The 72,089-nt window shown below is 27.7% G+C and overlaps 7 protein-coding genes across 12 annotated transcripts in view; 3 read left to right on the top strand and 4 right to left on the bottom strand.

Annotated features, from left to right (window-relative positions):
* The window catches only part of LOC130974046 (uncharacterized), a 2,023-nt gene extending 757 nt beyond the window's left edge, over positions 1-1,266 (top strand). Inside the window, 3 exon segments of the mRNA XM_057898785.1 lie at positions 1-485; positions 579-735; positions 918-1,266. The exon segment at positions 1-485 is cut by the window's left edge and continues 49 nt beyond it. Of these exon segments, the coding sequence (XP_057754768.1) occupies positions 1-485; positions 579-735; positions 918-1,266 (991 nt within the window).
* A 4,019-nt stretch (positions 1,267-5,285) lies between these two features.
* Positions 5,286-9,483, bottom strand: LOC130974038 (probable amino acid permease 7). Its single transcript, XM_057898773.1, has 7 exons — positions 9,408-9,483; positions 9,057-9,290; positions 8,853-8,946; positions 8,508-8,722; positions 7,063-7,196; positions 6,707-6,934; positions 5,286-5,687 (listed from the first exon to the last, which is right to left on the bottom strand). The coding sequence occupies exons 1-7, from the start codon at positions 9,481-9,483 to the stop codon at positions 5,286-5,288; spliced, it is 1,383 nt and encodes a 460-aa protein (XP_057754756.1).
* A 9,651-nt stretch (positions 9,484-19,134) lies between these two features.
* LOC130960613 (probable amino acid permease 7) lies at positions 19,135-23,147 on the bottom strand. Its single transcript, XM_057886088.1, has 7 exons — positions 22,979-23,147; positions 21,591-21,936; positions 21,409-21,502; positions 21,049-21,263; positions 20,628-20,761; positions 20,206-20,433; positions 19,135-19,800 (listed from the first exon to the last, which is right to left on the bottom strand). Exons 2-7 carry the CDS (start codon positions 21,898-21,900, stop codon positions 19,393-19,395), a joined length of 1,389 nt encoding a protein of 462 aa, XP_057742071.1. The 5' UTR covers positions 21,901-21,936; positions 22,979-23,147; the 3' UTR covers positions 19,135-19,392.
* A 19,074-nt stretch (positions 23,148-42,221) lies between these two features.
* LOC130944754 (vacuolar cation/proton exchanger 5-like) lies at positions 42,222-46,987 on the bottom strand. Of its 6 annotated transcripts, none has more exons than XM_057873258.1 (12): positions 46,715-46,987; positions 46,524-46,563; positions 45,782-46,039; positions 45,632-45,699; positions 45,509-45,537; positions 44,925-45,121; positions 44,624-44,836; positions 43,861-43,995; positions 43,223-43,339; positions 43,087-43,140; positions 42,742-42,858; positions 42,222-42,479 (listed from the first exon to the last, which is right to left on the bottom strand). In XM_057873258.1, the coding sequence occupies exons 1-12, from the start codon at positions 46,750-46,752 to the stop codon at positions 42,366-42,368; spliced, it is 1,380 nt and encodes a 459-aa protein (XP_057729241.1). In that variant the 5' UTR covers positions 46,753-46,987; the 3' UTR covers positions 42,222-42,365. The 6 variants fall into 6 exon arrangements, with proteins under 6 accessions (XP_057729241.1, XP_057729249.1, XP_057729259.1 ...); XM_057873266.1 differs by having other exon boundaries at positions 46,524-46,577; positions 46,715-46,970; XM_057873276.1 differs by having other exon boundaries at positions 46,524-46,577; positions 46,704-46,968.
* A 10,763-nt stretch (positions 46,988-57,750) lies between these two features.
* LOC130974033 (uncharacterized) lies at positions 57,751-63,676 on the top strand. Its single transcript, XM_057898760.1, has 6 exons — positions 57,751-57,979; positions 58,175-58,231; positions 62,253-62,596; positions 62,801-62,995; positions 63,227-63,410; positions 63,510-63,676. Exons 1-6 carry the CDS (start codon positions 57,751-57,753, stop codon positions 63,674-63,676), a joined length of 1,176 nt encoding a protein of 391 aa, XP_057754743.1.
* A 168-nt stretch (positions 63,677-63,844) lies between these two features.
* LOC130974025 (uncharacterized) lies at positions 63,845-66,601 on the top strand. Its single transcript, XM_057898748.1, has one exon. The coding sequence runs from the start codon at positions 63,845-63,847 to the stop codon at positions 66,599-66,601; it is 2,757 nt and encodes a 918-aa protein (XP_057754731.1).
* Positions 66,602-68,439: 1,838 nt separating this feature from the next.
* Positions 68,440-69,016, bottom strand: LOC130932577 (oleosin Ara h 10.0102). Its single transcript, XM_057862280.1, has one exon. It carries the CDS (start codon positions 68,877-68,879, stop codon positions 68,460-68,462), a length of 420 nt encoding a protein of 139 aa, XP_057718263.1. The 5' UTR covers positions 68,880-69,016; the 3' UTR covers positions 68,440-68,459.
* Positions 69,017-72,089: the final 3,073 nt, after the last annotated feature.

Here is a 72,089-nt window from a genome sequence, read left to right as displayed (position 1 = left end):
ATGGATCAATAGAGATCGAGAAGCAGGACATGATCGCCTTTTTCAAGATTACTTTGCAGATAAACCGGTATATAATGCTGACATTTTTCGAAGGAGATTTCGAATGAGAAGACATGTGTTCCTTCGGATAGTAGATGCTCTCTCAAACGTCTATCCGTATTTCCAACAGAGGGTTGATGCAACTGGAAGAAAAGGCTTGTCATCAGTCCAGAAATGTACCGCTGCGATACGCATGTTAGCATATGGCGTAGGAGCTAATGCTGTTGATGATTATGTGCGCATAGGTGAGAGCACTACAATTGAATGCTTGGAAAAATTTGTTGAAGGTGTCATTTTGGTGTTCGAGGATGAATACTTGCAAAAATCCAAACCAAATGACGTACAACGCCTGCTACAAATGGCGGAGGGTCGTGGCTTCCCTGACATGTTGGGTAGCATTGACTGCATGCATTGACAATAGAAAAATTGTCCAAAGGCGTGGAAAGGTATGTACATGAGTAGTTATCGTGGGGTTGCAACCATAGCACTTGAGGTTGTAGCATCTTCAAACCTTTGGATATGGCATACGTTCTTTGGAGTTTCTGGTTCAAATAACGATATCAACGTGTTAGATCGCTCTCTAGTGTTCGATGATATTCTAAACCACCGTGCTCCGGAGGTAAATTACACTATTAATAGTAATAATTATACTATGAGATACTATTTAGCAGATGGTATTTATCCTAAATGGGCCACATTCATGGGCGGAGCTACATACTGGGAAAGGGGGGCAACGGCCCCCCCTAATTTTAATTTTTTACATGTAAATTATATGTAAATTTCAGTTTAGCCCCCTCCAAATTTTATTTTAATATTATTTTATTGTGTAAATAATTTTAGCCCCCTCTAATATTTTTTCTAGATCCGCCCCTGGCCACATTTGTCAAATCAATCTCAAAGCCACAAGAAAAAAAACGTAAGTTATTTGCACAATACCAAGAAGGGCAAAGAAAAGATGTAGAGCGAACATTCGGAGTGTTGCAAGCACGCTTTGCAATTATATGTGGTCCAATGCGCTTTTGGAAAAAGAAGAAACTTGCAAACATAATGAGAGCTTGTATTATATTGCATAATATGATTGTTGAGGATGAAAAAGACACTTATGCAAAAAGTTTTGCTCAAAACTTAGAGTATGACGATGTCGAAAGCAGCTTATCACAACCTCAGTTGGGAGAAGAAGATTTTGCATCATACCATCAATTTCTTCAAAGAAATGCCCAACTTTGAAATAGGCAGCAGTATAGATAGCTGAAAGAGAACTTGATTGAACATATATAGCAATTTCACAATACTTGTCGTTAACTGTAAAGCTTAACTATATTTTTTATATTAAATAATTTTATAAATTAGTGTAACTTCGAATTATATATTGTGTATTATTTTTATATATGATTTTTTTAATATCAATATTTTTTAACAGTAAATTATTTTTGAATTTATAAATTTAAAAATATTATTATAAAAAAATAGTAAATATATTAATTTTAATTACTTTAATTAATTAATTAAGTAAGACCACAATAAAAAATAAGTTAGTTATTTCTTATGGAGAAAAGAGAGATATTTTAAATTTTTATGTACTATTTATGACACAAAAATTGACTAACCTTAATTACTTTTTATGATAGATAAGTCATAAATAGAGATTAGAATGAGTTTTCTAATAGAGATAATCTAAACGGACCAATAAAAACTATAGATTTTTTATTTTATTCTTCTTTTTGTCCGTTGGTTTTCTGGATACGTTCTTGGTGTCCATTAAAAGCCCAATAAAAACAACTAAATATGACTGACGCCTTTTGTTGACCAAAACAATAAAAAAAGGTCGATGTCCAGCTACTTGGTGAAAGGTACTTCCTTCGATTTTTATTATTAGAATGAATTCTTTCAATTTTTATAATTAAAAATATAATATAAATTTTATATTTTTAATTTTTTATATTTTTGGTTTTATTTATAAAATATATAATAAAAATCTATACTTTATCTTTTTAAATTTTAACACACTAAAATAGAATAACTCAAAAAAATATAATCTATATAATAAAAGTAAAAATAACATAAACATGACTAAATTTATTGTCATTTATGTCATCGTCATTAACAATCAAATAGATCAATATCACACTATTTTTTATATTTCAACAACGATCTCATTTTAATGTTCTCAACGCTATTCTCTTTATTTTGAAAATTTTTCGCATTTCGTTTCAGCCATATATTTTAAATTACTGCAAAGAATTTAATCAACTACTTTTTTTACTCATATTTTCTGTCTTGCAATCCTATCAAACTCTCAAATAATTTTTTGATCATACTCAATATAGCTCAAGTTCTATCAAAGTATATCAATCATGTGTACCACACCTATCAAGTAAATTCACAACAAAAAATAAATGAACAAATTTTACATTTTTTTTTATACAGAACACAAATATTATCACTTTGATGAATGACTTCTAATCTACTCAGTCTCTCTTTGATATTCATCCTTTTCACTAAAATAAATCATGCAAAAATCTCAATTCTTAGCAGGACCAAACCTCTTCAAATTGAACTAGTGAAACTATAACTTGTGACTTCCTCCGAAATAATCTCTATTTGCAACACCTGCACAAAGGAGTCAGTAAAAAAAAATATTTTTATTAAATTTTTACACTGCTATGTCCTCTCTACCAATTGATAATTTAACTGGCTTTAACTTTTCATGAAGTTGGTTAACAATTACCAACTCTCATTGGAACAACTCTCTCTTCCAATGAAAATTTCATATCCACTCTAACCCATACCGAAATCCACAATCTCCTATAACAGATCCTTACTAGTTTGAAATAGAAAAAAGTCTCGAAAAACTCCTTTTAAAAGGCCCACCCTGTAACCAATTATCTTTCTAAAATTGAGTTCTTCTCCCATCCCCATTTTTCATAAACAGTCCACTAATCATCTTGTCTTTCACATGTTGTTCCTTGAAATTCAATTGACAGATATCTTTTCATAAATCACTTCTTAAAAGTAGTAACTGATTTGATAATATTATATTGGGATTCAAATCCTTAGAAGAACATATAATCGTCTTTCAAAAAGGACAATCTTCTTTTAAAAAACGCCACTACCACTTAAACAAAAGCGATGTATTCCTAATCACCGCATCTCCCACTACCAATCCACCTAAATTTTTCAGCGCCTGCACCATTTTCTATTTTACAAGAGGCATATCATTGTTATCATCCTCTTTACTTCATAAAAATCTCTTTTGCAATGCAATAAGCTTCTCTGCAACTCCCTTCAACATTTTATATAAGCTAAGATAGTAGATTGATAAGTTATTAAGCACAGATTTGATAAGAACTAACTTTCTAACTTTATTGAGTATCTTCGCTTTTCAAAGATCGAACTTCTCTTTCACCTTATCTATAATCGATTTTCAGGTCTTCACTAGTCTAGGATTCGCTCCTAAGGAGATTCTTAGGTATCTTACAGATAGAATAATTTCTGTACATCCTAGTAACCCACACATATTTGTCACCCACTCCGGCTCACAATTAAACGAGATCAAATTTGACTTGTCAAAGTTAATATTCTAATTCGACATAAATTCAAAACACTGCAAGAGCCTCTTATAATTTAAAACCGTTTTTGTCTTTGGTGGACAAAACAAATAATATCATATACAAAAAAAATGTGACAGTTTAATATTATTTCTCCCAACTAATAGTGAAATTATACGCTCATTTCTGACTGTTTCTTTTACTATCCCGTGCAATAAATTAATAACAAAAACAAATAAAAATAAAGATATAGAATCTTTTTCTCTTAGACCTCTCTTCATTTTGAACGGTTTGGACGATTCAATTTTATTGTTATATTAAATAATCATCAAATTAAGTAAATTAACAGTTTAAGTAATAAATTTCATAAATATCTTGATGAGCTAAATTTTCGTATATTTTAGTGACTGATTTTGTTAATTTAACTTAGTCAGTTAGTCATTTTCATAGTTTCATCTATGTACTCATCTACACATTCTTTGAATTGGAAGAATTTAAAGAGAAAAAAATAGAAGGAGAAAAAATAAATGAAAAAGTAAATTTTTTATTTTCATCCCAAAAATAAAATGAAAATAGAAAAAAATATGAGAAACATTAATACAATTACACATTTATCTTACTTGTTAATAAATTATAATTTACATATAATATATAATATAAATAAGAATATTAATATAATTTTATATTATTTTATTTTTTTTTCATTCAAACAAAAAAAATTTTATTAATTTTTTTTATTCAAATAACATATAAATAATTTTATTTTTTTATTTATTTTTATTTTATTTTTTTATATTAAAATAAAGCCTTACTCTAGACATGGATACCAATTATCACAGGACAAGACTCTTGTAGTCAGCTTTTCTGATTTTTTAGCCTTCTATTGCGTACCATGATAACATATGTATTCAACTATTCATGTGTTTAATTTTTATTGTTATGGAGGTAAAAATGTGATATATTTTAATATTATAATTTTTTGTGTTTTTTAAAATTGTAAAAAGTATATAAATTGAAAGATTTGATTTTTGTAGTTTAAATTTTTTAATTTTTTTAATATAAATTGAACAGTTTGATTTTTGTATTTCTACAAATCGGATGGTCCAATTTTTGTATCTCTAATAAATTGGACGGTTCGATTTCTGCTTCTTTAGTTAAACAATTCTATATTTGAGAATAACACCCAAAAAATCTACATTTTAAAAAAATACCACTATCACTCCAATATTAAAAATAAAAAATCCTATTCATGTATTAATCTGGTGCAATTTTTCTCAATTACTTTTGAATTTTGATGCTAAAATTTAGAGGAATCCACTATCTAGGATATATGGTTCTCAATGTTAATGATGAGACATTTACGATTAATTTTTCTTCTCAATAATAATAATAATATTTTATATTTTAAAATTAAATATTATTTAAATACAATGAGTTGAAATATTTTTCTTTTAATTATTTAGGGTTATAGTTTATATTCGGTAATATTAATTAGTTAATGCAAAAGCAAAACTTCAAAAGTAATATTTTTTTAATCAATATTTTAACTAGAATTAGGAATTTATTTTAATTGCCTAATATTAACAACAACAAAATAATTATTTAGGAAAAAATTATTTAATTGCCTAATATTTATTTTAATTTATTCTCACACAAAAGAAATGATGTATTATTGAATAGAGTGACCTAATAAACCTTTCAATGAATTTTCTGTCTTATGATTCCTTCAAGTGAGCCCACAAACCCCATTAAGGTCACAAGAAAGCAACCAAAGCTAAATATCCTAAGAACAATCCATTTGCTACTCCATGCTTCAATTTTTTTCTGAACTAAGTACATCTCCACTGGAAAAAGAATGGCCAATGGCCAAAAGTTTATGGCTCCTAAAACTCCAAGAACTTGGTTGAAGTAAGGGAAAAGAATTGCAACTCCTGTGGTTGAAATCACAAAAATTGTTCTGAAACAGAACCTGAAAAGATTGAAGTTAAAAGTGGGCAAAAGGGGTAGTTTCACTTTGTAGAAATTGTTCACAAAACCATTGTTGGGGAACTTTCTTGATCTCCATCTATCAGCTACATTATATATTGGCTGACAATAAATCTGTTAAGAACAACAGTAATTAATTAAGTTGCATGAAGAAAAATAATGGTAAAGAGTGTAATTTTCAATTCTCAAACGAATTTCAATTCGCACGTTAATGTTCAAACTAAATCATACCAAAAAAGATGTAATTTGTAATTCTATTATTACAAAAGATTGAAATGTTAAAATTGTCTCTAATAAACAAATAAAAAAAGACAAATAAAATACTACAAGAATAAATTAATAAAGAACACAAAATTTATTTCATTCATGCAATTAATTGTTCCAAATCATTAATTTAAATTTAAAATAGAATTAAAATTCATTTCTTAATAGTAATATAATTCTTTTCTCACTTTAATGCTTTCCAAATACACTTTTAGTTTTGATGCTTAAAATAATTTTATACAATTATCCAATTATATTTATACGTTTTAAGCTATGATGCACGGACACAGACACGGACACGACACATGACACGTCGATACGCGAATTTTAAAATCTTATATGACATGGGGACACGTATATATATAAAATATAAAGTATTTTTCAGTTAAATTATAATTATATTTTGATATTTTATTGATATTAAAAATTTTAATTATTTTTAATATTTTATTTTAATTATATAAAGTATTTAAAATATTTTTTATTTTAATAAATAATAAAAAATATTTTATTATTTAAGAATATTGGTTAAGAATAAAACTGGACACGCTGACACGTGATAGTATTTAGGTGTGTCCAAATGTGTTCGAAGAAGAATTTTTTTCTTTTTTACTAAGACACAGTTGGATACAACAGACACGTGTGTCGGACGAGTGTTAGTGAGTGTCGTGTCTAAAATGTGTCCGACACACAGCAACTCAGCAAAGTATCTGTGCTTCACAGGTTTTAAGTAATGTATTTAAAGATTAGTTATTTTTGTTGATGCACAATATACAACCGCGGCTATTGTCTATGTAAAGTTACACTAATACTGTAAAGTTACACTAATACTGTAACAAAGTTAAATTCAAAATTAGCAATAAAGGTACCTGATACCCTCCAACCAAATGAACAATAATGCAAACATTAGCAATGTCAACAAGCCAGAAAGGATCATAGAAGCCAAACCCAGTGAGCAGGTTTCCCGGCGTAGAGTTTCCAAAGGCGGCGTATCCGAAGCATCCGCAACAGAGATAGAAGAATGTTGTGATCAAGATTGCAATCATGGACGCCTTCTTCATGGTTTGGTTTTCCGGTGGAGAAGACTTCAGTGTGTCCTTGTAACAACAAAATTCAACATTTTCTTAATTTCAGCATTAAATTGCTGCTTCTTTTTTTCAAAAGTGGTACCAACCACTAATAAGTACATAAGTAATAATTACTACCTAATTTGAATATGAAATACCTGAATCTCAAGGAGGAGAATAGAGTAGGGATAAGAGAATGCGATGTCGCCAAGTGCTTGAAACACTAGCCATATTTTGTCTGCAACGTTATTAGTTGCTACCCCTGTTATGCTACCCATAATTCTTCCATTTTCTGTAAGTGTCATCAAATTCCAATCATACATTGTTTTTTTTTTTTTTTCACCAAAGATAGAAAGACTCGAACCGGCGACCTCTTAAATGAGTATGAGAAGATTATGTCACTTGAGATATAACTCATTGGCTCCAATCATACATTGTTATTTGATTAAAGTTATCAAATCAAATTATCTCTAACCAAGGAATGGATCTCTCAATTTTTTTTTTAATATTGTTGTAAAATGATTTTTTACTATACACTTAAAAAAGTGAAATTAAAAAATATATATGAAAAAAGATGTTAAATAGTAAAAGATTATGCTTGACAATTTTTTTTTTAAATTGAGAAGATCTATTCACAATCTAAAATGTTTATTAGTTATATTTTTTAAATATAATATCATATAAGAAGCATTTCAAGTGCACCGGAAGTACCGGTGCACCAATTATTTTAACCGTTGATTTGAATTATAAAAAATATATATAATATATATTAATTAAAATCAACGGTTAAAATAACTGGTGCACCGGTGTTCTTCGGAGCACTTAAAATGTTTCCTATCATATAATTAAATACATGTATAAAGTATTTTTGTGTTGACAATGAGTTTACAACATCATCCATCAGATTCATGCGTTTAGAGCCAAACTTAGGAATAACTCATTTGGTAACACCTACAGTAGTTAGATTTTTCTCTCTCCTATGACTCCATTTCGAATTTCTTATAACACCCAAAAAGATTCATGCATTTAGATTGTTTTTTAAGTAGTAAATTTGAATCTCCATCAAACTAAATTTCAGTTAAAAAAAAATCATAATATTATCAACAATTGAAAATAATTGTTCCAATATATATTTTTTTCACTACATTTCCTAACCCAATAATTAATTAATGCATTAATTTGAATGAAATTCATGACCCAATAATTAATTAATGCATTAATTTGAATGAAATTAATGGTTTCAAAAGTCAACTATGGGTATAATTCTTATATGAATTTAATGCTAATGCACGGTTAGTATAAAGTGATTTTATACTTCAATTATGTAATATCATATAAGTAAAAATAACTATCTTTCATATTTATATTGTCTGAATGTTCATTCAAAAAAATAGATATAATTGAACAACTATATAAAATATTAAAAATTACATATTGTCAGTGTATTAAAATTAAACTCTTCGTATATTGTTTTTTTTTTTTCCAAGAAAAGATTGTGTGCGCATGTGCATATGGATGTGCACCCGCTTAATTGAGATGGGGTAAAATCTATGGATTCTAGATTATATCGACATTAAATAGTAATAATAGAAGAGATGGTTACTTATAACTGTGGCGATGCCAAGTCCAAGTCCTATGAATGAATAAGTGAAGGACATAATTGCAGCAACAACTGAAACCCATGCCATGTTATGAAGATCTGGTATGAACGACATCACAATCTGGACCAACCCAAACATCACCATATACAAACTATCTCCATACTCACAAGAAGCCTTATGTCCTTCCTTATGATAACAATTTGATTTCAGAATTGCCCTGCAGAAATGCCGTTAGTCACATCCGTTCTTTTTAATGACTATTCAAGCCGTCAATATTAAAAAATATATTTTTTTATTGATGTAAAATTATTTCATGCCTAACGGATTGAATTTCAAATTTCATATACCTTAGACTAGTCGCTGTGGTTATTACATATGCTATACAAGTCCCATATAAGGCCAAAAATTGAAGGAAACCAGCAAACCAAGTACTTTTATTACCTGAAAAAAAATTAACATATACACCATGTGAAATCATAATTTATAATTACCAATGTAGTTCTTTTAAAATTATTATTAACAATTACTGCCATATAAAATTGTGATAGTACCAAGATTGGCTCTAACAGCATCCATGTAAGAGTAGTTTCTTTTCCCAGTTATAGGATCTGGAGTTCTGTAACAATCAGATAAGAGACATGAAGAAACATAGGTTATAATTGCAAGACAGAGCAAGGTAATTGGCCCTGCAATCCATCCTAGCTGTGAAGTGCTCCAAGCAAGAGACAGAACGCCGGAGCCGATCACCGCCGTGATGATATGAGCCACAGCACTACTTACGGTTCCTGGGTTATGAATTATGATACATTTAGCCTCTATTTCAGTGTCTCTGTATTCTCTGTTTCGAGATATTTAGAAGAAAATGAAAAATGAATTTGGTTATGATACTAGAAAAATTTTACCTTTTCTTTTGACATGTCCATCATCATCATAAGCACCTGTGCCGCTTCTTATTTGGAGAGAGTTCATCACATCCATCTTTTAACCAAGCTTATGGTTATGGAGTTTGATTAGGCCTAAGCTTGGAACATTAAAGAGAAATTGAAGGTGGAGCACTATATATGAAGTTGCATGAGATGATATTAGGAGCTGACTATAATTATATTTGAGTTTGGGTTTACGATTTAAGATTGTAATGGAGAGCTAGCTATCATTTTTCTAACTTCAATAATGTTTTTATTTTTATTTTTATTTTTATTTTTGGTAGATACATGTTTTTTTTTAAAATAGCTAATATGTATCTTAAGAGCTCATTATAAATTTATTATTAAAAAAATTTTAAATATTTTTATTTAATAAATATATTAAAAATCTTAATTTTTTATATTCTCAATAAAAAATTTTTTAATTTACAAATTTAATATGTGTTTTTAGAGGACAAATTAAATAAATCCAAAAAAGAGTTTTATCCGTATTATTATTCATGTCTGTAGGGCTGCATTTGTTTATAGACAGGACACTGAGACACAAAATCGTGTTTGACAGAAGAGACATGAATAGAGATAATGTGTCTAGAGATACTAAATTAGTGGATTTTGTGTCCATCCTAACAGAAAGGATATAAAGACACTAACAAGAGACACAACTTATTTTTTATTTTTTCTTTCATTATTCTTGTTAATTTTTCATAATTATATTTTTTATTATTATATTTTTCATCTCAAATTTTTTGAATAAAAAAAAAAGAATAAATTAAATTTTCATAATTTGTTCTAATTTATCACCAAACAAAATATAAGAACACAAAATTTTATATCTGTATTTATTAATATATTATCCTATTCTATTCTCAGTGTCTTATCTTATCCTATTCTTGAAAATAAACGCAAGTTAGGTAACTTTACCATCTTCGTTTAAACATCAGCAAGATTCACATTTTATTTTTGGTAAAACCCATCGGTAGTGAATTTTAACATTTTTTAAAGGGAAAAAAAAATCATATCAAAACTAGGAGTTATTCAACATGTTATGTATCTATACGTAAAAGATTAATCATCAAATTAATTATTTATATAAAATATATGTTAAATTTTTTTAAAAAAAATTGCATGAATATTTTGTATCAATACAAATTAAACTTTAGACTATTTGATCATAAAAATTATAATATTATATTATAAAAATATTTTTTTATTTTAAATTAATAAAAAATATATGAATAATTATATTGTATTGCAGAAAAGATGCTAAACTTAATTAAGTTTCTTAGCTTAATTAAGTGCAGGCCCACACCAATTACGAATTAAATTGGCTTAATGTAATTTGTAATTTTATTTTATGAGTATAATATTTATTTTAACTATTCTTCTCTCCTATTATTTCAAAATTGATGCATTCCAAATAAATGATCATTGAAATTACTAATTAAATAACTATATTTCTTAATTTAATTTTAATTATTAATAATATAAAAATAATTTTCATTATTAACGTATTAAAATTAAATTTCTTTATGCGTAAAATATGAAATAAAGTTTCTACTATTAATGAACATTTGACAAGAGTGAAATTTTTTAATTATTATTTTTTAATCTTTTCGTGTATAAAAGAAGGCAACAAAATCTTGTCAACAAATTTGAAGATGTACATTAATCACACTTTAATTTTGTATTCTTCTATAATAGGAAATATTTTATTTAAATAATAATTTAGAATGTCGCTAGTATATACCTATCCGTGTGATACACGAAAAATATTTAATATTTTATGTATATTTAAGATATTTTTAATAAAAAGATATTTTTTAATATATTTAATTTTAAATTAAATTTAATTTATTTTTTTATTCATACGAATACTAGACAATAGTATATAACAAAAAAAATTCACAAAATAATTAGATTAATTAAAAAAGTATAATATGTAATAAATTAATGTCTTAATTTTTTTTTAAAATGTATATTTACATTTTTTTTGTCTCTAACATTAATAGTTGTATATCTATAAGTTATATCTTTGTTTCTATATCAAATAAAATTTAACTACTGATTATATATAAATTTTTATTAAACTATAAAAAAAACACAATTAACAACAAAGAGATACCAATTGATTAAACAATATCTGATCATCTCAATTTATTAAAGACTTCTCTATACACAACATTAATCGTACAATTCTCAAAACAGAATTATTACACATCCAAATATTTTTTCATCCAAGTTTATTCAAATAGATCCAACACCAACAAAAACCACTTTCATTAAAAAAGTGTCATTACACGCGCTTTTTCTTCTTCTCCTTTCCCGCGCTTCTTTCAACTACACACATACATCCTCCTCCTCCTCCTTCACGCACGCAGATTCTTCTTCTGCTCTTTCTCCTCTTCTTCTTCTCCTCTTTTGTTATCGTTATCACCAACAACACCAACATTATGCTAATGGATTTTTTTCAATCAAATTGAATGAAATGCAATTGCTAAATTGAATTGAATGGACACAAGTGTTCTGAATTGAATTGAATTGATAATCTCTAAATTGTAGACACAGGTGTTTTGAATTTGATTTTATATAATGGATAATGTTCCGTTCATTTAGTACTATACAATTGTTTTACCTTAATAACGTGTTCAGTTCATTGTGCAGTTTTGAATTTGATTTTATATAATAAATAATGTTCCATTCATTTAGTACTATACAATTGTTTCACTTTAATAACGAATTCGGTTCATTATGCAGAAAGCTGTTTTGAATTTGATTTTATGTAATGGATAATGTTCCGTTCATTTAGTATTATACAATTATTTCACCTTAATAATATGTTCGGTTCATTATGAATTGAATTGAATAGACGCAGGTATTCAATTAAATTGAATTGAATTGATCTCTAAGATGATGAGAAGAAGAAAAGAAGAAAAACATGCGTGTGCAAATTTGGAAGAAGAAGAAGAAGAAGAAAGAGGAGGACAAGAAGAAGGGAAAAAGAAGAATCTGCGCAAATTTAGAAGAAGAAGAAGAAATACGAGAAGGAGGAGAATGAGAAAGAGAAGGAGAAAGAAACAGAAAAGAAGGAGAAGGAGCGCGTGATTTGAAAAGTTACAATAATTTGGATAAACTTGAATAAGCATTTTGCTTGAATGTAGAGTTTTATTCTTCTCAAAAATCCTTTTATGATTCTGAATTAAAACATTTATTCTTTATTGGCTCTTAATTCTTAAAAGTATCACATATAAATATTCGTACATAAAAATTACAAAATATTATAGAAAAGAAATAGATAGTTACAGTCAAAATTTTCGTTATTCCTGAAAAAAAATTACAAAATAATATATTATTTAAAATTTATAGTTATATACATATAGCAATAAATACTATATAAAAGAAATAAGTACTTACATTCAAAATTCTTAAGCTTTTCAAATTGTAATATAATAATATACTATCTATTTGAGTAATTTTGTATATACTCAATAAACTATCTTGCAAAATTTTTTCATAATGTGTATATCAATTTAGATCTATTTCTATACGGCATGAAGACGACAAAATAGTTAGAAACATAATCATTTCTAGAAATTTAAAAAACAAAATTAATAAAACTATCACAATTTTTTTAAGTTACCATATCTCATCAAGTTCTAACAAATCAAAAGAAACATTAGAGACCTCTAATTTTCTTTTTCCAGTTAAAAGACCTATTATATCTGCAATTTTAAAAATATGTGTTATTTACTTAAAAAAAATTCAAAAGAAATTGATACAAACAAATTTAATATGAATTATATAACTCTCACCTGTTAAGTACGAATCTTCTCTTTTTTTTTTGGAGTATTTTTTCGTATGGTTCAAAGCAAAACAAATTTATTAGGATCAAAGAGTCTTCGACCAAATGTAAAATGATATCCTTTCTTAAGTAAACTCCATATTCATGTCTCGTTGACACCTAATATTATTTTGACCTACGCTAAAATTGGCCATAGCATCACTTTCTTTATTAGATATCTTTTTTCCAAATAAAAATACTTCTGAGATTTTTATTATGCATTGTATACGAAACCTTGAAAAATAATATCACAATAAAAAAATTAAAAATAATAAAAAATAATAAACTAATTTAAAATTGATATACAATTTTATATTTTTTTTCATCAATAGTAGAACCATTTTAATTAGAATTTTTTGTGTATGTATTTTAAATTGTTTGACTCTCTATAATCGAATTATTTTAACCTTAAATTTTTAAACTTTATGTCCAAATGTTGTTTTAAAATTCTTATTAAAATCATATTTATAAAAAAATTAAGAAATAAAAGGACAAAATAATATAAATAAAAAGTTAATTAAAAAATTATATTTAACATTATATTAAACATAACGTTAGAACATAATTTGGTAATCATGACAGTTGTTAAGAAAAATATAGACCTTAGATATAAAAATTTAAAATTACATAATATATTAAAAGGACATATATACTATATAGTATAAGATTAATCTACTCTAAATTAGAAATAGAAATATTTAATTATTACGAAATTAATTTGATTATCTATTTCAGAACAAATAGTTATAATTATGTACATTTAATTCCTAAAATAAAAAAATATACAATTTTTTTGTTAATTAATAGTTTCTTTATTTATGTATATGTATATATTAATTATTTAATTAATAGTTTCCTTGTTCTTAGGATATACTTATTTTGTTTTATATATATATATATATATATATATATATATATATATATATATTAATTTAGTAATGTTATGGAGATAAAAAAGGTCAGAATTTATTTTATTTAATATTTATTAATTATTACAATAATTAATAAATATTTAATAAGGCAAATTCTTGTTGTTTTGGCTAATTTTTTGTTATCAAATATTTTTTATATTAATTATACGTAAATATATTTAAGTCACATAAATTAATTATTTTTTAATTATGATTATTTTTCTAGCCTGTAATTATTTAATAATTTTTTTATTCTATTAATATTATCATATGTGTAATAATTTTCATAAATTATAGTAGTTTCTTTATTTATATATATGTATATTAATTGTGTAATTAATAACTTTTTTATTCTCATAATATATTTTTATTTAAATAATTTTAAATATTTTATTATTTTTGTATACGTATCATATTAATTGTAAGTAAATATATTTAAGTTATATATATTAATTATTTCTTGATTATAATTTTTTTTATAATTAATATTTTTTAATATATAGGATATATTTATTTCTTGATTATAATTATTTATTTATACATATATAATTATTTTTTAGCCTACAATCATAAAAAAAAAAATTGTATTCCTTATTATTAATATTTGTGTACATATAATATTTACAAATCATGGTAATTTTCATAAATAGTTATTAAAAGCATAAATTTATATGAAAATAATGGTATAATAAGAATAATAAAATTATGAGTAGTATTATGATTATGTAAAATAATGTTAATTATAATTGTACATTTATTTAATAGCAATAATGATAGAATTAATATGTTTTAGGATAAAAAAAACTTTTAATTAATACTAAATTAATTTGATATATATTAATTATAATTATAATTATAAATTACAGCTATTAACATATATTTTTATACCATGACCATGATTATTTCTTTATATATATATATTATTAGACGACTAAATTATATTCCAATATATTTATTATAGGTTATTATAAGATTATACGTGTAATTAAATTACACGATAATATATATATATATATATATATATATATATATATATATATATATATATATATATATATATATATAATATTAGCCCAATGATCCTATTAATTACACATTAATAAAATTTTAATCCAACGAAATATATTATCGAATATCTAAATTTTCTAATAAATATTATTGTTAATAAATAAATTAAAATAAAATATTTAAAATATTAAAAATTAAATTAAAATTTAGTCTAAATATTAAGATCCAAAATAATACTTTACTCAAAATTTTAAACGACAAAATATGAACTTAATTGACCTCTATATGAAAGCATTTAACTGATGGTTGGTTTGGTGGAAAATTTCATTAAAAAATTTAGAATTGATGTAATTTGTGGTAGGCGGGTAGCTTTTAACCCAAGTTGATATTTTTTTCCACAATAATTACAATGCCATATATAAACGCAAGTATAAAGCAAAAAGAATCCACCTTACCTACTTATAAACATATTCAGCAATGTTGAAAAGGCATCCATAAAACCTTCTAAAAGAAAAGCCTAGTGGGATAAAACTAATAGGAAAAAGAGAATTCATTATCTAACTAAGTAAATAATAATATAAATTAAGAAAACATAGCATTAACAAGAATTTTATTGAATCAAGAATTGATTTGGTTTTTGTAACGATAAATATAATTATATATATATATATATATTATATATTATAAATATTATAAATATTATAAATATTAATAGATTAACAATTAAAGATTACAGTTAAGTAATTTATGATTCAAACAAAAATAGCACATAATTATTTTTTTAATAAATAAAAATTAATTCATATATAAAAAAAAGCTGTTGCACATTAGATGAAACTAAAGAAGGAAAGATTTTTTCAATTAATGTTAATAGTTTCAAATATAAATGATGCAATGGCTAGTTGATGTAAAAAGAAAATTATTCTTACATTAAAAAAGAAATATGAAGTTTTATATATTGATAAATCATTAAGAAAAAAAATAACTATATTCATATATATTGAAAATCACAAAAAAATAGTCACTTTTTTTTTGAATGTGTTTTTACTTTTCTTTAGTTTAGATTTAAGCTTATTTTGAGAGATAGAAAAGATAAAGAGAGTAGTATATACTAAAGCTATTTAACCTTTATTTGAGTATTTTGATTTTAAAAATATACTAGATTAGAGTGCACTTGATTTTCTCTTAATTAGGTTGGGTTAACATCTAGGTGATTTATTAAGTTTGCAATAGCTTAAATAAGTTATAAGAGTATGAATCTCTTGAAATTGATGATTGTAATCTATTTTAATTATAGTGTAAATTTTATTATTATTATAATAGAAACTAGACGTAAATCATATTACACTTCGTTGTCGAACTAGAATATAATAATATATTGAGGCCTCACTTTTTTCTTTTTTTATTTTTTGTATTTTTTGTTTTGCGTAATCAAGAGACAAAATGATAAATAATCTCTTAAAAACAAAATTTTACATAACTTATTTATTCAAATTTAAATTGATTCAATTCCCTCCTCAATTTATATGAGAATCTTCAAATTCAAATGTAGGATCTATAATAATAGAAAATTTGGATATTTTGTTTATTTTGAGAAAAAGTTGTGTTAATTTTAAGAACAAATTTAGTGCATATATATTTGTTGTTTTATTTGAGTTATTTCTAACACTATAACTATAGAACTATTAATTCATGACTTGAGATGTACTTAGTGTTGTTTTTTATTATGTAATGTTATTTTTAGTTTTTACTTATGAATTTAGAAATTGAAGGATAGTGATTCCGTTATATGAATATAGAAATTGGTATAATAGTACTCAAGTACGTATTTTAGAAAGAGAGAAAAGGTGAGAAATGTATTAGGAATTTTTTAGGGTAATACACCTAAATAAATGAAATGAAAGTTAATATTACATGAATTTTTAAAATATAAATATATTAGAGATATATCTCATTTGTATATCTATATAATAATAATAATAATAAAGCCTTGTTTCATTAGGTAAAGTTATCTATATGAATCAAACGAAGTCATTTGTATATTTATATAAATTGAATTAATTTGTATTTTTTTTAATGTAAATCAAATCAATTGAATTCGAATTAGTAGATATATTAATAAATCAAATTTATTAGCTTTGATTTATTATGAAAAATTGTTTTAAGAAATAGTCTAATAAGTAAATCGAATCAAAATGCTTTCATTTATAGACCAAAATAAATCAAATTGATTAGGTTCGATTTATAGAAAATGACGTACTATGTAAATTGAATAAAGTAGATTTGATTTACTAGTTGTGTGTCTATATATATAATTTGAATTCAATTATTTCGAATTATAATTTACAATTTCTTTCACCCCTAAGCCACACCCAAGAGAAGAAAGTTAGGTAACAATACTACAAGATTCAAAACTGCAGAGACATCGAGGACAACTCAAATCATATCTACCAGTTAGATGAAATTGTCCATATTGCTGATAGTGTTAAGTATTAACGAAAAAGTTAGTGAGTGAAATTTATTTTCTTCAAGATAAATCAGAGTTGTTAGTAATATTAAGTGCTTAGAGTATTTGATTATAAGCGTTAGTTAGAATTTTAAACTACAAATGGTAGTTAAAGTAATGATTTAGAATTTTGTTAGAATTTTGAAACTACAACTGCAAGTTAGAATAGTGATTATAAATAACTGTTAGTTAGACTAGTAATTAGAGGTTCTATTAGAATTTGTAAGTTTTAGACGTTAGATTAACTAGGGACTAAAATTTTAGTTAGAATTTAATTTAAATTAAAAGTGTCTGTGATAATAGTGATTCGGAGTTGTAAAATATTTTACATTAAACTTTTTTTGTTAGAATTTTCCGTTTTAGGTGATTGTAGATTTAGCTTAGATTTTTTTTTTTACTTTGTTGGGGATATGAATATTATAAGTTTATTTGTTTGGGTTTAGGGTATTTTGTCCAAAAGACATGCATTATTTAATGTTTGATTAACACCTATTTGTCCATCACCATTGCGGTTTTAAATCAGCTGTGAAGGATGAAGATGTCATTAAAACTGTCTCAAGTGCAATGACAGGCACAGATGAAGAGGTACCAACGAACATTGAACTAGAGGTTTCAGGCATTGCTAAAGATTGAGGGTTCCAATTCGATCCTCGTTAATTACAGACTACATCTTTAAACTTGACCAATAACTCATGGGTCCTCACCTTGGAAAATTAATGATGATAGTGAAACAAAACTTGCAAATCTTTATCATTATCTATCACAAAAGAGTCGTATTTCACACAATTTCGTACAACAGAATCGAAATTCTATGAAATAACTTTTCCATCAACTTTATGCAATGCAGTCTCAATTTTTGGTTTAGAGTATTCTGAAACTCAATAAAATTCGTAGAAGGTTTGATAAAGACGCTTAACAAATAGAACAGTAAATTTTATTCCTTCTTACGTTTTTTCTTAATCGTTCCTCTATAATGCACAAGAATTAAAAAATTATTCTCACTTCAATTTATAGCATTGACCATATATATATATATATATATATATATATATTGAATTCATTAGCTTCAATTTATATGATGTTGTATCCTATTTAGTAAATTGAACCATTTACTTTGATTTATACACTGCAACATCCTTTTTTAATAAATCGAATCTACCTATTTCGATTTACCACTAATATGACTATTTAATTCGATTTATATGAAAGAAAGTTAAATCAAATTCATTAACTTCGATTTACATTTTTTTTTTTTGTCAAAACCTAACATACATGTAACGTTTCTTTTTTTAGGGCTATCATATTATATTGAAGCCCATTTTATTTGTTCATATCATTTACCTGATTTTTTATGAGTTTCAAATTAAATGTTTTGGAACATAATATCTAATGTGTGATGAGGTTTGGTAATAATAAAGCATGCATGGTAATAATACTCATTGATAATTATTTAAAAAGAAACTATAATTTCTTGTTCTAATAAAATACAATGAAATTGCCAAGCAATTATATATATTTGTTAGAACCCTGCTTTTCTTTGGAGGGTGATTGTTCTACAAACAAATAAAACCTACATATATATTTCATTAACTATTATTCTACCAACTTACTATTATCTTATCTTATTCACTCTTAGCCACATACATATTCTTACAGCAATAACACCAAACAAATTAAAACAAAGAAAAGTAAGCATAGTGTTTAACTTGAACTAAGCTTGGCTTGTACAATTCCTTGAATGGACCCCACAAGTCCCACAGCAGTGACAAGAAAGCAAGCAAAGCTGAATAAGTTTAGAACAATCCATTTATTACTCCATGCTTCAATTTTGTTCTGCTTGAAGTACATCTCCACTGGGAAGTAAATGGCCAATGGCCAAAAGTTTACTGCTCCTAACACTCCAAGAACTTCGTTGAAGTAAGGGAAAAGGATTGCAAGTACAGTTGTTGTGATCACAAAGATTGTTCTGAAAAAGAACCTGAAGAGGTTGATCTCAAAACGGGGCAATAGGGGTAGTTTCACTTTGTGGAATTTTGCCACAAAACCACTGTTGGGGTATTTTCTTGAGCACCATCTCTCAACTGCACCATATATTGGTTGACTGTAAATCTGTTAAGATCATATATACATCATTAGGTACAAATATAAAATAATATTTTTAAGATTATCATATGACAATAAAGTTAATGTGTGGCTAATCAAAATACTGGTTTTCTTGCAATGATTTTTCAATTGACAAGGATTGCCAAACTATTTATACTCTCAATCATAATTCAAACACCTACCCTTACTTTTATATAGTTTTTGAAAAGAGTTGTTTACATAACATTGTATTGCTAAAAATGATCACTAGTGCATATATGATATGTCTTGTAAGCAATTTTGGCCTTTTGGTTTGAGGCTTTAGCAGGATACTAAAATGAGCTAAGGAGAAAGATGCATAGAAATTCAACTTAGAAAGGAATTCAAAAGGCACCACATTAGCAATAATGATAAATTCAGAATATATAGTACCTGATATCCTCCAACCAAATGAATAATAATGCAAACATTAGCAATGTCAACAAGCCAGAAAGGCTCATAGAATCCAAACCCAGTGAGCAGGTTTCCCGGCGTAGAATCTCCGAACGCAGCGTATCCAAAGCATCCACAACAGAGATAGAAGAATGTTGTGATGAAGATTGCAATCATGGATGCCCTCTTCATGCTTTGGTTTTCCGGTGGAGAAGACTTTAATGTGTCCTTTACTCAAAAAAAAAAAAAGCAAAATTTAGTACTACTTCATTATTATTACCTTTTTTTTCATGCACCAAATCTTTAACCACCTAAAAATAATAATATGAATATGAAAGGTCACAAGATACCTTTTGTTTGTGAATTGCTTAAAAAGAAAGGAGATGATGAAAAGAAGATAGAAAAGGTCACAAGATGAGTACCTCAATCTCAAGGAGGAGAACAGAGTAGGGATAAGCGAATGCAATGTCGCCAAGTGCTTGAAACACCAACCATATTTTGTCTGCAGCAGTTCTAGTTGATACTCCTGTTACCCTACCCATAATGTTTCCATTTTCTGCATCCAAATTCCAATCAATTATTCTTATTTTTCTTTTATCATACCATTCTTGCTACCATAAAGTAATATCTTTGTACTAAATTACATTACTATAAACCAATAAAACAGCCACACTTGAAATGTTTTCTGAATGGTCCATAAAGTAATATCTTCAATTTTTTGGGGTACTGTTTAACATTTTCATCTTTCAATTGTTTTGTTGTGCTAACAATGTAGCAGAGTGATATAGAGTTTAGAATTTTATTAAAATTAGAAAATTAAATAAATGAACATTTTGTTTTTACCTATGACTGTTGCTATGCCAAGTCCAAGTCCTATGAATGAATATGTGAAGGACATAACTGCTGCAACAATTGAAACCCATGCTAAGTTGTGAAGATCTGGTATGAATGACATTACTATCTGAATTGCTCCAAATATCACCATATACATATTATCTCCATAGTTGCATGGAGCATCATGCCCTTCCTTGTGGTAACAATTTGATTTCAGAATCGCCCTGCAATAAATAAATAATAAGAAACAATCAGCCAATCCCTCTCTAGTGATTAAGTAACATAACCAAACAAAGACACAGAAGAATAGAGCGAGATTTAAAAATAAATATAATCAAAAATAAAAAATAAAAAATAAAACGTAACTACCTCATACTAGTTGCTGTGGTAATAACATATGCGACACAAGTTCCATACAAGATCACAAATTGAAGGAAACCAGCCACCACTGTCCTTTTTTTACCTGAACTTATTATAATATTACACGCGATTAGAATCTAAAATTATTACTAAGCTCATGAAATATAGTTTGGTGTAAGGGTTATTTTTACCAAGATTGTTAGTAACAGCATCCATGTAAGAGTAGTTTCTTTTCCCAGTTACAGGGTCCGGTGTCCTGTAACAATCGGATAAAAGAAACGACGAAATATATGTGACGATTGCGAGGCAGAGCAACGCAACCGGCCCTCCGATCCATCCTAACTGTGCAGTGCTCCAAGCAAGAGACAGAACGCCGGATCCAATCACCGCCGTAATAATATGAGCCACCGCGCTCTTCACGGTTCCGGTTCTCTTGGGATGGCCATCGTCGTCGTAGGCATCACCGATTCTTGATACTTGGAAAGAGTCTTTTAGTTCCATGTTTTTATCCAACTCAGTGCAATAACATGAAGTTTACTGCATTCAAATCAAAGGGACTAAGCTTCTGCAACTTCAAATCAAAGACAAAACTATGCCATGCACTTGAAAAATGGATTCTATTGCTAAGCTTTCTATGATATTGGACAACTCATGCTTTTGAATTTCTAGAAAAATGTAGATACTGTTAAAAACAAGAGACTAAATTGGAAGTAGGATTGTATATTATTGAGTATATTCAAGTTATCTAGAATAATACAATATAAAAGGATATTTATAGGTACTAAGAGAATTATAATAATAAAGACGTAATCTCCTATAATAAATATTCAGATATACTAAATAGTACTAATTGATCCTAATTATATTTTAATACATACATAGTATAGCGCGAACAGAGAATTATAATTGCATCTGTGGCTGTATTTATTGTTTCTGTATTTGTCTTTTGGAGGTTCAAACCAGTCAAACACTACGAAAGTGCTCTTGAATTTGTGTGAAAGGACGCATACCAAACAAAGCCTAACACATATGTGAACAATATGTTTGGCTCAATACCTTAAAAGCACGTCCAATATTTGGTTTTAGTTTAATTTAATAGTCTTTCTTTAAAATAATACGGTATCTCCTTACTGATATTAATATTATTTCAAAAATTATATTCAATACAAGTTTTAATTTTAAATCAATTCAATTACGGTACAAATTAAAAGTGATACCCAAAAAATATCCCATTGGGAGTGTTGTTGATATTTTCTTATACCATCCCAGTAAGCATTGCTACTATTTCCTTATCCTCTCTATGTTTGCAATGCCAATCACACTAATCACATGCGTAAGAACTCACCAACCACATAAATACACTACGCTAAGCTATTCCTATCATATACTCAGAGATTTGATTAGATTAGATTATTGCTGATGAAACATGTGCTTTGGTAGGTTTATTAGGTAAAATAGGATTAATGAATGGCCCCATGATGCAGAAACTGATGAACAAGTGACGAACTTCTAAACTTTTTGGAATCAGTGATGTCTTTGATTGACTAAACTACAAGTATAAGAAAACAGAATAGCTTACCAGATTACTTGACAGGAAAAAGATGTAAGGAGATTTTCTTTGTACTTGAAGAGTTGAACTTGACCAAATGCTAATGCTCTTAAGTCCAATATAATTATTGTGGGTAGGAGAGAGAGAGAGAGAGAGGAGAAGAGAGAAAAGGATAGAACAGTATTTGGAGAAAGCTATATGATGTTTGAGTTTGTTTATGAACTCAATATTATATAGACCTTCCAAATAATGGAAGAATCTGCCGCTTTTTAATTGTGATCTTGACCCTTTTTTTCAGTAATCTTAAAACTTGATGTGTTTTTTTTTTTGTTTTTTATGTGGAGATTACAACTCTATGGTTTAGATTTGTTACTTTAAATTATAAAGTTTTTTAAATATATAAATCTGAGATTAGATTTATTGTTTTTTTATTTTAAAATTTTTTATAGACATCTAACAATTAGTTTCGTATTTTAGTATTAAAATTTTCTTTAAATATACTAATCAGACTTTTTCAATTTATTTTTTGGTGAAATAAAAAATTTATTTTAACACAAATTAAAAATACAATTTGTACATCATAAAATCTGAAGGTCAGATTTTTCTATAAGTTTTAAGAAATAACTTAATTAATTATAAATATAGTAATTAGTTTTATTTATTTATGATTTAAAATATTGGTTATTAAATATTTCACCACATTTAAATTAGGAGAAAATACGTTTAGTATCATTGCAACGTGAATCACGGAAATTGATTCCCGTCTCTTCATTTTCTTTCTCTCTTCAAATGCCTAAAATATGATAAATCAGAAAACAGATTCAAAATTATTCAATTTATAAAGAAAAAAAAAATATCCTAATGCTTAGTATAAGCATTATCCACATAAAGATTTTGGATTCACCCAAAAGCATTTGGCTGATTTTTAGTGAAACCATCTTGATTCCTAACATTATTATAAATTTTATTATTCTTTAAATATGAGAGTTTGATTTGTTAATTAAAATTAAAAAAATAAAATTAAAATTTATATTAAAAAAATACACCAACTAACTATTACACTGAATTACACAGGATCTTTTTCTATTTCTAAAAAAATAAGCCAGAATCTACGGTCATTTTCATCACAGAATTTTATTATTGTTGCCAACAGTTTTACTTTTTGATAAAATAACAAATAAAAGAATAAGTTTACTGACTCAAATTGAAGATTGGTCTATTTTCCTGATAATAATAAAAAAAACTACCCACACGGAAAAAATAATGACAACTCAGTGTACAAATATTTTACATTAACACATGAGTCAAAAAATCTAAAGAGTATAATGTAGGTAACTTATTAATTTGACTAGTATCTAATTTCATAGTTTAGTCAAACACTCCATTATTTTAAGATCACATGGAAAGAACCCAAAACAAAAATCGGTCTATTTTCCGACGATAATAATAACTACCCCCACGAAGAAAACAGGAAAATAAAACAAATCTAGCTTTTTATTTCTCTATTTTATTACTATATGAAGGAATAGTTGAAAGAAGATTCAGTATCATTATATCAAATTTAAGAGTATGGGTTGTTGGTATGTCTTCAAAGAACTTGGTAACTGAAAATCATATGTTCCTAATTTTGACCATTGAATGAATGAAAGCACCAAAACTGGTTAAAAGAAGTTCACACTTTTTACATCAAGATTGTCTTATGCTGTAGTGGCAATTCCTTCAGAAGAGTCCTTTACGTCTAGCATCTTTCATCTCAAGGAAAATTTTTAATTTACATTACATAAAAGCCAGAATATCTAGAGAGAACAATTTTTTGGAGATAAAGAAGCATCTTCCTTCAATTTGAGTCACATCTTATGTTCAACACTAAAAGTTGAACCCCAGTTTGATTGGAATATAACTTATCCTAATAGCTAATGATTGTGCTCAATTCTGGTTTTCTAGAATACAGAACAAGAATTAAGAAGTTGCAAAAATAGTTTTTTATCTTTTATTAGAGTCCTAAGTTAGATAAATAAGATTCAAATAGTCTTTATAAGAATTTAATTTTAATATGTATTTTATATTTAGGATTTGTTTGGTGAGCTTTTAAAAAAAGAGTTTTTTTCGAGTTATATTTTTTTAAAAGATCTTATGAAAAAATAAAAGTAATTTTATATTTAGATATCTCATGCAAAAATATCTTTTTATTTATCAATTAGTTTGGTAGCGTTTGTTTTGAAGTATTGCGACAGAGACTGGGAGATTGAGACACAGTATCATGTTTGTTGGCTCAAAGATTGGTACTAAAATTTCTGTCTCTATCCCTAAAATTTCAGTACCTCCAAAAAGTAGGGACACAAGGGACTAAAATTTTTAGAGACGGAGATTGAAATTTTAATAACATTTTATACCTAAAATACTCTCATTTCAATTAATTAATTCCAATTTTATCTTTTTTGCAAATTAAATTAGAGTTTTATTCTTGTTTCAATTTCTATCACTCACTTTGTACCAAACAGAATACTGAAATTTATTTCGGTCTCTATCTCTTAGTCTCTGTCTCTCAGTCTCTGTCTCTCTACCAAACGCTACCTTTGGGTATTATAACAATATAAAAGTATTTTTTTGTTTATTTATTACATGAAAAATATTTTTTTAAGGAAAAAAATCTTTTAAAAAAAGATGTAAATTACAACTTTTTAAAAAAGATATTTTTTATTTTTCTAGTGCTTTTATTTTTACTACTAGAAATTTGTCAAACACATTAAAAAATAAAAAATATCTTTTTTAATTGAAAAAAATTTATTAAAATAATAACGCACAAACAAACACTCAATATATATTTTATATAAATAATTAATTTTTAATGTACATGTAAACAGTTAATTTAGTATTTCATATTTCAAATTCAGTAAAACAAAAAAAAATAATTAACCCACAAAACTGACCTATATATTGACTTGATTTGATCCCTCCACAACTTTTATTTTCTTATAAATTTATAATTTTTAAAATCAAAACCAAAAAATCCAACCTAATCTTAACCGCACATCTATTTAATTATGTGAGTTGATTCTTTGCTCTAAACCGACCTACAAACACTATCAATCAAGAACATAAAAAAGAATCTTGCTAACCCAATTTAGCACAAACCCAATAAGTTACCCACAATTTTGGGTCAATTATTTATTGATAAAATCAAGAACTACCACCAATCCTAACCATGAAAGGAGTTTGGTATGATATTATTGCCTAAAGATAAGGTTTAGATAACATTTATGTTTAAATTCCTCTTTCGTCGTAAACTAGTTTTTGATATTAAGTTAGACTCAACGAACCCTAATAATTTATAAGGAATTGATGCCATGGTTTGGTCTAAGAGGAATTTGTTTTTTGTTTTTTTTTATTATTATTATTTTATCCAGAATTGTTTCACGAGATAGAAGATATTGATCTAGAACATTTTTTTTATGTTAGGACCCCAAAGGAAATCATATTCATATTGGACTATGCTAGGTCACTAGTATAAGCCAGAGTGAGTAACGTGATGTAAAAGGGAGTTAGATATTGATTCCTACTAAAAATATACGGAAACTTCAAATTTTGTGTATGAACTATTATTTATTATAATTTTATTTAAAAATTTTTGTGGCTACTCGAAATTTGGGACCATCCTATATAGTGATAATAATCTGGCTAAGGACAAAACTCAGAGTGAAATTTATTTAAAAAATTGAATAGGCTTGCACCACGTTTGGGTCTATATTTGTGGTCTATGATTTTTCTTTTTTAATTAATTCTAAGAAAAATTCGAATTTGAGCCTATGTAGTTCCAAAATCTGTACACTACTTCCTGAGAAAATGTTGGTTTATCAGTTAGCATCTCTGGGCTCGTGACACAATTCCTATCAATAAATTAATTGCACTAATATAATAGACAGAAACCAAACAAATGACGGAAAACAGAGCCAATTTGTTATTTTGTTAATAAATCTAATACCTTTTTTTGAAGGGTTGGTTCACATGATCAAAACCTTCCACTTATGTATCTCTCTGTTATGCATACACATTTATATAGACACCAAATACGTTACGATACAAAATATATATATAACATAAAATATTATTTAAATAAATTATACTAATATTTTAATATTTTATTAATATTAAAATATAACATAATTTTTTAATTATTTTAATATTTTTTAATTATATAAAATATTTAAAATATTTTTATTTTAATAAATAATAATATATATTATTTTTAAATTAATTTTAAGAATATATATTAAAAATAAAATTAAATAAATTAATATGTGATAATATTTAAGTATATTTAATTGTGTCTGAAAAAAATTTTTTTATCTTTTATTAAGACACAATTGAATACAATAGACATGCATATCAGATAAATATTGTATCTAAAATATATGATACGAAAACATAACAACTCAGTAAAATATTCGTATTTCATAAATATCTCTTTTATAGGTAAGACAGTTAACCAGGAATTTTAGGTGTCACTTGCAATTGGTCTAACCTGATCTGGTTCGATAAAAAAAAAAAAAAAAATCAGACTCAAACTTAAAGTTTTTTCTTTTTTAATTTTTAAGAGGTGGCTTATTGAAAATCAGGTAAAGTTATAACATATTTAAAATTACTATGTATATATGTTATTTTTTAAAAGTGTTATACGTGAGGTTTGAATTCTAAATTTTTAATTTAAAAACTTTATTATTTATCTATTTACCAAATCTTTTTAATTATATAAAATAATTTTGTCTGTATCTTATTAGATCTTAGGCTCATTTAAATTTTTTGTCTAATTTAAACTTTTTATTTGTTAGTAGGCTCGTTAACAAGCCTCAAATTGGATCAGACTTTTGAACAAGTCAAACTCAGACATCTAAACAAGTATTTAATAGAACATAAACGGACTCAAGTTAAATAAGTATAACCCTAAATTTAGATATTAAAAGTAAATAATTTAAATAATTAAAATTCCAATATATCAACAAAAACGTGACATAATTCGAAGAGAATATGATGAATTTTACTCCTAGAAAAGGTACTAGATAGGAGAGCAAGAGCTTAAGATAACTACCCAAACAACGGAAGTACTCTGTTTTGAAATAGAAAATATAAAAACTGTTAAGGAAGTAGATAAGAAAATAGAAAATAAACAACAATGTCCTGGTAGCAAAACAAACCAATCTTAATTTACTTGTATATTTTATGTATATTTATATAATTTTTTTTACATATTTTTAATAAAAAATAATTAATTGTTAAAATAATCAAAATTGTTATAATAAAATAAAAAGAAAATTTCTAATAGATTATAACTATTTTTTATAACAATAATAAATAATCAAACATTATATAAATAATAAAAATCAATTACTACTATATCTTTGTATTTTTATTTTTGTTTTGTTTATAAATTTTCATAAAATTTATTATATTATTTATGAAATTTAGTTATAAATATAAATTTAATTTAATCATATTGTTGATAAAATTTAACTATAAGAATAATTTTCTAAGGTTTTTAATATCCGACGCTTTAATTTTTTAAATTTTAAAATACACAAAACAATCCTTAATATTTATATCTGTTAAATAATACAATCCTTCTCTAATTTAACTAGTTTATCCAAATAACCGTTTTAAAATTTTAAAATTTTTCAAAAATTATTTTAAAGTTTTTAAAATTTTTTGAAGATTATTTTATATTTTACTCTTCGAATTAAATTAGAATCTATATTGTATATTTTAGAATTTAAGAACTAAAATATTTAATATTAAAAATCTTAGGACTTATTTGAGTAATTTCTCTAATTATAAATATGAATGCGAGTTCATTTTATATTATTTCTGATTTGTGAAATTTTATGTGGCATGTTTTGAGAAAGAAATGGTTTTTAGCTAGCTAGGTTCATTTCACCATGCATGTCTTTGTCTATGTGATGAGAAAGAAGAGCATAGAAGAGCACAGAGGAACAACCGAACAAAGAAGGAGAATAAGAAAGGGATGCCAAAAGACAACAACAAATTGACAAACACTAATGAAGTATTCATCATTTGAGACGAAACCTCAATGAAGAAGCCTCGTGTATGGAAATGGAGGTAGTAGAAGCTAAGGTCGGTCCACTAGGGATTGAATCATCAAGTTAATTAACTCTCAAAATCATCTATGAATTTTACTTGAACTTCAAATTAGTAGTTCAATTTTCAATTGTCTCATAGTATACTTCCCACCACTTATAAAAAAGTGATGACATGCCAATTAGTGACATGTGGAATCAAATTATGATATGTGGTAGTACGTGTTAACAAAAAATAGTTGAAAAATTAATGTGAATTATAAAATGAAAATTCAAGATTTAAATTATGATGATACTACGAGAAAAATTATTGTTAGCAATTATTTATTTTATTTTTAATGACAATAAAAATAACCGCTAATAATATATTTATTGGTAATTTTTTATATTAATTGTCTTCTATTTTATTGTTAAAAAATTTTAGTAATAATTATATAATTATCAATAAAAAAATGTTAATGGTCGTAAAAAATATATATTTATCACTATAATATATAATAATAATAATAAATATATAATTACCTCAAAAATATAAGTTAAATAAAATATATAGTAGTCATTATGTTATTAATTGTCATTAAAAATTGGCCACTAAAAATATTTATTATATATTGTAGTGCGATTGGGAAATCAAAAACTAATTTAAAATTCGAGTAAATATTTAGAGACTATTTTAGAATCTAATCGGGTTAGATATTAGGTAGGTTATATTCTAGTATATTTATACTTATTATTGTGACTACTGACTAGCAAGTGTGTTTAAAATTGAAGCTATATTTTTTTTTTACATTTTAAAAACACTTTTTTTAGCAACGCTTTTTTAAAAAATATTGCTAAATATTACTAAATAATAAAAAATATATTACTTTAATTTTAGTAATACTTTTTAAAATACTATAACTATCATCATCACTTTAGTATAGGCATACTAGAATAAATGACTCTAAATATTATTTTCTAATTAATAATATTATTTTATATTATTTTAAAATCATCCTCAGTTTTTATGGGCTTTCGCCCATTACTAACATCATTACAGAAAATAAAATAACGAAAATGATAAATTGAAAAATTATGTAAAAAGAAATAAAAATATCAAATTCAAAAATAATAATATCAATTTTCGAAAATGAAATACTTGTTTAACACGTGGAAAATAATATTAATAATATATATATATATAAATATACAAAAGATTAAAATTAGAGGAAAAATTTATTTAATAAGACTCTCTTACATCTATTCAAACTCAAAACACATTAGTGACATGTCAACTACTAAACCTAATCTTAAAAAGCATAACTATAACTATAGCTACCTCATAGACAAGCATAACTATGCTCTTATAATATACTAGACATCATTAATGATTCATTTTAGTTTTTCAACAGAGTAAATTAACAAAAACATATTTAAAAGATTTAAACATTGATAAAAATAAGAAAAATAAAAAAGCTCATGATGAAAAATTGAAAATATTAAAAAACTGACCAATCGTAATTAGTTCTGTTTTATGTTGTTAGCAAAAATTAAAACACTTAAACAAGCACTAAATGCATCTATCTCACATTCTTAATTAAGTCTTTACAATTGATAATTTTTGTCCATATTTTATTTTTTATTTTTTTCATTTTAATCTTATATTTTCAAATATATTTTTAATAATTTAGTATTTTTAATATAAATTTTAACATTAGAAAAACCAAAACTAGTGGCTACACAAATTCATAGAATTTGCATCCATATAGATATAGGCCATACAGAACAAAAATATCACTCTCCTAGTGGTCACTCATCAATGCTAACAATCCATCCCACTTTCAAATTTCTAAGAAACAAAAATTAAAAAAAAAAAAAAAGAAGAAGAAAGAAAATTAAAGGAGCGGTCCAGTTTGTGCTTTGTGTTATGAGAGAACAGGAATCTGTGAAGACAGAAAAGCTGAAAAAAGTGTGTTTTATGCAATAATGTCCAAAATTGAAGATCGAGTGGTGCATATGTGATGCTACTTCTGTGGCTTTTGTGAGGGATAATAACAAGGGAATGAATTGAACTCATTTTATTTATTTTATGATAACGTAAGCTTTCTTGCAATGATTTTAGACCTTTTTTTTTTTCTTCTTGTGTGGCAAATGAGAAACAATTTCTTTTGGTGTATATCATGAACCGATCAAAATGGAACCATGATTTTATTTATTTATTTATTTATTTAGGGTTGGAATGTTGCGGTAGTGGTTTTGTGAGAAATGATAAGCAAATATTTGATATCCTCCACGTGTCTTGTTACTTGTTATGCAAAATTTTCCTTTTAGTTGTAAAAAAAATTAACTAATAAAATGGTTTTTGATTTTTAAGAATCAATCCCGCTAACTGATCAACAAAGATTTTATCAATTTCTGTCAATTTTTATTTATAATTTTGTTTAATAAAAATACTTTTATAGATATATTTAATAAAAATATTTTTTATGATTATATCTAATAAAAATATCTTTGTAAATATATCTCTTTATACATATCAATATTAATTATAATTAAAATATAATAATTAATTATTGTTGACAATAAATTAATAAATAGTATATTGATACTCTATATTTTTCCTTTGAGAATATAAACAAAAATATTTTTCATAACAAAAATAACTTTAAAATATTTTTAAATGTTACAAAAATATTGGATGGTAAAGAAATTTTTTCCGTTTAGTTGAATTAGCCAAGGTTGTGACAAAGGAAAATAAAAATATAGCATTCCTAAAACTAATGTATTTAAAAAGAAAGATTGAGATGGAAAAACAAAGATATTGAAAGATAAAAATTAAATTAAATGTTTGTATTATATTTAGTGTAAAATATATTAAATTGAATTATATTTTAATATTATATCTGATTTAAGATAAATATAAAAATTAAAAAATAAATTTAAAATTTAAAAAATTAAATAAAAATATTTTAAAAAGATATATTATAAAAATTTTAGTCTTTTGTATTTTCATTTTTTAAAGATACTAAAATCTAAAAAAATTAAAATTTTATATCAAAAAACTAAAATTTTAATCTCTAATTACTATCAGTATCTTAATTTCAATCACAATCCCAAAAAATAAACACAACTTAATATATCGAATCTCGTTTCTTAATTATATTTATTTATTCTTGCGATACTAATTTAAACACTAATAAAAACTTATAATAAAACTAACAATTTAACTCTTATGTTAAATATGTACTAATAATATAAAATAATTTTCCACCAACATCTAATCTTATATTATCACATATCAAAAATAATTTTAAACTTAAATACTATTTAAACATTATTTAAATAAATAAATTTAATTAAATAATTATATTAAATCTTTTATACTACTATCAAAACATCCAAATTAAACTCTCAAACTAAACCAAACTTATATGGCTTAAACTAAGTCACCTACCTCATTTTGTTATAACATAAGATTTTTAAATTGTTTATTTAACTATTAATTAAAAAATATATTGGCAATTTTTAATTGAAAATTAAGATGTTAAGAATTGAATATTCCTATCTTTAGGAAAAGTCTGTGCATGTCTTTTAGTCTTTTATTAATATTTTTCATTTAACTTGAAAATATTTTCCACAAAATAGAATATATTCTCATATAATATTTAATAAAAGAGGTATTATCAATTCATATTAAAAAACATTATTTAAATATTTTAATTTCTTTCAAGTTATGGGCTACACGTTTAAGTATTTCAGTTTTAAATTGATAGTGGATATCACAGAATCAAGTGTCTACTTTAACTGGGTATTGAATTTCAATTAAAAACATTATGGAGTTATTGAGAGTTTTCTAGCTATAACATGATTATATATACTAAAAAAATGAAAAATAATATATAAATAAAGTTATGTCTAGATTAGATAAGTTTGCTATAGTAATAATTTTCGGGAAAACATAAATATGCTAGACAAAAAAAATCAAATAGTTATTTTTCTTAAGATAATTAAATATACATTCTCCATCATAATTTAATTCATATAAGTTGGGTTTAATAGCTCAAATTCAAAATAATATATATTTGTATTTAAGATAATTATTAGTATAATTATTATTATATAATTTATAATAACAAAGTAATAATAAAATATTAAAACAACTTTTAATTAAGGATAATTTAATATTTTAAATTAAGAATAACTTATAGCTAGTGTCTGAGTGTCTGCAAATAAAGTGATGGCATTATAAAATCCAGAAGATGTTGCTAGAAGAAACAATGATAAGAGAAAACAAAAACCACTAAGTACTAACATTTAATGAAGTCAATGTATTTTTTGTATTTTGCTTTTCAGGTCAACAATAAAAGCTATGGCAGTTATTTATTTATTATGTCCTTTTATTTTAAGAGTATATATTAAGATTATTAATTAAAATTTTTTAATACTAAGATATAAATTTAAGTTTTTAATATATTTGTTATTTAAAATAAAAAATAAAATTAATAATTAATTTAACAACATATTCTTGAAGTACATGTTAACAAAATAAATTATTTATTTATTTATTTATTTTTTGTTAATTTCTGTAGTTTTATTAGAGCCGTATAAGTTTAATTTAATTTTAAAAATTATTTTAAAGAATAAATGTTTTTTCTCAATTATAAAGTCTATAAAAATTTTATTCTTGATAATATCAAGGGTTATAATATAAAAAATGGATAGTGCCACTTCTATTTTAATAATATCGTTCTTTAATCTTTGAAATCATATAATACAACAAAATTATATTTAAAATGACATTATTAAAAATAGGAATAAATTTATTATTTTTCTATTATATATTCATATATAATGTTAGTGTGTATATATGTATGTATTTATTTTTATTCCCGAGTTATTACTAACTTATCTTTAAGGAGTGAAGATGTCTGTACACACATACCCAAAACAAATAAATACTTTGAAGGCGGCAATATTAAATGAAGTCAATCTATCTATTTGATTTTTTCTATCAAGTCAACAATAAAAGCTACTTTAAGATATTTATTTATTCGTTTGTTGATTTTTATAGTAAGCATTCTTGTCATAATTCTGAAATATAGAGAATTTGGTTTTGACATGAAAAAGTAGCAGAGTAAATATTATAAAAAATATTATTAAAATAAAGTAATATAAAGTTTAGATTACTTTTTAAATAGTAAATTTAGAAAATAATTATTTTTTATTAATATAATAATACATGATTAGATAGTGATGTAAAATTCTTATATCAATAATAATGCATGAAAATAAAATTTTCAGAAATATAATAGTCTAAAACTGAAATAATGTAATGCGTTAATATTTATAATTCTCTTGTGTGACCTGAATCTTTTATAGTAGTATTAAGATAAAAAAAATCAACTTAAATAATATAAAATATAGATTAATGCTCTATTATTTTTTACTTTTTAGGTATATATATAATATTACATGTAATTATATATATATGTGCATATGAATATATATTCTTTAATTTATTTAATTACACTCCAGTTAAACTTTAAAGGATTAAAGTAATAAATTTTTTAAGTCAATATCTTATACATTATGGTTTAGTCTGCTTTCCAAAACTTGAGTAACACTACACCAAGTTTAAAAATTAACAACATTAGGCTGACCCTTATTGGTTCCCCCCAATAATTTATGTGCTAATTACGTGTTCTTTTACAATAATACTGAGAAGTCAAGGTTGGTGAAATTGGAGAATGAAACGCATATCTGTGTTCTTTTATTAACACATTTTTTACTGGATGGTTTTAGAAATATTTATAACTACTAATTAATTATCTCTATTGTTTTTCATTTATTTTTTAGACAATGTAAATAAAAGTAAGTAATTTGAATACTTATAAAAAGTAACACAAATAATTTGAGAAAATATTCTGTTTGATCACTGAAGTTACATTCAAGTCTCAATTTAGTCTTTAAAATTTTAATTACCTCAATTTAATTTCTAAACTTTTCAAATTTTAATTACGTTAGTTTCTGCGATAATTTTTCTCAGAGTTAATTAAAAAATTTAGAGACTAAATATAGATAATTAAAACCTCAAAGACTAAATTAAAATTTGAGTATAACTTTAAGGACTAAACCGAATATTTTTTTAAATAATTTAGTGTAATTTATTTTAAGAGATAAATATTAATATTTTTGGGTTAAATTAAAGAGATTTATTTATAGGCCTCTATTGAATATGATAAAATCAGACATGGTCCTTTCAATGTGATCATATTTGTTTTTCCGAGTCATTATGATGACATAGCCAAATCATTTCATGGTTGGTTAATTGGTGTCCCTTCATTTCACCATGTGTCTTGTACATTAGATTTGACGAGAAAATAACCCTACACTCTGCTCCTTGTATTTTTGTCCATAAATTTCTGCACCTCTCACTTTCATTAATGTTTTATTGATGGCCCTTTTACAAGTTGACTAGTGATCTTCATGCAATCAAACACAGGGTTGTTAAACAGGTTAATTCGGTCTATTTAGATTTGATCTGTTAAGTCTATGGGTTAAATAGATTAATTTGTTTAAATTCGTTTTATTTGTAAACTATAATTTTTTAGTCTGGATCATTATCAGTCTAATGAGTTAAATAAGTTAATATGTTTATTTTTTATTTTATTTTTTGAAATATATCTTAACAAAAAATATCGTTTTTAGGTCAAAAACTTTTAAAAGATATTTTTTTTAGTTGATAGGTCAAATTTTTGGATCGAATCGGAAGAAATATCAGTTAAAAGTGTAATTTTTTTAATAAAATGTAAAAAAATAAACAGACTACCTGTTTAGTCCGCAAGTTAATCCGTTTAACTCGTCATTTTTTTTTGATTAATTTGGTTTAGCCTGTTTAACCAAAATTTAAACGAGTTTAATTTTAGGAACAAAACCTGTCCTACCCGATAAATTTAGTCCATTTTAACGCTCTAATCAAACAGATCACAAATCAAATAGAATAATTAATTTTAATTTTAATTTAGAATATTTTTATAATTTTAAACTTCATTTGTTTTATCAATGTAACTAACCCTAAATAATAGCATGACAACCCATTTGTGAATGTTTTACATACGTTATTAAAGTGAAAGATTCCAATCTCATCCGTGACTTTGTCAGTACCGAAAACATTTAGTTTGTGTCAGGTGCATATCTTCATTTGAAGAGACATCAGACAAATAGTAATGTCAAATAATTATGTCTGTCCATTCAAAACGCAAACTCTACATATATAATTAGAACCATAGGGTTGTATTATTGTTGAGCCCAGAGTTTCTTTTATGGCCAATTCTATGGTGTCTATTATTTGGTGTTTAAATTTTGTCTAACTTTTTTTTTATAATAAGTTTTGAATTTTTAAAAATTATTTATTTTTATATTTTTTAAATTAAATATTAATTTTTAACTTTTTTTAGTAAATAAGCATCACATTTTAGGCATCATAGCATTCACCTTCTTTTATACCTAGATTAGATGTCCATGGTTGATTTTGTTTAAAATGTAAAAGTAAGTTGTGATTTTAGGCAAATTTTCATAGGTGTTTTATTAAAGAATTGTCACTCTTAAAAAAACACATAAAATACTTATATCTCTAAATAAATGTATGTGGTGCATCATTTGGGATTTGAGAACGAAGAAAGAGGAATAGAGAAATAAAATTTGAGCTTTGTTGAGAGAGTAAAAGTCGAGAGGGTTGAGTAAATAGAGTTTTAACAAAAATATTATAATTTTGTTAAATGTTAGTGAAAAATTTGACGATAGGATAATATTAATGTCATTTTAAATATTTTAGGATAAAAATAGAACGATTAAAATGTTAGACATTAAATTAAAATAAAATTTATCTAAAATGTTAAAAATTAAAATAATGTTTTATTCTAATACTTTTTATTTTTTATATTTCTTAAAATTGAGAACGAAAGATACCTATTTTTGCTTTTTATGTTTGAACTTATTTTGCGGTAGATTTGAGAAAAGTCAACAATTATATACATCTAAACTAATTAAGGATACTAAAACACATTTTATGGTACCAATAATAACACATCATCAGTCACATAGATATGAGAGCATTTGACACTAGGAAACAAGCTTAAATCTTTGTGGTTATTAAAATAACAACAACAAGAGAGCACAACTAAATTGTCTGATATTTTTTATTCTGATAAGTTAATGACTAATTTATTGTAAATGGGTTATTGTATATATAAAGTAAGATTCAAATTTAATATACTTGTTTAAACATATTAGTTCAATGAATTAATTACTAAACCAACCCAAATTGATTTAGTTTATAATCTCTGAATTCTTGCAAACATAAACAAATTACTATATACATAAAAGGTTGGGATTGGATTAAATGTTTAAAAATTCACATGATCACTTTTTGTTGTTTTTTTTGGTATGGATTACTTTTTTGTTTTAATCTTTGTCATTTGTATTTGTATAAGATTTAGGCAGCCAAGTGTTACAGTTTTGGACATATTTTAATTCTACCCTACTAGCACTCAAACTTATTTAATCTCTTAAATTCAGTCTAACCTTCGATACTTAGCAAGAAAGCTAAGAACATAAGATGAAGAAAGTTTTAGTAGAAAGAACATTTTATTACTCAAGTGTTTATTATAAATGACTCGCACACATAAATTTTAACTCTTACTCCCCTTTTATAACCATCCACCTCCTCAATGGATGGTTAAGATTAAATATATTTAATGGTCTAAATTGATCATCTAGAACCTTCACTACAAAAATTTATCTTATCACATTTTTCTAAATACTTCTAAATTATTTCTACTACTTTTTATACTTCTATATACATCCACACTCTTCTAAAAAACTCTATGATCTTTCAAAATTTTCTAGAATCTTCTAGATTATTCCGGGATCTTCTAGGACATTTTAGAACGTTTCGAAACTATCTAAAACATTCTCAAATATTCTAAAAAATTATACAAACATCGTTAAACCTAACCTTTTAAAATTTACCATGACACGAGTTTCGCTACTTGCTTCCAGTTTCTTCTTCTTCTGTTTTCGGTTCCTAGTTTTTTATTCATTAGTGTTCTCTTAGCGAGCCCAAAGAAAAGATATAGACAAACAATTGCCAACTCTTTTTTCATTTTTCTTTCGGTATCTTTTTGGCACATATCCAACTACAAAGCGGTTATGACTATTGACTAAACAGTTATTGGGCCATTTTAGGTTAACCTGGGCCACATGCTTTTAAACTCCAAGTTTAAATATTATGTTATGTCACATATAAAAAAAAAAGTGTTTTATGGACAATCTAAGATTGAAGGATTGGATCAAAAAATGGCTATAAATATCAAAATTACTAAAAGCTTTAGATTCTTGACCAAAAATCAGAAGCTTTAGATTGGTCATTCCACCAAAAAAGAAAAATAAGTAACTAAGTACCTTGGAAACATCAAATTTCAGACTGTAGAAACAGAAAAATCTTTGTAGAGAAACTCCCACGGCTTTCATGGCATGGGACCTCAATTGAATTAGGTCAAGCTTATTTGAGTTCCTGATAGTATGATTCAGAAACCAACAATTCAATAAAACAATATTGTTTTTTGGCATAAAAAAACAAAAAACAAAAAAACTATTTTTAAGTTATAAAGCTATTAGACCCAAGTAAAGAAAGAAATAGGAAGGTGGGGGTGGTTTGTCAATTGTCATTAAGCTAATTATCAATATGGTGATGAACCAAAAAGATTATGATAATAAGCGCTGTTTGGAAAGTTTTAAAAGTAATTTTTTTGAGTTTTTGACTTATAAAAAATAGTAGTATTAATGTCTAGTGTAATTTTTAAAATCAAATTGCAGTTTTTTAAGAAATTATTTAGGAATTTATAGAGAAGTTAAAAAAATGACTTCTCTCATAATACTACTATTTTTTATTACATTTCTATAAAATAAGCACTTCTAGATTAAAATCCAAAAACAAAATAACTTATTTATAAATTTAAACTTTAAAATGTTCAATTGGGTATTATTAAAGAAAAAGCTATGGAAGTTTCGAATTTAAATTACCTTGACTTAGCTTACCCTTTATTTAAAAGCGCATTTACAATGCAAATAATGCATTTTTTTTTCTTTTGGAATAAATAATATTAGAGTAATACAATGAAAATAATTTTATTTTATTAAGAACTTTGGCTAATATATAAAAGATTAGGGATTCAATTTTTTTTAAAAAACTAATTTGTCTAATATATATTTTATTTTATTAGGAACTAATTTAGAATATCACTTTTTTTTTTATTACATATTGAGGAAGGGTTTGGTATTGCTATTACTTATCAAAAGTTTCTTATCTTTTTTATTTTTCAAAAATTATTTTTGAAAATATGTAATAAATAAAATAAAAGTTACTTTGATAAATACAAACAACAATAGTAATATTATGTGTTTAATTTTGACATGTATGTTGACCGTGTAAAAAATTTTACTAAATCACCAAATTAAAATGTATTCAACAAGCAAATACAGTTAGCAAGCGCCCATGTTTCATAGATCATTGCAAGATGAACGAACTGATGGAAATATTGCAGGAACTAAATAGGGATCAGAGAAAAAAGAAAAGGAGTTGTTTCTGCATGGAAACATTTGCATGCCTTATCATGTATAGTTCTTATTATGAAAACCTCAATCTTTTTTTAGAAAATGAAAACAAGTTTCATCAAAGCTACCAAAATCAACTATAAAAACAAACCATAAAATAAAATAGCAAAACCAAACCAAAGAAAGTTAACAATAATAATGGTTTGTTCTATATATGAGAATTGAAAGACTTTGATATCGTTACCTTATGGAAGGAAATGTTTTTGAAGCGCTTCCTTCTATTGTAAATCCTTAATTGTATGTCATTCTTGTAACAATCTAACAATTTCTAATCTATCTCTTAATTTGATTAGCCTCTTTCATCTTCCACTATCCTAAAATGTGAAGCTTCAGTCTCACAAAATGTGAACCAATTAAGTCCCTTTTGTCCTTGTGACGTTATTGGAAGTATATTGTCTTTGTCTTTGTTTTCTTGTTTCTATTTCCGTTTCGGAAATCAACCAACAACAAAATACATACTTTGTTGATGTTTATGCCTTCATTTTTACAAACAAGTACTCCAACCGTTAAAATCTCAGCGAATTTAGGAATAAAATTATTCACATCCGATCAATTCCAAATTGGGTTTTGACTTTTGAGTTGCCATGACTTGGAGTTTAGCCGGTCCAGTTCGATTTTCAAAAGCGTATCATCTCTATTTTCATAGATTTTTTTGGATTTTGTTATGTTAGATTAGATTAAAGTGTGGTTAGTTTTTTTAGTTTATTTTTGTAGGTGTTACATATTCATCGGAGAAATCAAAATTAAGTATTGGGCACTACTAAAAACAAATTTAAATCAAATTAATTATTTTTCTCACATATTTTTAGATATATAATAATGAATACTATTTTCCATTGTCAATAACACGCAGTAAATAAAGCTTAACCACAAAAAAAATAAATAAATAAATTTAAGTGTGTAGCTTACTTGATGCTGTTAGAAGTTGTAATGATGTAAGCGATGTTTGTGCCAAATAATGGTTCTGACAAGTCATCCGTACTCTCTCCCTCTCTTTGTGGTTCAAAGTACGCACGATAGAGAAATAGTTGATGGACAGTGCAATAAAGCCAAAATTTTGGAACCTTCATTCGGCTCTTGCATGTTTTTCGGATAGAAGTCACTACTCACTAGCAACTTGAGATGCTTGAATTGAGTTGGTCTCAACTAAATCATATTTTCTAGTGAAAAGTCTTGGAACAACAATTTTTAGCCAAATACTGCCAAACTTACTACTTTCGGCTTTATTTAATGTAACCTATGCACTTACACCGACACGAACATGGAACATGCCCACATGCGAATTTTAAAATCTTATATGACACGGAGACACTTATTTCAATTATATCAAGTATTTAAAATATTTTTTTAATAAATAATAATATATATTATATCTAAATTTATTTTAAGAATATATGTTAAGAATAAGACTGGACACGCTGACACGTGATGGTATTTAGGTTGTTCAGGCGTATTCGGAGAAGAATTTTTTATTTTTTATTAAGAAACGGTTGAACACAGCAGACACGTGTGTCAGATGAGTGTCGTGAGTGTCGTGTCCGAAATGTGTACGTGAACACAACAATTCAGCAAAGTGTCCGTACTTCATAAAATGTAACTTTAGGAGTATTTATGGATCGAAATCAATCAGCAGTATTTATCCAAATTCGATTAGAAAATTAAGGATATTGATCCGATTTGTAAGACTTTCGGATCGAATCTAATCTGCACACTAATAAAATTGGATTGAGGATTTTAGATAGATATCCGCATATCTGCGGATCCATAAAAATAAATAAATAAATAAATATTTTTCTTATATTTTATCTCAACTAATAATTTTCATATGTTTTATTTTTATTATTTAAAGAAAAATTATTTAATAATATTTTAAGAATAAACATATTTAAAAGAATAAAAAAATATTTTATTAATTTCTTTAAATAAAAATAAGTTTCTTAAAATATTTTTATGTTTTATGAATATATCCAATCTTATTCAATCCGCAGTTAATTCGATCTGACAATTTTAGTATGAAGAGATTTTAGCCATATAAAATTCATCCGCCTTCACCCGAGCACCCTGAAATAAATAAATGATAAATAAAACAAGTTTTATAGAACCTAGGTTCTTGAAATGAACCCCAAAATCCAAACTCCACAAGAGTTGCGAAATGGAGACTTCCAAGCTGATGTAAAACCATGATATGATTGTAATATCATTTGCCTCAAACAAAGAATGTTATCATGTTTGAGTTTCAAGAACAATCGAACCGGAAGACCATTTTGATTATCGGGTTAAGACTGAGAGACCATTTTGATTGTTATCTCAATAGAAACCTCTAGTAAAATATCCTCACCATAAGTCCATAACTCTTCTTCGATGCAGAGCTAAGACTCGGAAGTTTTTTGTGAGATGGAAAATTGCCGGTAAAGTTCAGTAAAGAAAATGCTTATGGTGTATGCTACCTTTATTTCTTAATTACTCCTGTACTTTCATAGTTTCATATAATATGCATTTATTCAGTAAAACCAAAAGGTGGAAAGAGGAACTGAATTAACTCATTACATTTGCATCAGGTTTAACAGAACAAAAACCTTTACAACCTAATTTCCCAAACCACAAAAAAAAAAGGAAGAAAAATAATTCTAATAATAATAATAATAATAAGGTAATATAAAATGGAATTTATCTCGTTAGGGAACAGGCTGGTCTTCAGAATTGGAATCTACATGTACATAAAAACTAGCTGCTACTATCAGATAGCAAAGCACAAGCATTACCCCCTTGAAGTAATTTGCAGTTCCTTCCTGCAAAATCAATAATAATTTACCATGTGTCGTTGTAAGCTCCGAACATCACACGATACGCCACATAAATAGTTTTTTTTCTCTACATTGGTAGTGTTAAAAGAGTTTTCCACCGTCGTCCAATCAGATTCTTTCATTTATACAAATTTGACATAGTGGCAGTGAGTCAAAACTATGTGTCGATATATGATTGGACGTGTGTAAAACTTTTTTAGGCTGACAATGTTTACAAATTAAATTCTCTTGGAAGGAAGAAAATAACCTGTAACATGAAGGCAACAACTATAACAGTTAGAAATAGTGCTGCAGTCTCAAAAAGTTGAAAGTTCAGGTCCAATGGTTGCCCCATTATCCACCCCATAACAACACAAAATGGTATCTGCACAGTTAAACAGAGAAAAACTTCAAGGAACCAAATAACATAAGAATATTCGAAATCATATTAATACAGAAATTCAACATCATAAGATCTTTCTCCAAATACCCTAATCCAAGTGCAAAAATTGCAGCATCTTCCACAAAACAGAAGCACACAAACACAGGCAAAAGTTTAGAGAAAGCAATGTATGTTTGCTACCCTGACAAATAATTCAACAATAATACTTACAACGAACATAGATATCTGCGTGGACGACCCTATCGCTACTCCCAAGGAGATGTCCTGAAAGGAGTAAAATTATAAAATTGAAGAGTTATATTAATGTTAGAGGAAGAGCAGAAGAAGTGAAGAGAAGAAAGCTCACTAATTTATCTTTCATGGCAAACATGATAGCACTAGCATGTTCTGCTGCATTCCCCACCAGTGGAAGCAATATGACACTAATGAATGTTACTGGTATGTTCCATGAATTAGATGCTCCCTGTTATACAGTTGATCAAACAGAAATGTAAATTTCATAAAAAATTTCTAAAGAGAAAAGTACTGAAAATTTTCATTCATTTAAAATACTTGGTATCTAAGAAAAGTCATTTTCTTGTAAAATATTCTCAAGACAAAATGACATTTCAATTAAAATCAAATCAAGCATTTAGAGTGATTTGAATGGATTAAGGGTAACTCAAGTTTAAAATAGAGAAAATGATTTTACTTCAAAAACATCAAATTATGAATGGCAATGCAACAGCATCATATGCTAACAACCATGCATACATAAAACATGATATGCTAAATAATGATTATATTATCTTCTTCTTTTTTCTTTGACAAGGAAGTAATAATTATATTATCAGTCAAACTTATAAACTCAAATGAGAATCTACTTGAGTTTCTGTACCTCTGAAAGGGTATGAGTGTTATATTTCGGGTAGCAATAAAAAAGAAACACAAGAACCTCAAACAGCTAAATGCTATGTGAAAGAGGAAACATGAAACATTATCCACCTCTATAGCGCCAACCAAATATTCGGAAAGAATTGATATCCAAGCAGTCATAACCGAAAGCCAGATTATTGATTCCCATTTAGAAATTTCAGGAGATTCATCGTCATTTGAGTTGTCGCCTGTCTCTCTCTCTTCCTAAATTGGTTAGCCAAGATGTTATTATGTCAGTACAAGAAGCAAAACCCAGCCAAGCCATGACTTGTATCCTAATAATGAACATTGAACATATTACAAAAGCTCTTGATGAGTGCAGAAGATTAAAGAAAATCGCAAAACTGAAAAATCTCTTTACTTGTACAAGTAAGTGATGAGGGGAAAAAAAATCCTAGCTAGCCAATCATCCACAGGTTTCTTTGGTCTTTCAGATATTAATATCCCTGGAAAACCTGGATGAAAACTTCTCCAAAATAATTCCTCAGGAATAAAAACATGAACCAAACTTAAAAATCTTGGTGTGAATTTTAATCCCTAAGGGAATCAGAAATGGCAGACATATCTATTGGGACATATTACAAATAGTGTGAATTGATAAACGGAGACAGTTATTTTGAACAAATCAAATTCTACTAGTCAGCAACATATATATAGACTCTGCTAATCTGCATTCTGTTCGAGATATATATTATTATCCTAAATAGTCCCTGTCTCATAATCCCGTACTTTAATTCAAACAAATCTACCACATGGCACGCCATTAGCATATACTGTACATGAACATATAATAGAGTGACCGAGGAAGCAAAAGCCAAACAATTCCACCAACCTCGTTCGCAGAGATATAGAGACCACTTTGATTTCTCAACTGGAAAAATAAGTATGCAGCATAGGCCACAAGCATGACACAGCTGCTGAATCTTGAAAGCGCCAGTTCTGACTTCCCGAAGTGCACCTCAGTTCGTGTATAATGAAGAACAGCAGGAAAAAGTAGGCCCATAACTGCCATAAGCAGCAATCCTGAATTCACCGTAGCAGCTGCCTGAATGCTAATTTGAATCAGCTACAGTTTCTTTTATGAAATGAAAATCGGGAAGAAAATCAAAGAGGCGGACACATTACATGTCTACCTTGTTAAATACTTGTTCCTTCTTGCTGAAAACAATACCACCACTTAAGAATGCACATCCAAGCACAAGCAACATGTTTGACAAAATTGAACCCAGCAATGAAAGCTGGACTACTCGTGTCAATCCACTTTTCAGGGCATATAACGAGATTATTAATTCTGTTGCATTTCCAAATGTAGCATTTAAAAGACCCCCAACTGCAAGATAAAATGGAATAAGTGGGAAATAAAATACCATAACTTAGATATCACAGAGAGAAAATAAATGCACATTGTATGATTAAAGTGAATAACAGGAATCAGTATTTTCAAATGTAATATACCATTTAAATCAAGATTAAGAGAGACTTGTCCTAATAATTATTCCCTATGTTACAAAATATCTGCCAAAAAACTTTGGAAACTTGTTACATTAATAGTTCAAGGTATCTAGATATAACTTGTATCAAGATTAAGTTATGAATGTTTCATAATTTTATTGCATAGTGCAGTTTTAAGTTATTTCAGCATCAAAACTGGGTTGATTTTAGAAGAAGATCAAAGATAAAATGTTAATTTATCGGAACTGTTTATAAAATTGCATACCTGTATCTCCAGTGTAAAATGCAAGTTGCCTATATAAGCCAAGAAAAGCATATCATTAGCAACCATGAAAAGTAAAAAACTATAAGAAAAACTTTAGAAAAAAAGAGCACAATATAACATTACTCCGTGGCATAACCGAGCCGCTCTGCCAGAGGCATTATCCCCAGTAAACTAAGACCGAAGACCCAGCCCTGCAATTGACCTAAACAAATCAATATTTGATATTTACCCAAAAATGCAGGTAAGTAAAGAATTTAATGAACTACAGCTCACATGATGACCAGTCAATTTCTGAACAAGAATCGCAAGAGGCCCAAAAGGCATAAGCAAGTTGAGTCTGTTCGAGAAAACCACAAGCCGTATGCTCCTGTAAATAATGCCCCCCAATGTTTCGCTGCGAACAGTGAGCGATTCTCCGGGATGTGATCCACGTGCAGCCATAGTAGATTCTGGCTGGTGATAAGCTATTTCAGGGCTAAAAGGAACTTGATCCTCAAACTTGTTTGTTGGCCTTCCATTCGAAGAATTCATCTGGTACTCGGACAATGTATCATCAAGTTTTAGATCGATTATCGAAAGAATGTTGCATATGAACACTAAGTTTGTAAGCAAAGAAGTTCCAATAGCACACTACTTTGGAATTCTGAACTTGACTTTTGAAAAACATTTGACTAATAATAGAAAAAGGAAAAAGAAAAGAAAAAAGATGACTAAATCTATGTTGCTTTTGGCACTTGAATCATTGTACTATAAAAGCCATCATTTTCCTAATGATGAACATTGCAGATCTCCCACATTGTTTTATGCAACTCACATTAAAAAAAAAAAAAGTACAAATCCAAAAATCTTACTGTATCTAACACACACAAAAAAAATATTACCCCGTATTCATATATAATATATCCACAAAATTAAGTTTTCTTTCATTTTCTATTTTGGGGAAAAAATTATAATCCCAATTCCTAAAGATAAAAAAAGGAATCAAAGGCGTAATCAGAATGAATTTTGAACACACCTTGCGAGTCTCAGATAAGTCATCTGAAAATCCGGATGTACTACAATGCAGAGACTGAAAATTAGAGAAAGAGACCAAAAAACTTGTAATTGACCAAAAAAATTAGTTTTTTTTCCCTTTCTAAAAAAATACACTAAGAAAAAGGTCAAATAAAAAAAATAATAAGGAAATTTGATGTACCCAGATCTTACTTCAGTGTTGGTTGTTTCACTTCAACTCGAGATTCCATATATTCCACAACATACGAAGTGATTGTTTTGGAATTTCTTTTTCGTTTTCTTTTTTGGGAGAGAGAAAGAGTTGAACGGTGAAGTAGTTCGGTTTCAGTTTCAGTGTGTGTGTGTGTGTGTGTTTTTTTTGTGGGTTCGTTAAAGAATTTGGAGAGAGTTCATTTCTCTCTTTGTTGCAGCCGTTTATCGAATATCTTCTCTTTTTTTTTTTTTTTTTTCTTTTTTGTTCTTCTCGTCTTGTTTGATTTGGAAGAACGAAGACACGTTTCTCACATTGAAGTAAACGCTATCATACTTTCCTAAAAACGGAAATCAAATTTAGGATGCTGAAACTTATATGCTTCTGGTTAATTTTCAATTAATTTACATTAATTAAATGTTTAATTTAGTTATCTTAAAATTGTATGTTAAATATTTTATAAGTTTAATTTTAATAAAATAAAAAAATAAATATGACTGTCTAAATAAAAATATAGAACGAATGCGGAATGCTAATGTATTTTAAAATAAGTAAAAAATATATAATTTTTGAATTAAGTTTAAATTTTAAATCTTAAATTATAAATATTAAATTATAAATTTTATATTCTAACTCCTTTACTTTAAGTATTAGATTCTATATTTTAAATCTAAGTTATTAATACAAAATATAGTAAATAAAATATTAAATTTTATTTAATTGACAAATTTTTAGTAAACTTTACACATAAAAATTTTATTAAAATTTGTGTGTTGATATGTGATGTGTCTATGTTAATGTTAGTATTCGTGTATTATAAATTGTTGACCCATGAATTATTATATGTACAAAAAATTTAAATTTTTGATATTTATTTAAATAAGTGAAGAAACTGTTTTTTTGGTTTTTTATAGTATTTTCTAATCTGATAGATTAAAAATTAATTGTCTGCTAGATTAAATTTCATTTTTTGGGTTTGCCCTTAGCTAATAATAAAAAAACTATTTGATAGACTTAAATTGGTTACATGCTTAACATTTTATTTTTGGTATTTACGTACTTTTTTTCTGGACATTGTATTTACATGCTTAGCATAATTAAGTAGATTTTGCTCAAATCCACTGGCCCATCCCCAAATTCCAACAACCAAACAAAACCCAGAGACGATCAAACAAATACAGGAAACAAAAAGTCAAACAATCTAAATCGACAAAGCCCATATAAAAGAAACACTGTTCCCCTTCCTTTTTTTTTTTTTTTCCGTCACTGTACTGTTTCACTTCTTTCCCACTTCCGAAGTTTCAATCAAGACCAATGGGTTGGGGACATAAAAACCGAAGGTTATGCAAACATTGAATTTTCCTTTTTAAGTTACACCATACATGTCATGGAAATTCGACCCTGTTTTATATTGGTTGTCGAAGATCTAACATAACTCTCTCCTTTTATCCGAATTTGGGACTGGACCGGTTATGTACCGCAAGTGTAACATAAGTGGAGAAAATCCTAATATAAAGGTGAACATTGGAGAAAACATCTTACGAAAAATTAAAAATTTTAAATATCTTGGATGCATCATACAGGATAATGGAGAGATTAAACAGGATGTAAATCATAAGATCCAAGTGGGTTGGTCAAAATGGCGGAGTGCATCTAATTTTATATGCGACAAAAAAGTGCCTTTAAAATTTAAAGGTAAATTCTATCGCACTGCTATAAGACCGTCTATGCTTGCTTTATGGTACGGAGTGTTGGGCGGCCAAAGGAGAGCACAAATATAAGCTGAGTGTGGTAGAGATGAAGATGTTGAGATGGGTGAGTGGTCATACGCGATAGGATAAAATAAGGAACGAAGATATAACGGAGAGAGTTGGAGTAGCACCTATTGTGGAAAAGATGGTAGAATCGTGTCTCAGGTGGTTTGGACGTATGAGAAGAAGACCGACAAAACACCCAGTTAGGAGAGTGGATGAGATGAAAAATGGACAAGGAATAAAAGGTAGAGGAAGACCTAAGAAGACCATCTATGAGGTGGTCAAACGAGATCTACATGTAAACGATTTCTTTGTAGACATGATACATGATAGAGCTCAATGCCTCAATGGCATCGTTTAATTCATGTAGTTGACTCCACCTAGTAGGACAAGACATTATTGTTGTTTGTTGTTGTTACACTATAACATATATTCTCTATTTTTTCTCGAGTTCTATATAACTATTTTCTAATTACAATTAGAATTTAAACTCAGTGTATGATCCATAATAATAATAATAATAATAATAATAATAATAATTAAATCTAGTGCACTTTCTAAGCAAGACATATATGTAGCATTTGGTTTGGAATATTGAGACTAAAATTAGAAAATTAAGATTTAATATTATATTTAATGACTAAAAATTGGAGCTAAAATTTTAGTTCTAAAAAATAGAATTTCAATTCCTTCCGTACTTTTAAAAATAGAGATACAAGAGACTAAAATTTTAAGAATAGAGATTGAAATTTTAACAAATAATTTTTTTTAAATACCTTTATTTCAAATTAATAATTTTATGTTTATCTTTTATACAAATTTAATTAGGGCTTATTCAGTTTTTCTACCACCTCATCTGCCCTATCATTGCTGCTAGGACCACCACCTCTCACCATCTAACCCCACTTAATTTCTCACCCTTACTATCACACTTCTACCATCATTCCTCCTTGCAATCCATTACCACTAACAACAATAATAATAATACCAAGAACAACAACAACATCATAAACATATCTCAAAATCAAAATAGAAAAAAAAGAGAAGATAAAAAAGAAAAAGAAAGAAGGAGGAGGAGGAGATAGTGGCGCAAAAAGAGGAGCCGCCAACATCGAAGATGTGACGGCACGGATTGCTGCGATTGCAATTTGGGTGCTAGGAGACAGGGTCAAAGACAGCTGATGATACTTGTGACGACATATGGATTTGAGAGGAGTTGTCAATGATGGGATTTAAAAACGGTGAGGCCTTTGGACTCGTCGAGGAGTTGTGCAATGGCGAAGAAAGGGAGAGGGATAAGGAGAGTGAAGAGGGTGGCCACTTCCAACGACATAAGAAGAAACGGTACAAAAAATCACGATCCCCGAGAGTCTCTAGCGGCACAATTGAGAAGCGTTACAACCATTGTAACGTGCTGTGCTCTAGGGGGTCGTTTTCGACGTTGACTTTTACGGTGCTGCTGGCAGCTAAATTGAATGGAGGTGGTCTTTATTGCACAAGCATTTCCAGGACATAATAAAGGAGAAAAGGGATGAAGGAAAATTAAATCACAAGGATTTGGGTTTTATTTTAATATTAAAGTATAAATAAAAATATTTTAGTAACTTCAATAATTTCAGTCTCTAATTTCATCTTAAACTAAATATAATACTGAGATATAATCTAATTGTATACATTTTACACCAAATATAATATTTAAACTTAGTTCAATCTATGTCACTTAGTCTCTTTCTTTCATTCTTAGTCTCCGTTCCAAAACTATATAGATATCCCTAAATCAAATCCTACAGTGGAGGTTATGCAAGATATCAACACACCCACCATTTCAGAAGTTCCGTTCTTTTAGAAATCCAAAGCCCACAAAAATGAAAAAGGATAATAACTTGTTAAAATAAATAGTTTATCACTGTTGAATTTATAGTTTCTATCATATAATTCATTGAATGCAATAAAACAGCTATCAAATTTTTAATTGTCATTGTTAAGTTTGAAAAACTTAAAATATAATAATGATAAAATATTATTTAAAATTAATTAATTGTAAAATTATTAAGTTGTTATTTTTACTTTGTTGATTAATAATTTTGCAAATGTGCAGATTTAATTATTGGACTGAAAATACCATGGTCCAATATATTGAGAAAATATTCAGCCTTTGGTATAAAATGTTTAAACATTGTGGCTAAATTTATTCTTGTGTTGATTGGGCCAAGGAACTAATGAGAAGCCCAAAATAATTTCCTCTTGATCTAACATCATCATGGGTCCGAAATTTGAAAGAAAGAAGAATGGAGTAGAGTATGTTTGGTTCGGTTACTCACTCCCCTCTTTGATGGAATTTAAATTTAATTAACTTGGTTTAATTACATTATTAACAGAAAAAAGAAAGTTGAAATTGATTTGATTGCTTTTATTGCCTCACATGTTACTATGCATTGGAGATAGAAAGTGGGTTTTAATTGATTTTAATTTCACTCATTACTTCCAAAGTTTTCTCTTTCTTTTCTCTCTTCTCTCTCTTGTTTTCGTATGTCACTTCCATCAGAGAAAGAAGGTGGAATAAGCTATCAGAGGTAGAAGCAGAGAAGCTAGGAAGAAGCAAGCGGCCAACGTGATGATGGCTCTTGCAAAAAGAAGATCTACAGTATGGTGTGGCTAAGATTTTCTTTCCACTAAAGGCAAGATGTGGAGAAGAAGTTTCAAGATCTCCATGTCCAAAGTAGTAGCAATCTGTTTCGGTCAGAGAAGAAGATCTCTGAGGTGAAGCTCGTTTCTACTTTTTGTTCATCCATCACAGAAGGTAGCTACTGTAGCTACGTGGAGGAAGAAGCAAAAATAGAACAGATGGAGCTGTCAAGAATCAAAAGTTCATCAAGGATCATAAATTTTTCTTGGGGACAAAGTCAAGATGGAAGGCTCGGATTGATGAAGCTTGATGAGAAAGGATGAGAGAGAGGTACATGCATGTTGATTTGCTTTTGGTTTTTTCTCTCTCTTCTTTCTATCCGAACCGGTTTTGGTGTTGAAGAAGAAGAAGTTGGCTCGATTGAACCGTTTCAATCTTGGAAGCTTTTCCTTCTATATTAAATTGTGTTAAAAAAATTAGGAACCTTTTTAACACAATTTAATATAAACCAAACTGAACACTATAACAGAAAGGAACATACCTTCTTGTTAGGCTTTGTGCAACCTGATTTCTTGTGACCTAAAGCACAACAGTTAGAGCACCGCTGTGTTTGGCCCCTACGGGAGAGGTGAGTTTGGCTTCTGTTATCCTCATCTCCTGGTCCTCGCTTCCTCTTCTTAACTGGCTTGTGACTTGGCCTCCGATATGGTGGTGGCATGACATCATCATACTGGGATCTCTCCCACAGATCTGGCCCGTTCAGAGGATGTATCACTTCCTGGTAGCACCTCAGGTAAGCATCCTTTTTGTAATGGTCATCCACAAACGACTCCAAGTCCAAACCCTTGAATGTTATGCAGCTAATGGCATGAGGACAGGGTAGCCCGCTCATCTGCCACCTCCTACAGGAACACTCACCAGTAGACAGATCTATAACAAATTTGTCTAACCCACACATCACCTCATACTTACTAGCAGCTAACCAAAATGGCCTCCAGTCCCTAGCATACTTTTTCCTTTTCTCTAACTTCTTCCTAATTGTTGGCATGATGTTACCCTGGTACAGTTGAATCCTATCTCTATTGACAGCCCATCTAGTCATTATATGGACCCTAATGTCCTCTAACATAATGAAAATTGGTTTTTCTCTAGCCTCAATTATGACAGCATTAAAACTCTCACTCATGTTGTTAACAAGGGAGTCACACTTTGAATAAAATGAAAAGCGAGAACGGGACCAGAACCTGGGTGGAATGCTGTTCAAGTGCCGAAATGCACCCTCATTCTTCAATCTCATTGACTTCATCTCCTTCTCCCAATCTTTCCAGTGCGTAGACTTTGCACATCTCCACATTCGATTCTTCAGCTCCAATCTAGGGAATTTTTTCCTGAAGTTGTTATAGAGATGCTTCACGCAGTATCAGTTGTCCACCCCTAGAATGACTTCGTCAAGAGCTGGTAACAAGCGCTGCCTCAGAAAGGTAACCCAACTAATTAGTATAGTCTTCACCGTAAGTCATAAACTTCAAAAAATAATATAAAGTTAATGTTCATCTTCTGCTGATCCGATATAAATGTGCACTTTTCAATTTTCTCAGCACCCAAATCATCAGATAAGTGTCTCAGAAACCAAACACAGGAATCCTTTGTCTCAGCTTCAACCACCGCATAAGCAATCAGAAGGATCTGGTCATTAGGATCTCTTCCTATTGCAGTTAATAACTGGCCACCATGAGAAGTCTTTAAGAAATACCCGTCCAAATTGATAAAGGGTCTGCAATGTTGGAATCTCTTCTTGCATGCATTGAAGCAGACATACAATCTCTGGAATACACAATAATTCATCAATTCAGGGTTCTGGACCTCCTGGGCAAGATTTGGGCTCCTAAACACTTTCAAGCTGACCGATAAACCTGGATTGGCCCTTAGAAGCTTAGCACAATAATAATTAATCCAAGCCCCTTAGTGTGCAGTATCCCAACCCTGTGTGTTTGCATGCAGGTGTGTTGCAGGTTCATGCTTCTTAACTGCCAGGTGGACTCATCTCCAACCCTATGTGCATAGAGCCAGAATGGACAGTCTTTTTGACAAACAGCTCTAACCCTGACCAAATCACACTTCTTAAATTTGATGCTCCTAGCCGTATGAACTGCATAAGCCAGCACAGTCTCCTTAAATTCTTATCTGGATGCATAAAGTGTTCCTACCTCCCATCTATAGCTGCTCTCATATCCTTCAAAGGTTTATGAAATGGAAACCTTTGACCCTCACGATCCGATATATCATCGGCATCATCCTCAGCATCATCATCATCATCCCCCTCATCTCCACCAATCATGTGGTCTATCTCCAACTCATCACTATCTGCTCCATCCTCCTCACTAAACTGACTTATCCCACTCCCCTTTTCCTTGCCAACAGTAGCTTCCTTGGGCACAGAATTATCCTTATCAAATCCACTATCACCCTCATAATCCTCCTTACTATCAGTGAAGTGAAAGTCTCCTGCACTGTCCCCCTCCTCATCAGATGGCATATACTCGGGGTCCTCACTGTCTTCATCACTGGTTTAACTTCCATCTACTTGAAACTCATCTCCCTCATCTCCACCCTTGGTTCCCTTATTAGGTTCTCCACTTGCCTCTGCTGCCTCAGTCCCGTGCCCTTCGAAAACAACCAAGCCAAGCCCATCATCTATTCCCTCTTCAGCAACTCCCCCAACATCAACGTAATCCGCTTCCGGAAACGGCTCCGCATCGCCCACATCATGAACTACATACAACTCTACCAAGCCCCGTAACCCAGCAATGTTGCACATTTCGATTGCTTCTGCGTCACCCTTCAGCATCTTCAGGCTAGTCTCCAAATCACCCAAGCTTGGATCTTTATACCACAATGCTACAATGTTGGCCTGCAAGTACCCAAACTGCCTTAGCTCTTCATAGGCCTCAAACACAGACCAACGATCGCCGTCAATGTCCTCGATAATTGTACTTTGACCCTTCAAGTACTTAAATATCCCCTTTTCATATCCGAATGCACCCCATGATGCACCCTCATGTTTATGAACACCATCTTCTGCTCAGTCAACCTTGATATACAACAAAATACATTACTAAGACACATATATACAATCCCTAGCTATAGCAACAGACTCGGAAGCCAGCATTCAACCCCAAAATGCTCAAACAGAGCAACATGGTGATGAACTGCAAACCCCCAACATGTTGTAAACAGTTGACGTGATTGCTTGAGGGATGGAAAGTAATCGTACCTGGACAATCAGTTGTTGCAGTGATGAAGATCACTCACCAATGTCACAGCACACCGATTCTGCAGCATAACTCCCCTAATGGCGACAATCCTTTCTGTACACCCTCTTCGCACCTACGTATGAAGGTTCACACTAACGTTTCAGTTTTCAAGTGTTTTAAGGAATATTATGAGTTACTTCATGAGTAAGAGTGTTCTTCGCAGGAATAAAAATTAAGGGAGACAAACCGCAAGGACAAACTTATCATTAAATTTTATTTTTGGTGCGAAAGGTTCATTTTAATACAAGTATGAACGTTGGGGACGATTTTGTTTGAAAAAAAAAACTTAGGGACAAAACAAATTTTCGACCTTTACGTTAGAGACCAAAATCGAACTTAACCCTTAAATAATTTAGCATAAGTTTTATTAATCAATTCTCAATCACCTCAATTTATAATCACATTTATAAACCAATAAACATAAACAAAGTACACAATATAAACATATAAACAATTCACATACACTAGTCAAATAATAGAGAATTTTATAGACAATATATATAACACAATAATAGAAGATATACTCAAACAATCCATATAAATAATAGAGAATTTTATAGACAATATATATATAGCACAGTAATAAGAGACATACTCAAACAATTCATACAAACATATATAATAAATGTCTATTTTTATACAAATCGTAAACTCACGTGTCAGTTTGTTGTCCAATATTCAACAATAATTCTAAAATAAAAAATCGACAATGATCTTGAGATAAATGCTATGTATTACTATTTTTACTTCAGCCAACGTCTTTTCCATAAACATTCTATTACTGTCTTCATAAAAAACTTTTCTTTCGTGTTCGATCTCAAATACGTATTATCATCTCTACTGAGTCTAATATACGAGTCTAATATACTATCTGTTTTTTGGTATCCAGCTTTTTAAAATTAATGTGTTGCCATGTCCCTGTTATGTATGTGACCAACCAAATTCATCTTCTCCAAATTGCTCCACATAAATTTAAACCAAGTGATTTATCTTAATGCTAAACGAAACTAATCCTTAAACTAATTTCTTTTATAAATTTAAGATTTTTAATATTTTTTCAAGCCACTAATTTAATTTATCAATTTTTAAACTATGTTTAAATACAATTTGTATATTCAAACTTTTTAAATACAATTTGATTGTTTTTATTTGCTGATTATGTTATTATTCTTTTTAATGAACCCTAACCATCTTTTTTGTTAATGTATTTAATAATAATATTGATACATATATACATGAGAGAGTTAAATTTTAAAGTAGTTCTTGAAATCGCATTTGAGTCTCAAAATGATTCCTGAAATTAATAGTTCTTCAAATTCGTTTTTGAAATTGCACTCCAAAACTCATAGTAGTCCGTGAGACATTTTCTATTCATCAAAACCTTAAAACGACGTCGTTTTAAAAAAAAGCGTACCATAAATCCTCTAATAAAAAAAAGTTTTGAAAAAAAAAAAGGCGTACCATAAACCCCCTAATAAAAAAAAAAAGTATAGCGTATAATCAACCCCCTTCTCTTTTCTCTTCTAATTAAACAGGTCATACAACTAATTTCATTCTAAAACATCTAACTCGTTTGTCTTAAACCAAAAAATTCTTTCAAAATTTCTTATTATTAACTACTACCACCGCAAACAAAAAAAATGACAAATTTAATAACAAAATTTCTGAAATCAATAAAATCTCAAACACTACTCTTTTCACTCTTATCATCCCTCTTACACTCTGTCTGTCGCTCAACTTTCGTTACGCAACAGTAACAATCTCTCTAACTCTTCTTCTTCTTTCACCTTCACTTTTTCATCTAATGGCGACAACAACGATCAAAGTATATATGTAAAAAGGAAAGAAAGTTGGGGGAAACAAAAGGAAAAGAGAAAGAGAAAGGTTGGGAACACATAAGAAAAAGATAAAAGAGCCTCATCTAGCGGTAACAACAACAATCAAAGTATATATGTAAAAAAGGAAAAAAGTTGGGAGAAACAAAAGAGAAAGAAAAGGAGAAAGGTTGGGAGCATAGAAGAGAAAGAAAAAAAAAAGAAAAAATTGAAAATGAGAAAGGAAAAGAAGTTGGGAATGGAAATAGGAAAAGGAACCAAAGGAGTTGAGAATGGGATGAGAAAGGAGAAAAAAAAGAGTTGGGAATGAAAAGGGGGAAAGGAATAGATTGGGATTGGAAATGGGATGGGGTGAGGAGTGGTTCTGCGCTAAGCTTTTTTTTATCTTTTTTCTTTGGTTTGAATTCGGGGTCTACGTTAAATTTTTTTTTTTTTAAATTACGTCGTTTTAAGATTTTGATGAATAAAAAATGACTTAAGAATTATTATGAGTCTAATCTCGGAGTATAATTTTAAAAACAAATTTGAAAAATTATTAATTTTAAAGATTATTTTAAAATTTGGATGTAATTTTTAGATAGCGTTTGTTTTGAGATACTGAGACATAGATTGAAAGACTAAAACACAGTATTATATTTGTTAGATCAAAAACTGATACTAAAATTTCTATCTCTGTCTCTAAAATTTCAATACCTCTAAAAAATAGAAACACAAGAGACTAAAATTTTTAAAGACAGAGACTAAAATTTTAATAACATTTTATATCTAAAATACTCTCATTTCAATTAATTAATTCTAATTTTATCCTTTTTACAAATTAAATTAGAATTTTATTCTTATTTCAATTTCTGTCTCTCACTTTGTACCAAACAAAATGCTAAAATTTATTTCGATTTCTGTCTCTTAATCTCTGTCTTTCAATCTCAATCTTTCCGTCTCTGTCTCTCTACCAAACGCTACCTTACGACTATTTTAAAGCTTAACTCATACGTGAGATGGAGATTACTAGAAAAAACTTGCAACTTACAAGTGACATCTATAACAATATATAATGGGAAAACCCATTTTTGGTGTCCAATTTTTCTTTCCATTTTTATCCTTTTTAGTAACCTAGCTCCAGTTACAGCATTCTGCTATTCCATTTCCATCCACGTTCACCTCATTATAACTTCTCCACGTTAATTTCTCTCACATCACGTTACTGCATCAGTTACAAAATTCTACTACTTAATTCTCCACTACTGCATCAGTTAATTCCTCTCACATCAATTACTCCGTCAATTGTATTATTCCCAATTTTTTCTCTTAATCTCTCTCACTTCACTGGTTACTCCATATCTCTCCGTAATAGAAAAAATTTCTTTCATTTTTCCTCTGTCTTCTCCTGCATTCTTCTCACTTCGCCTAAATATAATGTAAAATCTTCTGTAATTTATTTTTTGTCATTAAATAAAAGTGTATAATTGTTTTTATATGTTTCTTTGATTAATTATAGTTGACAACATACCAATGGAAGATTCACGTGGAAGTGGTCGACGAACTTGGCAAGACTATGCCATACAACGAAGACAAAATATGAGTGAAGAACAGAGGCAGCAACACCTTGCCAGAAGGCGTGCCAGTTACCGAGAGAGTATTAGACGAGGAAAACAAATCGATACATCAAGTGGACCAACTAACATGGCAACACCATTACAAGATATCACAAATATATCTCCTCAACAATACTCTATATCAGGTACTCTAAATTATACTTCTCAGTAACAAATTTATATTGTTAGTTTATTATTTAATATAAATTATTTTTTACGATATATCTATGTTACTGGACTCTTAGTACGTACCAATTATGTATAATCTATTTCTTGAGTGTACCCTTAAATTATCAAATTACATTATTTTCATCTTAATAATGAATTTTTTACATATACAGATACTCACAATAACACCGGAGCCGGTTCAAGTAATATACCAAACGATCCAAATATGGGTAGGAATCTTATATTTATATTTATTTAATTAATAATAATTTATTTTTCCTTAAATTTTGATTCAATAACTCTTTTATTATTGGCCTAAATAATATTATTATATTATCTTAAATGTAATTTACATCATTATAACTGTATTATTATAAGAAAAACATATATATATATATATTCATTGTTTAATAATATATATTTGTTATTAAATTTTCTTATTCTGTAAAAAAAACTTAATAGATAATTCTGGTATATTTTTTTAACTTTTTTTCTACAATTTAGTTCGTCATTTAATTTAAATTATTTCTACAGTATCTCTATGTTACTGTACTCTACCGAATGTACTTTTAAATTCTCAGCCTACATTATTTTCATCTTAAGAATAAATTTTTTAAATATTTAGATACTCATAATAAAAGCGAAATTGATTCAAGTAATAAATCGAATGGTAATAAATATGGATAGGACTCCTGTATATTTATTTAATTAATAGTAATTTATTTTTTCATAAATTTTGATTCAATAGATCTTCCATTATTGTCCTAAAATTTTCTCGCGCCGTATCATTATAAAAAAATTAAATTAGATATATGTTTAATATTATAATTGTAGCTTAAATTTTTTCACTGTATAACAAAAAAAATTAGTTGATAATTTCAATATTTTTTTAATACTTTTCCTTCTAAAAAATAAATATATCAGAAGTGATTATTTTTTCACTACATAAATTTAAATTGATAAATTTACTATTTCAATATTATAAGTTATAGATGCTACCAGTTTAATATAATTTTTATATTCACGAATTATTTATCTCTAAAGAAAAATTATACACTGTAAAATATAATCATTTAAAATATATTATTGTCGTTCCCAATCAGTCCAAATATGGGAAGGAATCCTATATATTTATACATATATCTATTTAATTAATAATTATTTATTTTTTCTTAAATTTTGATTCCATAAATCTTTTATTATTGGCCTAAATAATATTATTATAGATATTATTATATTGTCTTAATGTACTTTATATAATTATAATCTCAATTATTAAATAGTTTAATAATTTTTTAATATAATATTATACTGCCAAACAATTTTTATAATTGTATTATTATAAAAAAATATATATGTTCAATGTTTAATAATATATTTATTATTAAAATTTAGTAGATAATTCTGGTATTTTTTAAATTTTAATTCTACAATTTAATTTGCCATTTAATTTGAATTATTTCTACAATATCTCTATGTTAATGTACTCTTAGTACTATTTATTTGTAATTTATCTATCGAATGTACTCTTAAATTGTCAACATACATTATTTTCATGTTAATAATAAATTTTTTAAATATTTAGATACTCATAATAAAAATAAAACTGATTCAAGTAATAGACTAAATGGTAATAAATATGGATAGAACTCCTGTATATTTATTTAATTAATAGTAATTTCTTTTTTCATAAATTTTGATTCAATAAACCTTCCATTATTGACCTATATAATATTATTATAAGAATAAATAAAATGTTCTCGCATCGCATCATTATAAAAAAAATTATATTAGAAGATATATGTGTTTAATAATATAATTGTAACCTAAATTTTTTCACTATATAACAAAAATAATTAAATTTTTGATATTTTTTTATCCTTTTCCTTATCAAAAATAGATATATCAGAAGTATTAATTTCTTCACTACATAAATTTAAATTGATAAATTTACTATTTTTAATATAATTATTATGCTACCAGTTTAATATAATTTTTATATTCACGAATTATTTATCTCTAAAGAAAAATTAAACACCGTAAAATATAATCATTTAAAATACATTATTGTCGTTCCAATAATATGATTGCTATTATTCAGATGCTTATAATAATAGTGGTCGAATTAATATCTAATAGAATTTTACGTTTCATATCTTTTTTAATATTCTACAATTCTTTTAAACGTTTTATTTAATACACAAAAAAGATTAAAATATTTTTAATAAATATATATAACATTGAAAAAAATAAATGATAATTTCTTCACTTAATAAATCTATTATACGGTTACACTTGAATTTTTTTTCAAATGGTGACTTTTTACAGGAACTCTAACTGCCTATCATGTATTTGTATTTTACGGTCACTATCTATTTTTTTAGTTATTCAGCGTTTGAATAATTATGATATTAATGGGTATTCTACGTTTTCTATTACTTCCAATCAATTTAATTTGGTATGATTTGTTTCTTTAAAAGTAACCTCTCAATTACCACTGATAGTGTACAGACTTAATTTAATGAAAAATTTTATAACTTTGTTGATGTGTTCTTTTTGCATACTATCAGAAATTCATGGAAATAGATCTGATCAAAACAGTAGACGTGAAGAAAATGTAACTGGTTAGTATTGTACTTTTTTTTTCTTTATATATTTACTATTGTGACATAATTTTAATAGGTAAATAAATTTATAAAAAAAAATTATTTTATCCTTATCTGTTAGCATATTAATGTATTCATAGTAAACATTAAGTGTGAGCATAATTAGTGTTAAAAAAATTATTTATTTAAGATCATTACAAGAACCAATTATAAAAAAAGAGTGCCAGTGCCTAACAAAAAAAAATTTAAAATCTATACACAAAAAAATTTTATAAAAACCAATAAAATACTTAAAATATTTATTTGCCAATTAAAATAAAAAATATGTAAACTTTAGCAAAAATAATAAAATAGGTAATTTAAAAAATTTTATATTTTGTTGAATCATTCTGTTATAATTCACACAAACATGACTTTATACAATAATTAAATAAAATGTAAAAAAATTTATTTATTTAAGATCATTACAAGAACTAATTATAAAAAAAGAGTGTCCGTGCCTAACAAAAAAAAATTAAAATCTATACACAAAAAATCTATAAAAACCAATATAATACTTAAAATATTTATTTGCCAATCAAAATGAAAAATATGGAAACTTAAGCGAAAACGAAAAAAATTAATTTAAAAAATTTTATATTTTGTTGAATTATTTTATTATTATAATTCACACAAATATGACAACATAAAATGATTAAATAAAATATATTTTAAGAAATAAAATAAATAGTAAAAATTAAAATGATAACTCTAGGCGAAAGCATACAAAATAAAAATTATTAGAAGTAATAGAATTAATAATGTATGAACCAATATTATCGTCATGTATTGTATTATTTCGACCAGTAATATCTAAACATTTAAAAAACATGAAACAAAACATACAAGCTAAAAAATTTGGCCAAAGGCAAAAATTGTCATATCCTATATAAGATAATTAACTAAAAAATGCTATAAGACAATTGATGAACAGAGAACTTTATACAAAAAAAAATTATGATATATAAAGAAAGTATTTTTTTAAAAAAAATTATTTATTTCAGACTCAATCTATATTGTATTGACTATTTAATCTAAAAAAAATAATCCATGATAAACATAGTGTTACCATATAAACAAAAATATATAATGGAACAAGAAAATAATAAACATTTAGAATAATATAATGTTGTTATAGATCGTAAGTGATTTTAACTTTGTTATAACAGTTTCGAATAAAAGGTTTTAAACAAAATGATTTTATTAAAAAAAGAATAAAACTATATTGCTACAGAATAAATAATATTTCTTTATAATTAAAAGAATAAAACATTTATTTAACGAATAAAAAACATCTTTAGAAAGAATAAAATAAAATATTTATAATTAAAGTTGTTAAATACATCTGAATGACAAAATTTAAAAAAAATAAAGTCAAACAACATCACAATATTATACAATGTAACAAAGTCAAGAAAAATGATTGAAACATCACTTAAATATTTGATTGCTACTTATCTCTTTTTTATGATGACTACTATAATGGAAGTAATTTTTTGTATGTATAATCAACAAAGAACTATTTTTTTAGTTGTTACAAAATTCATCATTTTATGATTTTCATTATGAATGTAACCAAATATATGTTAATTTAATACGAGTACAGAAATTAGACAAAATGTTCGAGCATCCCATAATTGTGCTCGAAATTTTCAAGAGGATGGAACAATAATTCGAACTCCACTACCAGTCCCAAGGACATGTCATTACTGTAGCGCACGTCTATTTCACCATGAGACGTTCGAGATGTGCTGTAATGGGGGAAAAGTCTCTCTTCCCCGAGTAAATGCTCCTCAGGAATTGCTTGAAATCTTCTTGGACCCCTCTGCAGAAGGAAACCATTTTAGAAAACATATTCGTGGATACAATCATGTATTTTCCTTCACTTCGTGTGGTGTACACATAGACGAACAACTGGCTATAACAGGTCGTGGTATATATACATTTCGTGCTCAAGGCTCAATATGTCACAGTATAGGAGGATTTCATCCGGATCAGGGCACGCGGCCACGGTTTTTGCAACTGTACATATATGATACTGATCACGAGTTGCAGAAATGGATGCTGGAGAACACACAACTACATGAAACATTAGTTTTCAAGTTACAACAATTGCTACACCGGTATAATCCTTTTCTCCATGTGTTTCGCCAGCTTGCACAACGGTCAGATGTACATGAGTGTAGTTTGGTCATTAGAGAGCGACCTGCTAATCAGCCACAATATAGTCTTTCAACTGCGTCGCAGGTAGCAGCCATAATTGTTGGTGATGACGTTGAAACAATGATTCGTGGGCGAGATATTAAGGTGCAAACTCATGCTGGTAGCCTACGAAGGATTCAGGAATTCGTTGGCTATTACGATCCACTACAATATCCTCTTCTTTTTCCATTTGGAACTCATGGATGGGATATCAATACCCGAAGTCAAAGTGGCGGCAAAGTATCGTGCCGAACATATAATAGTTATATGCTCCAGGTACAAATCTCCATTTCCTACGCAGTATAGACTTCAATAAAATTATGCCAAAAAATTGATCAATGTATCTAATCTTTTTTGCAAATTCTAAAAAATTTGTAGATCCGCCCCGATGATCATTCCACCGTATTGCAAGCAGGACGACTACTACAACAATATGTTGTTGATAACTATGTGAAAATTGAAACCGGAAAGTTAAGATGGGTTCGAAATAGACAGAAGAAATTACGGACTGAATTATACCAAGGTTTACAAGATGCTTTGCACACAGGAGAAACTAATGCAGGTAAATATTGTTGTATCTAATTGCTACTTCGAAAATCATTAAGAATTACCCAAAATAATTATTAAAACTAATAATATTTCTCTATATATTTGTCTTCAGAAAATGTTGGAAGAAAAAGAACAATATTACCATCGTCGTTCATTGGTAGCCGTCGCGACATGACCCAACGATATGAAGATGGAATGGCGATTGTTCTTAAAGAGGGAAAGCTAGATATTTTTCTCACAATGACATGCAATCCATCTTGGACTGAAATAACTTCATAACTCAACCCAGTTCAAACTCCACAAGATCGTGCAGATCTAACAACAAGAATTTTTCGAGCCAAATTTGAACAGCTGAAAGAGGATGTAATTACTAAGGGTGTCTTGGGAAAGGTGAAGAGCTATATTTATGTCACTGAATTTCAAAAAAGAGGGTTGCCACATGTACATATGTTGCTAATCTTAGAAAACAATGACAAGTTAATTGACCCGGAGCATTATGATAGTTTGGTACGTGCAGAGATACCATCTAAAGAAGTAGAACCACACCTACATGATGCTGTGCTAAAACATATGATTCATGGTCCTTGCGGTACACTTGATCAATCTTCACCCTGCATAAAAAATGGCAAATGTAAACGCAACTACCCAAAAGAGTTCACAGCAGAAACACGAAGAGGTGACGACTCATATCTGCAATATAGGCGACGATTCGACACTCCAGTACAAATTAACCAAAATGTCACGGTTGATAATAGATGGGTAGTTCCGTACAACCCTTGGCTACTATTAAAGTATGATTGCCATATTAATGTTGAGATATGTAGTAGCATCAAGAGTATAAAGTATCTCTACAAATATTGCTACAAGGGTCCAGACCGGGTTGCAATGGAAGTTCACAACAGTTCTAATGTTGACGAGGTCCAACAGTTTGTTGATGCAAGATGGATTGCTGCTCCAGAGGCATGTTGGAGAATATTTAAATTTAACCTTTACCGAATGTATCCATCAGTGGAAAGGTTACAAATTCATTTGCCAAATCAACATCAAGTGAGCTTCTATGATCACCAAACCATTCCTGAAATACTTAATGATGATTATTTCTCTAGAACAATGCTCACTGAGTTCTTTGCTCTAAATCGTGAGGAGGACCAACAATCTAGGCATCTTTTGTACAGGGAAATTCCAAAGTATTACACTTGGCACAACAAGGAAAAGGAATGGCGTCGGCGCAAGACACAGAGGAGATCCATCGGTAGAATTTATACTGTATCACCTTCAGAAGGAGAAAAATTCTATTTGCGTATTCTGTTATCTAATGTCAGAGGACCAATCAGTTGGGATGACTTGCTAACAGTGAATGGGATCCAATATTCATCCTTCAAGCAATCTGCTCAACATCGAGGATTGTTAGAGAGTGACAGTAGCATCCGTGAATGTTTGGCTGAGGCATCTGTTTTACGATTGCCATGTGCTTTACGAAGGTTGTTTGCAACCATCTTAATATTTTGTGAGCCTACAGATGTAAGAAGCTTATGGGATGAATTTTTTTCATATATGGTGGATGATTATCCGTCAACCAGCACCACAACAGCCTTAGTGTTCACAAATCGGCTACTCAGGGATATAAATGATATACTCCTTCAGCACAGAAAACAGATTACACAATACGATTTGCCAGCTCTAACTCATGAAAATGACAATGACAACTCGATACCCAGAGTTATCCAAGAAGAACTGTCTGTCGAAGTACCCCGGGAAGACCTGTGTTCCGTAACAAGATTGAACAATGACCAGTCTAACGCTTTCAAGTGCATTATGAATACAATTGATCGAAGAGAAAGTGGAGTGTTCTTTGTTGATGGGCCAGGAGGATCAGGCAAAACATTTCTTTACAGAGCTATAATTGCAGAATTGAGAAATAAGGGTCATATTGTCTTGGTAACTGCATCATCAGGAATAGCCGCAACATTATTGCCTGGGGGTCGAACAGCTCATTCTAGGTTTAAGATCCCAATTAATGCAGAACCATCATCCATTTGCAACATAAGCAAACAATCAGATCTTGCAAAGCTGATTAGACAAACAACGGCAATCATCTGGGATGAAGCACCTATGGCAAATAAAGAATCGGTGCAATCATTAGACCGCACTCTGAGAGATATATTAGCAAACGATATGCCATTTGGAGGAAAAGTGATGGTGATGGGAGGAGATTTCCGCCAAGTACTGCCTGTGGTACCGAAAGGTAGTAAGTCACAAATGATTTCAACTTCTATAGTTAAGTCTCAATTATGGGCTTCCACTAAAATTCTCCATTTGCGACAAAATATGCGATCTTCTAATGATCATGTTTTTGCTGAGTACCTTATGCGCATTGGTGATGGAATTGAACCCACCATACATGAAGACTTTGTACGGATACGAGCAAATATGGCAATTCCGTGGGAGGGTGAAACATCGTTACACAAGTTAATAGAAGAAATATTTCCAAACTTACAATCTCATGGGCGGGACGCTTCTTACATGGTAGAAAGGGCAATATTGACGCCAAAAAATCATGATGTGCAACAGCTTAATGATATAATTATCAACCAGTTTCCAAGAGAAGAACGAAATTTAGTCTCATTTGATGAAGTAGAAGGAGATGCTAATAATTTATATCAACAAGAATATCTTAACTCAGTTTCTACAGGCGGGTTGCCACCTCATGTGTTGAAGGTAAAAAGAGGTGCACCTTTGATGTTATTAAGAAGCATAGACCCTAAGGCCGGCTTATGCAATGGTACAAGGTTACTATGTCGTGAAACTTTTCAAAACATGTTGGACGTAGAAATTTTAACCGGTCATCACTGTGGAAGAAGAGCTTTCTTGCCTCGGATAAAACACAAAACAACAGAAAATACAGGACTGCCATTTATCCTTATCCGGAAGCAATTTCCTGTAAGGTTGAGTTTTGCAATAACAATAAACAAATCACAAGGACAGACAATTCCTAAAGTAGGGATCTATCTCCCTAAACATGTATTTAGCCATGGCCAATTATATATTGCTCTGTCTCGAAGTATTTCTCAGTCAACTACAAAAATTTTAGTCAAAGAAGAAAAAATAGATGGAACAAGTGGAGAATTTACCAGAAATGTAGTTTTCAAAGAAATATTGTTACCTTCCCCACAAGTAATTTATGTTCTTAGTAAGTGTGTGTAGTTACTTCTTGGTACAATTCAGTCTACATATAATTTTAATCTTTTTAAATCTTTTTCATTGATATATATATCTATGTATACAAACTTTAATTTATTGAGGATTAACGACTAATAATTTTTTAATAGACAATTTGATTTCAAAGGAGCTCATCAATATATGCCAGGAGATAAAGACAACCACCTTGAACATTTGTTTTATGCAACAGGTACGTACTAATTATCATTAACTAAGACATACTATATATATACTAGAAATATATTAACAAATATCAATTACAGGAAGAAGGATTCTAAAATCTCTGGAGTGCATGGAAAGATGAGCAAGCAATTGCATCAATCCAACCAATAGACAATAAAGTAATTTTTTAAATTAATTACTGTCAAAATTGCATTCAATATACATACTTCTATTTCTATGTTAGTAATCATAATCATATGTTATCTAATAGGTTCATTCCCTTCAAATTTATTCTATTGGCTGGGGAAGAACGGTTAAAACAGACAAGACCCAATTCTGGAAGATGATAAAAAAGGAAATACTGCTCTAACAACATACAAGGTAACACAATCATCGTAATCAGAATGTTATTGATATGCCTATTATCTATCCCCTTCTATGTTCTTCTTTTACCAATAAAATATGAAGGAAAAAAGTATATGCCTAAAATATTAAAAGGTTACTCTGAGATTGTAACGGAGATTATGTTTCTCATGTTGAATAAAGTTACAAAAAATAATTTTAAACTACGGATAATAAATTAAACATTTTTCTTTTTCCAGCAACAAACTCATAGGAGCGGAATCAACTAATGTTAATAAAGAACAACATTGCAGGTACCTATCATTAGATTAAGAAACCACCCAAAATAGAGGTAATATCGGATACTTATAGATTTGAATGCTCTACAGAGGGTTTAATGGCTTCTTTTGTTGTGCATGTGTAGGAAATCCAACCTCAAACAAGAAATTTCAATTTTGCAGGTTTTATATTTTTTATTGTTAATTTTTCGTTCAAATATAATGAAATTTGTATTGGCATATGGTATATTTTATTGATTTCTAAATTTTGTAGTTCTTCAAGGCTCAAGAATCTATTGATAAGAAGATGTATGAGGAATTGCTAAAGATTTTTTCTCGATACAAATTTAGATATTACTTTAGATTTATCTTAACGTTTTTATTTATAGTTTGATATATAATCACAAAAAAAAAGTATAATTATTTTTCTTCTTTACAATTTTTGTAGGCACAAAAAAGATTCTTTAAATACAGATCCGTACTTTGGTTTACCACTTAAAAAAAAAGTCCCTAAACAAAAAAAAAAGTGATTTTTAAATATGGCTCATTTTTTATAAACAATCGTATTTTTCTGTTTATTTTTATGACTTTGAATTAGATAGAAAAAGATAAAATAATATTGTAATAATTATTTTATATAAATTATGTTATTTATAAATTTGTAGATAGGTGATGTATGTGTTTATTATAATTAAATCATTTTCATATTGTTATTGTTTATAGATAGGTAATATATGATTATTTTAATTTGAACATTTTTATATTGTTATGATTATTCTATATTATTATTTTTATGTTATTCGAATTTAAAATTTTAAAATTTACTGAAATAATTAACTTTAAATCCCATAAAAAAAGCGGCGAGCCGCTAGTATATATAAAAGAAATAGCATACTTTTTCAACAAGAAAGATCCATTAAGACGAAATCAAGACCATCCATTATTATAACCAAACATTGCTGTGTTACATTTAGAAAAAGAAAAAGAAAAACCATGTGCTGCCTCTTATTCACTCGATCCACATAAACATACAACACTTCATAATCTTTTTATAAATGTTCTTACTTTGCGTTAGAGGTAGTAGCCAAATGGCTATCAAAATAATCCAACTCCTTACCCTTCATTCTTGGTGAAGGGTCGTTCCCAACAACCTTCCTCATATCTCTAAATTTAAGCCTAGCTTCTCTTACAACCCATGAAACCGCCGCAATTCCCACAACCGCCATAACCGAAGCCACAGAGAAACCAGCAACTGCTCCCAAAATGACAAAGGTAGCACCCAAAATCACGGGACTGAATAGAAGCAAAAGTGGTGAACTCACAAGGAGAAGTGTTGATGATGCCAAGAGACCAAAACCCATCATCCCCAACAATGGTGCACCTATTGCTATTGCCTCAATCACTGAAGTCACAACCATGGACCTTGAGATTATTCTCTCTGATGAATCTTGATGACTGTGATTGTGATATCTATCTGCCATTGGTTGTGTTATTTTGAATACACTACTAGCTAGGTAAGTTTGGTGCTTTAATTTCCATGTGGGTGCACGTAATTTATATTATATAGTTTGTATTATGAAGGATTATTGTTGTGTGTTAATTTATAACAGGTGTCGATTTTATTTTGGATTAAAATGTGGCACATCCCTTTGTCTCTACACGTAAGATTAGGGTTGAACTCTTTGCTGACACGTTGGGCTTTGTTGAAACTATAGGATATGCATGGTTACATAATTGGATATGTATGGCTCTATATATATATATATATATATATATATATATATATATATATATATATATATATATATATATATATATATATATTCGAGGTAAATTTTACCTAACCTCCTCTAAAATAACATGTAAGTTATTCTTTATAATGTATCACACTTTAATTGGTTATTATCTTAAGGGAAAGTATGAGTAGCCAATAAAATATTTATACAATGTGTACAATGGAGATTTATGGAGTATTAGAGATATAATTATTAGTGTTACATTTTTCTATTAGCTGAAGCTTTTGGGATGAGTGGTATTATGACATGGTATTAAAGCGCTAGATCCGAAAGGTCAAGAGTTCGATCCTTGGTGAACCCAAAAATTAAATTAATTTTTCGAGAAAATGTTTATTATCCCTTGTACTCGGATGGTTATTCTAAATAGTATAGGAGATGTTCATTTCATAACTCAATAGCCATTGTACACATTGTACAAATAGTCCATTGTCTCTCACGCAATCTCTTTCTACAGTGCATCATTCCTTAACGAGTCGTTAATTCCCATGGCTTGTAACTTCTTCGTTCTTCCCAGTATAGCCAGCGATTTCATTGCTATCTCCTATTCTCTCACTCAAAATTTTTTTTGTCATAGACCACTCCTTACCAACATAATTAATGGTTAGTTCAGTTATTAAATTTTTTTATTAAAAATAATATATGAAATATATATTCATATGTAAAATATAATATAATAAAATAAATTTATTTAGAGTACTTAAAAGTATAATTAAAATCAGGAATATACAAATATAATAATAAAATTTGTACTCTAAACAAGTAAACATATCTTTTATCATACATAAATTATTTAAAAAAAATATAAATTGTTAAAATTAATAACACAAATTTAAAATGATAAAATTCAACTTTCTTATAAGTACTTTTTATAGTATTTTTATTCTTTTAATTTTTAATTTATTAATATTTTATTATTTAATTAATAATTAAACAAATTATTTTCATGAGAAATTATTTTTTGTATAATCTTAAAGAAGAGACCAATATACCAGTTTAAAATTTAATGTAAAAATGATATTTTAAATAAAAAATAGTTAATATTAAAATTTTTAAATACAAAAACAAATTGTATTCAGGATATAAATATGAAATACATGTTTAAAATAAATAAAGAAGACAAAAATAATTATTTATTTCTCATGAATACTCCCATTTTATCTATTTTATTTATTTTATGCATATATTTTATATTTATCTTTTAAATATTTATACAAATTATTTTTGTATTTAAAAATTTTAATATTAAATATTTTTATTTAAAATTTTATTTTTACGTTATTTTTTAAACTATTATATTGATCTCTTCTCTAAGATAATACAAAAAATATTTTTTTATAAAAATAATTTGTTTAATCATTAATTAAATAATAAAATACTAATAAATTGTAAATTAAAAGAATAAAAATATTATAAAAAATACAATAAAAAATTGGATTTTATTATTTTAAATTTGTATTATTAATTTTAATAATATATTTATTTTTTAAATAATTTATGTATAATAAAAAATATATCTACTTATTTAGAGTACAAATTTTATTATTATATTTATATATTTATGATTTTAATTATACTTCTAAGTATTTTGAATAGATTTATTTTATTATATTATATTTTATATATGAATATATATTCCATCTTTTAATTAAATAAAGATATATTTTTTAATAAAAAAATTTAATAACCGAACTAACCATTAATGATGTTGATGTTGGTAAGGAGTGACTCATGACAAAAAAAAAAAAATTGAGTGAAAGGACAAGAGATAACAATGAAGTCGGCACTGGCTATACCGGGAAAAACGGGGAAGTTACGAGCCATGGAAATTCAACGACCCGTTAAAAAATGATGCACTGTAGAAAGAGATTGCGTGAGAATGTGTTTCAATTAACGGGATATAATTTTAATATTTTAAGAAATTATACAATTACTCATCTCAAATAATAAATTACAAAATAACTCAACTATAGTTAAGATAATGACTAATTAAAGTATGACATATCATAAAGATAATTTACATATTATTTTAGAGGGGATTGGATAGAATTTACCAATTACTATAACCTTAAACTATATGAGGCTGGTTGATCTTTAATTAGGGTATTATTATTATTATTATTATTATTATTATTATTATTATTAGATATAAACTTGATCATGTATTTTTTTTTATCAAATAGTTTAATATTTTAGAAAAATAATTTATGATCCGATCTAATGTAATTAGATACTTGTTGACATTTTTTTTTATATATACGAGAGAAATATTTTACAAGTCCCACGTTGATAAAAACAAAGAAAAATACAAACTCTTGATAATTATAAACACTAAATAACTTTTTTTTGAATTAAAATTTGAAATTCAATTATATATATTTAAATATTATTTTAATAAAAATAATGATTTAAATTAATTTTTAAAAATTTTACAAATTGACTAATTTTTAGCGTGACTCATTAACAAAAAATACTGAATAGACATATTAACTCATACACATTACCGTTAGGTATTTACGACATCCACGTGTGCGAGAGAATAAAACAGTCTCTAGCTTTTAAAATAGCTAAAAAGGTGAAAAAGAAATAAGATAGTGCGTGGATGAAAAATATGGTTGAGAAAGTAAAAAATAAAAATCAGAAATTATTGTCTCCTCGTATATGTGAACACCTTACAAGCATGTGTGTTAATTAATGTACCAATTCAGTTTTTTTTTTTATTAGTGAGTCGCATTGAAAATTGATTTAAAATCTGTTTTGGCTAACAAAAAAAATTATAAAGATCGATATGTGTATTAATTTTTTTAAATTAAAATGTTTACTTTTAAAATTTTTGAAGATAAATTTAAATAATTATTTTTTTAATAATATCTTTAATCTACAAATTAGAAGAGGAAT

Source organism: Arachis stenosperma, chromosome 1 (genome assembly GCF_014773155.1).
Source record: "Arachis stenosperma cultivar V10309 chromosome 1, arast.V10309.gnm1.PFL2, whole genome shotgun sequence".
Taxonomy (NCBI): Eukaryota; Viridiplantae; Streptophyta; class Magnoliopsida; order Fabales; family Fabaceae; genus Arachis; species Arachis stenosperma.
Note: the sequence above shows the minus strand (reverse complement) of the source record. Positions and strands in the feature narration are given on the sequence as shown.

Excerpts from the sequence above, each read along its gene's own strand:
- LOC130974038 (XM_057898773.1), bottom strand. The coding sequence starts at position 9,483 with ATGGATGTGATGAACTCTCTCCAAATAAGAAGCGGCACAGGTGCTTAT. Across the intron at positions 9,291-9,407 it reads TGGACATGTCAAAAGAAAAG|GAACCGTAAGTAGTGCTGTG; the intron begins GTAAAATTTTTC and ends TTCATAACCCAG. Across the intron at positions 5,688-6,706 it reads ATTTGGTTGGAGGGTATCAG|ATTTATTGTCAGCCAATATA; the intron begins GTACCTTTATTG and ends TGTTCTTAACAG.
- LOC130960613 (XM_057886088.1), bottom strand. The coding sequence starts at position 21,900 with ATGGAACTAAAAGACTCTTTCCAAGTATCAAGAATCGGTGATGCCTAC. Across the intron at positions 21,503-21,590 it reads TGCTGTTACTAACAATCTTG|GTAAAAAAAGGACAGTGGTG; the intron begins GTAAAAATAACC and ends TAATAAGTTCAG. Across the intron at positions 19,801-20,205 it reads ATTTGGTTGGAGGATATCAG|ATTTACAGTCAACCAATATA; the intron begins GTACTATATATT and ends TGATCTTAACAG.
- LOC130944754 (XM_057873258.1), bottom strand. The coding sequence starts at position 46,752 with ATGGAATCTCGAGTTGAAGTGAAACAACCAACACTGAA. Across the intron at positions 46,564-46,714 it reads GTGAAACAACCAACACTGAA|TACATCCGGATTTTCAGATG; the intron begins GTAAGATCTGGG and ends TCTGCATTGTAG. Across the intron at positions 43,141-43,222 it reads TTGCCATGAAAGATAAATTA|GACATCTCCTTGGGAGTAGC; the intron begins GTGAGCTTTCTT and ends TACTCCTTTCAG.
- LOC130974033 (XM_057898760.1), top strand. The coding sequence starts at position 57,751 with ATGGAAGATTCACGTGGAAGTGGTCGACGAACTTGGCAAGACTATGCC. Across the intron at positions 57,980-58,174 it reads TCAACAATACTCTATATCAG|ATACTCACAATAACACCGGA; the intron begins GTACTCTAAATT and ends TTACATATACAG. Across the intron at positions 62,597-62,800 it reads GTGGTATATATACATTTCGT|CTTGCACAACGGTCAGATGT; the intron begins GCTCAAGGCTCA and ends GTGTTTCGCCAG.
- LOC130974025 (XM_057898748.1), top strand. The coding sequence starts at position 63,845 with ATGTTGCTAATCTTAGAAAACAATGACAAGTTAATTGACCCGGAGCAT.
- LOC130932577 (XM_057862280.1), bottom strand. The coding sequence starts at position 68,879 with ATGGCAGATAGATATCACAATCACAGTCATCAAGATTCATCAGAGAGA.